The sequence below is a fragment of the Carex rostrata genome, chromosome 1 (assembly GCF_964058835.1).
Source record: "Carex rostrata chromosome 1, lpCarRost1.2, whole genome shotgun sequence".
Classification (NCBI taxonomy): domain Eukaryota; kingdom Viridiplantae; phylum Streptophyta; class Magnoliopsida; order Poales; family Cyperaceae; genus Carex; species Carex rostrata.
The window spans coordinates 9118208-9190296 of NC_135918.1; the positions used below are offsets into that span (position 1 = coordinate 9118208).

At 34.1% G+C, this 72089-nt stretch overlaps 7 protein-coding genes and 1 long non-coding RNA gene across 8 annotated transcripts; 5 read left to right on the forward strand and 3 right to left on the reverse strand.

Annotated features, from left to right (window-relative positions):
* The first annotated feature begins 16031 nt into the window (after positions 1-16031).
* On the forward strand, positions 16032-19299 carry LOC144556730 (peroxidase 1-like). The gene is made up of 3 exons (XM_078305142.1): positions 16032-16297; positions 18074-18286; positions 18462-19299. The coding sequence occupies exons 1-3, from the start codon at positions 16067-16069 to the stop codon at positions 19095-19097; spliced, it is 1080 nt and encodes a 359-aa protein (XP_078161268.1). The 5' UTR covers positions 16032-16066; the 3' UTR covers positions 19098-19299.
* Positions 19300-21435: 2136 nt separating this feature from the next.
* Positions 21436-23189, forward strand: LOC144556738 (peroxidase 1-like). The gene is made up of 3 exons (XM_078305154.1): positions 21436-21747; positions 22001-22193; positions 22387-23189. Exons 1-3 carry the CDS (start codon positions 21526-21528, stop codon positions 23010-23012), a joined length of 1041 nt encoding a protein of 346 aa, XP_078161280.1. The 5' UTR covers positions 21436-21525; the 3' UTR covers positions 23013-23189.
* Positions 23190-23550: 361 nt separating this feature from the next.
* On the forward strand, positions 23551-37581 carry LOC144556756 (uncharacterized). Its single transcript, XR_013512492.1, has 2 exons — positions 23551-23662; positions 37357-37581. It is a non-coding gene; the product is annotated as an uncharacterized LOC144556756 (long non-coding RNA).
* LOC144556591 (peroxidase 1-like) lies at positions 26809-30137 on the forward strand. Its single transcript, XM_078304975.1, has 3 exons — positions 26809-27066; positions 29075-29287; positions 29464-30137. The coding sequence occupies exons 1-3, from the start codon at positions 26854-26856 to the stop codon at positions 30094-30096; spliced, it is 1059 nt and encodes a 352-aa protein (XP_078161101.1). The 5' UTR covers positions 26809-26853; the 3' UTR covers positions 30097-30137.
* On the forward strand, positions 35135-36935 carry LOC144556746 (peroxidase 1-like). The gene is made up of 3 exons (XM_078305166.1): positions 35135-35453; positions 35745-35937; positions 36109-36935. Exons 1-3 carry the CDS (start codon positions 35232-35234, stop codon positions 36732-36734), a joined length of 1041 nt encoding a protein of 346 aa, XP_078161292.1. The 5' UTR covers positions 35135-35231; the 3' UTR covers positions 36735-36935.
* Positions 37418-40538, reverse strand: LOC144556704 (leghemoglobin reductase-like). Its single transcript, XM_078305104.1, has 2 exons — positions 40231-40538; positions 37418-38880 (listed from the first exon to the last, which is right to left on the reverse strand). The coding sequence occupies exons 1-2, from the start codon at positions 40465-40467 to the stop codon at positions 37630-37632; spliced, it is 1488 nt and encodes a 495-aa protein (XP_078161230.1). The 5' UTR covers positions 40468-40538; the 3' UTR covers positions 37418-37629.
* A 1449-nt stretch (positions 40539-41987) lies between these two features.
* Positions 41988-45475, reverse strand: LOC144556601 (Galactosyltransferase family protein). Its single transcript, XM_078304984.1, has 7 exons — positions 44630-45475; positions 44292-44530; positions 43751-44032; positions 43486-43614; positions 43126-43302; positions 42755-42862; positions 41988-42346 (listed from the first exon to the last, which is right to left on the reverse strand). The coding sequence occupies exons 1-7, from the start codon at positions 45345-45347 to the stop codon at positions 42140-42142; spliced, it is 1860 nt and encodes a 619-aa protein (XP_078161110.1). The 5' UTR covers positions 45348-45475; the 3' UTR covers positions 41988-42139.
* A 1683-nt stretch (positions 45476-47158) lies between these two features.
* LOC144556610 (uncharacterized) lies at positions 47159-50299 on the reverse strand. The gene is made up of 6 exons (XM_078304994.1): positions 50100-50299; positions 49128-49509; positions 48466-48662; positions 47905-48052; positions 47551-47710; positions 47159-47453 (listed from the first exon to the last, which is right to left on the reverse strand). The coding sequence occupies exons 1-6, from the start codon at positions 50162-50164 to the stop codon at positions 47428-47430; spliced, it is 978 nt and encodes a 325-aa protein (XP_078161120.1). The 5' UTR covers positions 50165-50299; the 3' UTR covers positions 47159-47427.
* Between the last annotated feature and the right edge of the window lie 21790 nt (positions 50300-72089).

The window sequence follows — 72089 nt, forward strand, 5'->3', positions numbered from 1 at the left end:
AAGGGATACCGCTGTATAACTGGATCAGTGAAATTTGTAACCGGATATATACGGATATCCGCTCCGTTTAGGATATGTGAAAGATATCCGAATTCGTATCCGGACGTTTTCTACTCAATGTGAATATATCCGTATCCGAAACCGAATAGTATCCGCTCCGTTTAAATCCGGATTCGGATTATATCCGGATACGGAGCGGATATCCGCTGGATAATCCGGCTCCGTTTTCACCCCTACTGTCGACACGTTTTTTATTAATTAGAATTACTAAAGAAATATGAAGTCATAACTAGGTTTTATCCTGATATCTTTGAATTCTTTCTGGTTCCTTCATTGAAATGGGCTTATAAGCCTGACATGCTAATCTGTCCTTTTTTGTGTAAATTCAGAGCATAATCCACAACATCTTGAAATTAAAGGCATTTTGACCATTTGATCCTGAAACATTCATCACGAACCATAATTTCTCTATGTAATTATTATTCAAGAACAAGTGATCAGTATTGCCTTAAATTTTCTTTTGTTAAAATTATGTTTTTTCTTTTTTAGAAAGAGAAAGGTGGAGGTCTAAGTTTTCCAAATTCCACTATTCATAAGGGACTTCATATCCGAGTTTTGAATATGAGATCTTTCTATGGTAGTTTGGCACTGGATCAAATATTGGTTGTTGTTCATATTTTTTTGATGGAGCTACCTTTAGGGACCTTAATATTGTGAGAGCATTAACATCCCTAGTACTAGTAGAGTTTCTAATATGATATGACAATTTCTAATTCAGTTTTAGGAATGTGTAGGACTGCACAAAAAAATCGTAGTTTGTGAATCGATTCGAGTTTGATTCGAAAAAGTTCGTAAAAAATTCGAATCGAAATAGTTCAAAATTAATTCAAACCAAATTCAAATTGGACTTGGTTCGTTCGAAATAGGTTTGCGAACTATTCTAGTTTGAAATTCAAAGTAACGTGAATTGTTGATTTCCGCTGATGACTTATTTTCACTGATGACTTAAAAGTTAAAACATAAGGCCGCCTAGCTATAAGTCATAACTCATAAGTTGTAACCCTCATTTTCAGTTCTAAAACCCTAGATGACTTTCACATCTCGCTTTCGGTGACTACGATCACTCTTCCTTGTCATAAAAAAAGTTCATAAAAGATTCGAAATTGAGTTCGTAAAAAATTTGATTCGAAATTAAGTCAAACCAAACTCAAACTGGGGTAAGTTCGATTCGGTTCGATTCGTTTGCTGCCCTAGGAATGTGGGATAATTTCTTATTTAAAAACTATGCAGTAAAGTTTCTTATTAAGAAACTGTTTATAAATTCCATGCTGACTAAATGATTGGCTCAAATTATTTCTTATTTTTAATTTGTTGTTTGTATGGTTTAAAACTCTAAAATAAATTTCAGAAATGTAAGAGTTAGAAATTTTAAAGAATTTAATTTTTAAAAAGTAGTTAACTGTTATTTAGAAATCTATTTAAGTTGATGAGATTTAGATGCTTTGATTCCCCGCCAAAGCTCCGAATTTTTTTATTTATCATTTTAAAATATTAAATTTCAGAGTTACCAACACTTGAGAAAAAATTCCAATATTATCAAGAATACAGTCATTGTTTTCGCGCCCTTTAAGAAGGTACACAAATAATATTTTTCATTTTCTGAGCACCATTTATCTAATACCTCTTATTTTTTATTTTTTTTTCATTTAATTGGTCTCTCTTAAATGCATGTATCTTAACCAAAAAATGAAAAAAAGAAACACAAACGTATCGCCTTGAATGATGCACAAACAATGCTTGCATTTGTGGTAGCAATGATTTTTTTTCTTCCAAAGTGTTAGTAACTCTGAAATTTAATTATTTAAAAATGATAAATAAAAAAAAAAATTCGGACCAAAGTTTTGGATTAAAAAAATCTCAGCCTTTATATTACAAAAAGAAAAAATATATATAGCAGAGGATATACAGTAGCCAATAAGCATTCAATTTTACACCTATCATAATTTCTAGAAATTAATATGGAGACCATTACCAGCAATCTAATTAAGATAAGCTTGAAACTTCACCTAAATGTTGAAACTTCACCTCTCTAGCTCCAAAAAGGTGAGAGAGATTTTTCAACAGTTTCTTCAGAAAACTTATTTTGGATTATAGTTTTCCATCTCTTATAATTAATGTGTATTTTACCCAGCCTTGAGCTCTCCATGAAGAATATACAGAAGTTAATATGTAAATAATATAAGAGACGGGATCCACTTACACTCTTTTTTTATAACATCGAATTATACTTTACATTTTCAAAGTTTTCAAAATTCAAACAGTCCATTCAAATCGTTCAATATGATTAATATATTAAAATGTACTTGCAAATCAAATTTTACATTTTTTTTTGAATTATTTTACAAAACTGTTGTTTTCAGACATTAAATTTTTTACCCATCTTTCTAATATTATTATAAACTAGCTAATTGAAGTCTGAAACCTATTAATTAATCAGTGACATAAAATAAATAGTCATAGGTTGCTGCGTGCAACCACGTTTTGAATTGACTTTTTATAACGACATCCACCTAAAGCAATACAACTTGTGCTACCTAACCAATAAAATTAAATATGTCCACAGTTTTTAAGGGGGAAAATAACATCCAAGAAATTAAAAAAAAAAAAAGCAAAAGAGAGAAAATGGTAAGGAGAAAGGTGCATGATGAACAGTTTTTATTGAATGACTTTATCTAGATGGTATTAGTTTAATTTCAATAGCATCATACAAGTTAAATGGAAATTAATTAAGTAAAATTTTCATTTCTCTGTCGTCACTAAACCGGTATGTAAATAATGACTAATAATTAATTGTATTTATTTGTCTTTTATGAGTTTATCGACAGAAAGATAAACAAAAAAATGGTTATTTTATTTTATATTTTGGTCTCTACACAAATGCTATGTCATTGTGATCAGAATGTTTGTGTGGAAAAGTAAACATAATATATAATATATAATATAATTTCTAGAAGTTTTTTGCTTGAATTTTCATAGTTAATGGAGAAAATATGGAAACATGACATCAAATTGAAAGGCAGAGCTTGTAAAAAATTAAGAAAGAAACAAATATTTCATGCCCAAAAGTAAAAGTTCTTCCGGAAGTTTTGAGACCTTGATTAAATTATACCTAATACATGTATATTTCTAGCATTGAATTATTAGTTTGTTACAATACATATTAATTTAAAAATAGGACAGTGATAACAATCCCCGCAGGTTTATCCCCGCAGATACTGCCAAAAAAAACATGGGGGGACCGCTCAATCATTAATGACCGTTTAAAAAACTGCGGGTATTTAACTTGAAGCATTAAAGTATTTACCTTGAATTTGTCAGGTATTAAACCCTATGCAATGATCTCTATTTATGAAATAATAAATCAATTCATTAATTGTCCCCGCACAAAATTTCCTTTTTTTTTGAATCGTCCCCGCACAACTGGGGACCATTAAACATGGGGGGACCGCTCAATCATTAATGAGCGTTTAAAAAACTGTTAGTATTTAACTTGAAGCATCAAAGTATTTAACTTGAATTTATCAGGTATTAAATCCTATGCAATGATCTCTATTTATGAAAGAATAAATCAATCCATTAATTGTTCCCGCACAAAATTTTTTTTTTTTTTGAATCGTCCCCGCATAACTGGAGACCATTAAATAAACAATCCTCTCACCCAATGATAAATACTCTGAGACATAATGATAAATATTTTATGTTACATGGGTAAATACTTTACATTATATGGATAAATACTTTATGTTACATGGATAAATACTTCTCAGGCATACTTGCAACTTTCAGTAAGACATCAATGATAAATACTCTCATGCATAATGATAAATACTTTATGTTACAGGGATAAATACTTTGTATTACATAGATAAATACTTCTCAGACATAATTGCAACTTACAGTAAAACATCAATGATAAATACTTTCAGACACAATGATAAATATTTTATGTTACATGAATAAATACTCTATGTTACAAGGGTAAATACTTCTCAGAAATAATGATAAATATTTTTTTGAACATCAATTAACAGATAAACATTTATTAACGGTGATTGTTATTAGATAACAGTATAATTAATGCGCAGATTGTTTTTCAAGCAATAATTAATGCGGGAATTGTTATTAGAGGAATGCATAATTAATGCGGGGATGAGAGTGGGGAGTTTCTTATAATTAGTGGGGGGATAAAAGGAAACTTTTAGGAAAATTAGTGGGGGGATATATGGCAGTTAAGGAAGAGAGAGAGTGCGGGGAAAATGGGGGGATGGGAGTGGGGGGTTTGTTATAATTATTCTTAAAAATATATTATGAAAGGGAATGGTTTGAACCTTTGGGGAATTGTAGCATTTCCAAATATAATCAATAGTTGTTGCTCCCGGTCTAATGATCCTGGAATTGTATTTGTGAGAATTTTCATGTGCAACTTATTTTTTTCTTTTCTTTTTTGATATAAGGAGTCTGTTAATTTTGAAAAAAAAAATCTCTTGTACAAATTTAACATGCGTTTTTATATAGAAAGAAGAAATATCTCATCATTTTATATATGTTTTGTAACTCATGTTCATTTGCTAATTAGTTAACAAAAAATAACAAACTAAAACCTACTACTCTCTAATCTATCAGTAAGCTAGATGACTAGTTTATGGCAAAAATTAAGCAAATTTGTAGATTATATATAATATAATATAATAGACGAGGGATCCACTTACAACATTTGTAATTAAGTTACAACATCTTACAATTTGGTTTTGCAATTTTCGTAGTTCAAACAGTCGATTTAAACCGTTCAACATGATCTTTATATTAAAATGTATTTGGGGATCAAATTTACATTTTTATGAATTTGTTTACTATTTATTAAGTATTTTATAAAACTGCTATTTTTAGACAATTTTGAATCACGAAAAACAACCGTTTTGTAAAATATTAATAAATAGTAAAAGAGACAAATATGGAGACAGTTTTGAACCCAGAAATATGTAGACTTTTGCCTTTTCTAGTAGGAAAATGTAACACAAATTTGTAGACTTTTTGTTCAATTAATACAAGCATCTAAGGGTTTTTCTCAAAAAGAAAAAAACTTCATCCGATGAAAAAATGACGGGTTGACTGCTCGCCAATCCTACATCCTCCTATTTCGCTGACTGTGTTTATAAACGTGTGGCGGGTTTAATTCTAAATGAAATCGTGACTGTCCTTTGCTCTGCAGTGTTCTCTAGTAGTAGTTGTGCACATAGTGATAAATGAATAGTTTGGATTCGATTCGGCGAGATAAAAAATTCGCGATTTGAGAACAATTTGGATATAATTCGGAAATGATTCAGTATCACAAGGAATGAAAAAAAATCTCAAAAAAACCCTTACAGAAAGTAAATAAAAAATTCGGTATTTTTTTCGCAAATAAAATGTATTATACGTTATTTTTTGCGTTTTATTCGGTGTTCGGTTTGGAAATGTCGAAAAAAAGAATTGAACGCGAATAATTCGTGAATTAATCGTGTATCTGGTTACTATGGTTGTGCGGTACATAATTCAAGTTTAGAGCGGGCAACAAATGGCGGATTAGATCCAGTGTAGTAGAATGGAATTTGCAGCGTTTGTTTTTATTTTTGAAAATCTTCATAGACGCTGTGAAGTCTTAAGGGGGAATCGAATTCTTTATCTTTGGATAATTAACAATTTTAGAACTTTTTTCTAGCCAGCTGTGATACCTTATCTTTCAATAGCGTTTGTTTTCACTTGGCACAAATTTGGGTTCAAAAATCTCATATTTTTGGCTCATATCTTATATCGCAGTTTTTAAAGTTCAAATTGTTGATTCGAACTGCTCAACACAATATTCATATTAAAATTTGCTAGGAGATTAAATCTTGTATTTTTTTGAAAACTTTTTAATATTTTTTAAATATATACGAAAAGACTATTTTTGGACACTTGACACAAATTTGACTTCAAAGTATCTCATGTCTTTCATACCTCCCGTGACTCATATCTTATATCTCAGTATTTACAATTCAAATTGTTGATTTGAACTGCTCAACACGATATCCATATTAAAATATGCTTGAATATCATATTTTATATTTATAAAAATTGTTTATTATTTTTTTAGATAAGTACAAAATGATTGTGTTTGAATGGTCCATAAACAATGATTTTATACCTATCTTAAAAAATAGTAAAATATTTTCCAAAAAAAATATAAAATTTAGTTCCAAGTATATTTTGATATGAATACCATATTGAGTGGTTCGGATCGATTGTTTAAACTCTAAAAATAGTAATATCAGATATGAAACACGATGAGACATAAAAAAAAATATATATATATATATATATAAAACATTAATTGCATAGAATAATCAACACAAAAAATTAACAAGGATCTCCTGCGGTATAATAGAATAATGTTTAGCTGATCATGAGCTAAAATTATTTCGTTACCTATTTAATTATATGGAAAACGGCCCCACAACATTTATGTAGAGTTTATCCCTTTTCTGTGTATTAAACTTTCTTTTAGTCGTCGAAATAAGGATATTTGACCATCTACTGTGGATATGATTCATTTCATCCCTAAAAAAAAATATTCTTTCTGAAAAAATTATCAGTAAGAATTAACAAAATAAATAAGTTACTGCATAAACCACTTTAGAATTAACTATGGGCAATGCTATTTTGAGAGCACCGTTTACAATAACGAGTGCTGAGAAATTTTTTTTTCTCCTTATACCAATTCTATCCCTATTTAAGGTTCTCTCCTTTTTTATTGCATTATATAACATTTTAGGAAAAAAATTAATGTATTTCATATATAATGATTAACCTTGTATACTTTTATAGAAATTACAATTTAGGAATGTAGTTGCATCTTTGATGTCATCAAGCAATATATTATAATCGTTTTCTCTGGATCCAAGAATTTTAAGATAATATTCATTTTTTTATGGTGACTTTGATGGATGGTTTTTTTTAACTGATTTAGGTTTAATTTATTCCATTTTCTTCTTAGTTATTCTCTGATTTTTATGGTGAGTACATATTTATTCGCTCAAAAAAAAAAAACTAAAATAATTTTTGAGAAAGTTTTGTCAATGATTTTTTTTCCATGACATCTAATTCTTCTTAATTGTTTCTTTCCAACATCTTTTTCTTCTTCTTTCAAGGATTTTAATATAATTAAAAAAAGTGGGTATGACATTAATTTACTGAGAAAATTAAAGTGAACCTCTGAAAATATAAATAAAAAAAACAAAAGACACCAAGTAGATCTATATTAAACTATGAACACCATAACATATCAATTAATTAGTAACACATATGCGCATACAGTGGCCATAATACATAACACAACAAAAATTATTTAATTTTAAAAGCTTCACATAATAATTTGAACCGACTCATAATCATGTGATTTCAAATTTTGATATCTCAAATAATTCACAAAATTCTCTCATCCTATCTTAAGCACCACACGACGGATGAAGAACAAAGACCATGAAAGATTGAGAAAATAAGTGCTTGTGAATTACTTGGCCAATTGTCTGGACCAATTTACTTGAGGAGACATATATGAGATTTAAATGCCTCAAAATTATACAACTTAAGATGAAGTACATAAGAAATTAAAAAGAAACAAGAGAAAGAAAGTCACAGCGAATCATGGGTAAAAGATATATAGGTCCGTTCAATTTCAGTTAGGTTTTAATTAACATTTAAATGTATTTAATTATTTTCTTACGCATTGCATCTAGAATGCAAATAAATAAATAGCACAAATAGAAGATTTTAATGAAGGGCAAATAGAGAATAATTATAAAAAAATTTCTCAGAGCTCTCAATATTGACATTTATGACCTGAGAATAGCACCGCCCATTAACTATATATTTCTCGGTTGGAAAGTTGAAACCGTGGAAATTTATTTAATCATATATATATACGTGCAACTTTGAAAGAGAGAGATAAGAAATATATATTATGGTTCACAGATTCTGGCGTCAAGAGAAAATAGTCACGTACAGTACAAAGAATACATGCAAGATTCAACTATATATATTCCTCCGTCTCTGTGTCCACATTTATTATTGACTCTTCTTTTTCAACTATTTCATTACTTACTGAATCCTCTCTCTCTTTAATTATTTGACCACGTGTTTCGAACAGCGGGGTTTACTGGCAGTTTACTTTGGACGGCATACCGACTCACCGACAATATATATATATGACTTGGCTACGGTGCTATGGGTAGCTAAGAGGCCTTCCGTGCTACGGCTCAATATTTGACTTTTCAAAATTCTAACGGTCGATCCGAACCGTTCATCTTGTTCTCCATATTAATATGTGCTTGGAGACCAAATTTTACATTTTTGAAAATTTTTTACTATTTTTTTAGATTTATTGAAAATCGCTGTTTTTCAGACAAATCTGGACCATAAAAAACAGCGATATTCAATAAATCTAAAAAAATAGTAAAAAATTTCCAAAAAATGTAAAATTTGGTCTCCAAACACATATTAATATGGAGAACAAGATGAACGATTCGGATCGACCGTTAGGATTTTGAAAATTCGAATATTGAGCCGTAGCACGGGAGGCCTCTTAGCTATCCATAGCATATTAGCCAAATCCTATATATATATATATACACACGTACTCTTCTAGAGTAGAAGTAGAGTGTTCTTAAGCTCACTAAGTTCTTTAATAAACTTAATTCTAAAATCTATTAAATTAGATTTAAATAATAAATTCAAACCGTTGAAACCGATTTATTTCACGAGTGATGAATTTACATGTAAAGTTTTAAAATTTCGAGATAATTTTGTATAAAGTCAAGTGGTCAAGAGTGTTAAAAAAATGAATGCACTAAAATTAATTTATAAACTTTCTAATTTTGCATGTAAATTCATCATTGGTGAAGTAGATGGATTTCAACGGTTTAAATTTGTCATTTGAAACCGATATAATAGGTTTTGAAGTTAAGCTCACCAAATACATTGTTGAGCTTAAGAACACCCTAGTTTTATTCTATGTTTCTATATTTAATTAGAGACGTCATAAAAGATGACTAATTTGTCGTTTGTGCTAAATGCATTCTATATATACTCTTTAAATGTTACATCAATGACTTTAATTTGGTGTTTAATCGTCTAAATCCATCTGCATGCGTGTAGATTAATTTCTATGTTCCAATAACTATATATATATATATATATATATATATAATGTATGTGCAACAAATAATTAATAAACTACATTTCAGTGGACGTGCAGTTCAAATAAATAGCCAGAGATGTAAACTTATTTTGTGTCATAATTACTAGTTAAGTGTCGTATCGTGTGATTTGTGTCTTATCATAAGTAAATTAATCAAGTTTTCATGTGTCGTGATCAAAATTATAGAAACTATTATGGCACACGAATGATTATGACACGTTAGTCACACCATAATTACATGTGTGTCGGTCATGTTTGATAATTTAATTAGTTGAGAAAGAGAAAGTAGCACAGTTAGCAAGAAAAATGTCTTAGAACTATTGGTTGTCCAAAGATCGAGAGTTCGATTTCTTTTCACGACTTTGCAGCCTCTACGAAAGTATATAAAAAGAAGAAGAGATAATTTAATTAGTCACATTATTAATTTTTTTAGGTTAAGTCTGTGCAAGGAGAAAATATATAGAGAAAATTATCAAAATAAGCGGTAAAATTGTAAAAATGATAATACTACATATATATTTGTGACCACATACTACAAGAATGAGACAGTATCTGTGAAGGTATTCACAAGGATATCATCGTGGATATTCTTGTCAAGAATAGGGACACACTCAATAAAAGCACTTTTTTTGTCGGTGTACTCTCACAAATAGTCACTTTTTTATATTTGCGGATACTGTCTCATTCTTATAGTAAAGATTACATGTGTTGTAGTATATTAACATACAAATTACGTTACAAAAACTGACACATATATCATGTTCTGACGTATCTGATCACGGCATAACATTTTTTATATCATGTTCAGTTCCCTTTTTCAGCGAATAGTGGAGAATATACATCAGTTAATTTATATAAATAATATAAGAGGTGGGATCCACTTACATCATTTTTTGGTGACATCGAATTACACTCTATATTTTCAAAGTTTTCAAAGTTCAAACAGTCGATCCAAACTGTTTAACATGATGGATATATTAAAATGTGCTTGCATATTAAATTTTATATTATTTTAATTTTTTTTTATTATTTATTAAGTATTTGACAAAATCATTATTTTTAGACCATTGAATTTTTATACTCATATTAATAAATAGTAAACAAAATAAATAAAAAATGTAAAATTTGATCAGCAAACACATTTTAATACATTTATTATGTTAAATGATTTAAATCTGTAATTTGATGTCATAAAAAAAAAAGAAGAAGAGTATAAGTAGATTACAAATCATCTTTCTAATATTCTAAACCAATTAAAGTCTGAAACTAGAATTAATCTCTGACATAAAGTAAATAGTCATAGGTTGCTTCGTGCCCCCATATGATTCAGGACACGTTTACTGGGTGATCTAATCCATTTTCTGAATTGATCTTTCTTACTTTTGACTTCACTTTTTATAACGACCCACCTAAAGCAATACAACTTGTCCTACCTAACCAATAAAATAAAACGTGTCCACAGTTTTTAAGGAGAAAAAATGGAAAGGAGAAAGGACTGCATGATGGTGATAGTTTAGTAGCATTCATCAGAATACGTATCCTCTGCTGCATTAACTCAAAAAGAAAGCGTCAATTTGTTACCTACAGAATATTGACCCACCCGGCCCACTCTGTCAGTCTATGACACTAGGACTAGGAGAGCTTCAATCACGAGTGCGTATCCTCTGAGATATCTCAACTTTTGCGTGACCGACGTGTCCGGTGCCTATTCGAGGGTGATATAGGGAGTCAGTATTATGTGCGCTTTGAGATTCGTGTAAAACGTATTTAAACGGTTGAGATTTTCCATAAAGTCACGCAAAGTTTGAGATATCTCAGAGGATACGAATTCCTTCAATCACATGCCATATTTTGTTTTTCTGCGGTTCGTAATTAACCGTCTGGTGTTGTTACAAGATTCGTGAATTAAATCTAAATAATTTGTTTTTCGGCGATGCTGAACTGAACGGCAAATTATTTGGTTAACCGAACTTTGATGAAATTAAACCCGAATAATTCGCAAATTTACAAAAAATTTCCGATTTTTTCTCAGAACAATTTTTTTTTCCCTCTCTTGCAGGACTAAGATCTCTGATCCGAATCATTCTCAAATTATACCCGAATTATTTTCAAATCACTAATTTTTTACCTCACCAAACCGAACCCGAATAATTCATTTATCACTATGAATTCATTATGACATTTAACAATTCTCTGAAAGTTCTTAATTAGTTTGAAAAATAAACGATTAAACAGAAAACAATACTAGCTAACATACAAAAATATAGATATATAGATATATAATTATCATTTCGAAAGAACTAATATTTAATTTTAATCCAGTGAGTAAGACAATCAATATCTCCGCATGAATGGATACTTGAAGTTGAGAACCTAATCTCCATCTCTACCTAATTTTTTTTTTAATATTTTCACAATAGCTCTCAATATCCCGATAGCCATAAACTATGGTGTGATATTTACTCAGTTATAATTATGATTATATATTTATATATTACTGGATACAAGGGTGGACCCACCTTTGTCTTATCTTGAACTTTCAAAACAACTTTTAGGGTACTAGATTTTGAATTCTTGCTCCACCTTGAAGAAATAAATGTCTTATCCTGAACCGACAATTTTGCAAAACACAATTCACGATTTGCATTTTTTTATTTTATGCGTGCAGCCCATAGTAATCAGCGATAAAATTTAGAGAGAGAGGTATATATGTGCACTAGTTGATTTTCAGAGTAATTTTGAATTTTTTGTGCATAGTCCAAAAACAGAAAGCAAATAAGCAAAGAAAAAATAAAATCAATTAGTAACATAGCTCAAAATTAATGAAACATGATGTAATTATGCAAAGGAAAAAACAAAAACAGTGCCGCTTTGAGCGACAAAGAGAGGCAGCGATCGACCCCGCTCTTTTAAAACAAAAAAAAACACGGATTATCTAATGGATTTGAACCTTATTCGATATATTATTTTTGTCCTACTCGGATGAAATCTTGCATCTGTCCTGATTGGATATATAGAGAGCCTATTGTATAATCATTTGTTACATGCATAATTACATATTATACATATAAATTATATATAAAATAGTAAATAGTAAATTTTAAATTAAAATTTTATTAAATAATTAATTTTCAATGCGGCTAGCTCTAGCCTCTTCTTTTGTCGGCACTGTGTGTCAAATGCAATTCTCACTATTTCAAAGCACGGCTTGTGATGATTCATCACATTGTAGCACATAACATAATTACATATAATTACATGCAATGTTATGCTATGATTTTTTACCATTGTCACGCCTAGTGTAACAAAATGCGGCCTATGTAGCCGCATATGCGTATGCGGTTCCAAACTGCATAGAAAATTAATATTTAGTTCTGCATATTCGACTGCATATTCGGCCGCATAATTTTGACCGCATATATGATAGGAGCCAAATATGTCACTATTTTTCCTATCACTTAGCCTACATTATTGCTATTTATCGAATTACAATTGCTTATTTTATAGAGAATCAGATTCTTTTTTATTATTTCACTTGATTATAGAGAATTGCATATTTTCAATGATATTGAAGCAAAAATAGCTATAAAACACGCAATTCTGACATCTCAGCCTCAAGCACACGGATGCCTTCATCCGCATGCTATTCAGAAGCGCTGCCACATGCAGTTATACCGCCCATGCGGATCTCGGCCAAACCGCATGCTATTCAAGCATCCGCACATAGAAATTGTCAGAACAACAGTTATGGATCTAACTTCCCAATCAAGGCCTATTTAAGCAATAGACGCATGAGAAAGATCTGTCTCTCGAACCACAAAAGAAAATACACACCTGAGAACACTTAGAACTAGGATTTCACTATAGTAGAGGCTATGCAAAGGAGAAATCACTAAGGAATAGCAAAGTCTCTACTAGAAGAGGAGGAAGGAACAAAGTGTAAAGATGGAGTGCATGAGATAAGGGGCAGCATAGTTGTTCTCCCTCCATCTTTCTTTATGTACTTTGTTTCTTTTGTTGTTGAACCCGCCATGAGCAGCTAAGCAACCCTATTTTAGGGTGAAGACATGTAATCTTGAATTCTTATGAGTTTAATATAATTGTTCATTTATATTATCTTTGCACTATGATCTGAATTCTTACTGAGATTTTATGCCTTATGTTCTTGTTTATTATGTGCTTAAAGTGACATCGTATGCGTGGAGTACGTATCTACTCATATATAATTGGGGTTAACCAATATCCGAAGAATATAAGTTATCCTAGATACAAGTGGAATAGACTGACCGGTTGACCGCTTGTATTCGAACCACAGTTAAGGGACCTATTGGGAAGTGGTTTAGCAGACGAATGTCACATTTCATCACTGATAGTGGGGTAATCTTGATTATTGCTATTACCAAAGGTTAGAGGAAGGATCGACCAAGTGAACTTGACCTTTTTGTAATATTAGTAATTAGGACTTATCATTAATCTACATGCAATTGTGTTAAGTACCCGACAGGTACTTACTCAGTTAGGGTGTTGTGAGACTGACTGGAGATCAACACTAGGATAGGATTAGCAGCTCTCAGATTGCAAAGATACCAGTATCGGGCGTGTGCGATTCTGATCAAACCGTGCGCGATTCCGACTGGAGTTGAAACCAGACTTTGTACGGTTTACCCAAACGTGTGCAGATGGTGACAAAACTGCATGTTATTGAGTAACTTTGCAACTGACAGGTATTAGCAATAGCATACAGATGGTGAGAGAACCGTGCGCTATTGTTATGACAACCAGAATCTAGATTAAACAAGTTTGAATGATAGAATGTCTGATTCCCTAGAAGCCCATCTTCTAAATACTTAATCTACTACTATTTATTTGTTGTAATCCAACATTACAACTGAAAAAACCAACAACTGAATACAACCAACCAACCTAAAAGGACCGATAATCTAGACCTTAGTTTACATCTTAGATCTCTTAATACACCATCTCTGCGGATCGAAACCCCAATCTATACTACACGGTAGATTCATATACTTGTGAATCGACAGTAAGTAGAAATTAGAGTTATAAATATTATTAGCATTAATATCCACCCTATCAATATGAACCGCATATGAACCGCATATAAACCGTATATGATATTGCTGTTGTGTATTCTTATATATGTATGTTGTTTTTATATTATAGAATAATGGATATAAAATAGTTCTACAAACATGTGTATTCTTATTTCTGTTGTAAGATTATACTTTCAAATATATATGAATTCTTATTTTAAAATTCGCATATATATATATAAATTCGCATAAAAATCCGTATATGCCGGCCATATATGCGGTATGGCGTGACAGTATGGACAAAGTGATATAAAATTAAGACTATATATATGTGTGTGTGCGTGTTCAATGACAATGACCATGTGGCTGCATAGTGCATGTCATCACGAATCTAATTCTAGATGACAAGATAGATAGTTTTTTTTAGGAATTTATTGAAGCAGGTATCTGTGTGATTTTTTTATTGGAAAAGCAGGTAGAAACAGGACAATTAGAAGTTGGGTATGCATGTGTTCGAAACCTCGATCTCTTCTTTCCAAAGTAAAAGCAAATTTAAAAGCAGCTCCATATGCCTAGCTTTTTAGTAAATAATGCATTGGAAATCCCCTCTTTTGACCCCTTTTTTTTAAAGAAATAATTAATTAAGACAGAACGACAATGGACAGATCCGGTAAATGGGGTTCATGTCCCCCATTTTAATATAATTATATATATTATAGTATTTAATTTTACTGTCATATTTGTGGTTTTTTAAGAAAGTCGAAAATCAGACACTCATTATACCCATTAACCTTTATAAATATCCATTTTGCTCTTGAAAACCGATCAAACTAAGACCATTCTGAATCTTCAAAATAGAAGACTATATATGTAATTGTCATTATATATTGTTAATTACCTAAGATAACACTAGTAATTTTCGAGTTCTCATGTAATTAATTTAACCTTCCTTGACTTATACCCATTTCTTGCATTTCATTTCTCCAACTACATCAAACAATGCATGTGGCGAGTAAAAGATATATCGTATATATAATTAAATTGATGAAAATTTTGTGAGGCTACAGGGCTTTGCAAACGCAGAACAGTTTGTGCTATGAATCAACATCTCTATTTACAAAGTTTAAATAATTTATCTGAACCGTTTAATATAAAAATATACTTTGAGATTAAATTTTATATTTTTTAAAAAATATATTATTTTTTAGATAGATAAAAAATTACTTGTTCTGAAGATTTTGAACCATTCGAAAGTAGTGATTTTTATCTATTTAAAAAGTAGTAAAAAAATCTAAACAATGTAAAATTTGGTCTCCAAGTACATTCTCATATGTAGATCATACTGAACATTTCATATCAATTATTTTAACTTTGAAAATAAAGCTAATGATCTATAGCGCAAACCGATCCGCACTTTGCAATACACCATAGGCTCACTCGATGAATTTTTTTGGATTGGATTATAATTTTTAATAACAAACAAATAATATTTATTTTAATGTTTGATTATATGTGTTTGTATGAATATATAATTTTTTTGCTTGTAGACATAATTAATGGCTAACTTCAACAAGTCTTTAAACATAAATGACTAATTGATCACCCCTTTCCATACCTCCCAACAGTCATCTTAAATGCATGCCACCCCTATATATATATATATATATATATATACACACACACACCCCAAACCCTGGGTCACCGGCCTAATTAAACCAAGCAAGAGAAGCCTTGAGAAATAATGATAACTAATTACAAAATGATCCTCCCAAAGCAGCTAATTTTGGCTTTGGCTCTTGTGTTTACTGTTTTGATGCCATCAACTGTGTGTGATCTTCAGGTTGGTTTCTACAACAGCAGCTGCCCAACAGCTGAGTCGCTGGTACAGCAGACCGTAGCGGCCGCCTTTGCAAACAACACCGGCGTAGCGGGTGGTCTTATTCGCTTGCATTTTCATGATTGCTTCGTTAGGGTATGTTATGTTCATCTATCTTAATTTGAAGAGAGCATCGATCTATCTTAATTTGATGATCTCTTCTCATGAGTCATGACTCCTGCTGCTGCTCTTTTTTTATTTCCTTAAAAAGTTTTCTACACTAGAAATATTTATATATATATATTAACGGCAATATATATATATACGGTCGTCATGTTCATTTCTAGTCATCAGCGGTTGATCTCTTTGACCATGATTCCATGAACCAGTTTTAAGTTTTAGCTGTTCAGTTCTTGAAGAAACTTATTTCCCATTTATATATGGAAACCAAACAGTACTCCGTATTTTTCAAAAGAAGTAAAAAGGAAAAAAAAAAGACGAATGAAAAGGACAAGGCAACAAAAAAATAATAAATAAAAGGAGAATACCGAAAGGCCTTATAATTAAGCTTAATAGATAAATTAAGATATTGCAGTGTCATGTCTACATTAATTATCTTTGTTTGCCTTATCCTTATTGGAAAACTATCAACAATTAATTAATCAAGAAAGAAAGAAAAATCGTAGGAGAGAAGGTACAAGTTCTTAGAGACGAACAATTAATGCTACCAATTATTTTGCACACACGTACCCCTGTCTACGTACCTTGCTTCTAATTATTTGTTTTCTATTTTTCCACCTTATGCTGCGTATGGAAACATGCATTGACCCAGCTCTAAAAGAGCAACTTTTATCATTTGGCGTCAATTTAATTAATTAATTCAGATTTTGAAAAATAGACATTTCTAATTCTAACTATTTGTTATAGACCGGGCATATATATATAATTTTGATCTTTTGACATGAACTTAATTTGTTAGTTCTCCAAGTGTAGGGGTATAGCTATATATTTTCTTCTTTTTCGTTGGACTAAACTCTAAAGGGAAAATGGTAGCAATTAACCACTGTTCTGTTTAGATAATTAACAATATGGAACCAATACTTTTTAATTATAAAATAAAACTTAACGTGCACGCTGTCCCAAAAGCCTGTAAAAGGTTACAGTGCATGGGGTACATTTTTTTTTTCTTGAGACCGAATCTCTTGCTCCTTGGTTGGTAGAAATTTTTTATTCCTAATGTCATTGACACGTGGATTCAGCATGGATTTTATTTTAGGAGTAGAAATTTTCTACTTTGAAAGTCACTATCAAAATCCATTCCGAATTTACGTATTAGTGACTTTAGGAGCACAAATTTTTGACTCACAGGGGGGAGAGAGGGAGACAGGTGATCCGGTTCCTTTTTTTCTCTATGATACTATTATTTAGTAAAACAAGATCAAATAAAAACAACTTGGTAATTAATTAGCATACATCCATTTGTTCAAATTAAAAAATTGAAATTGTTGACATGTTCTCAATTATTTATATACAACTAACATTTATCAAATTCAAATCAATTTCAAATTTAATTGTTGGATGGAAGTTGAATTTTATTTAAAATGATTTAAATTTAAAACACATGTTATTTAAGAAATGAAAATCAGTTCTTCAATTTTAATTTTCTAATTCAAATAATAGATTCAAAGTATAGATGTACATAAAAATTGGTTGTATGCATGCAAGAGCTATCTATTTAAAAACATATTTCTCTTTTAATTTCTGAAGATGATCAAATGTAAACTTTTGTTTACCTACAATGCTCAGTTGTGCTGACACCAGTTTAATTTCTAGTTTTTCTTTATCATAAAACTTATTAAAACAAAATAATTTTCATCTTACCTCAAAGGGAAAAAAAACCTCACTCATCCCTTTTGAATGAACCCCATGTAGGGATGTGACGGCTCGGTCTTGATCAATACGACAGCAAACAACACAGCTGAGAGGGATTCATTCGCAAACAACCCTAGTTTGCATGGTTTTGACATCATCGATACCGCCAAGGCAGCAATCGAGGCTGTATGCCCACAGACCGTCTCTTGTGCTGACATTCTGGCATTTGCAGCTCGTGACAGTATTAATCTAACAGGAGGCATAACATACCAGGTAAAAATTTCATATTAGCAATTACTAATTTGTTCCAAATTTGAATACTGGCATCAATATTAGTTTACTGGTATCAGTAAGACAGTAACATCAAGTTTATGATGGAATTCATGTCAAATTGACAGTAAGGTGCATAATCAAAATTGGTCCCTATTAAGCTTTATTATTGTTTCAGGTACCCTCAGGCAGACGCGACGGTACCGTTTCCAATGCGACTGAAGCCACTAACAATCTCCCTAAACCGACCTTCAACGCCACTGAGCTCATCAACAATTTTGCAGTGAAAAACCTGACGGCTGAAGAAATGGTCATTCTTTCTGGGGCCCACACAGTGGGGGTGTCACACTGTAATTCCTTTAAGAACCGGATCTATGACAGCAACAACAACAGCCAGGTCGACTCGACTCTGAGCCCAGCTTACGCTACATTACTACAAAGCCTATGTCCATCAAATACCGACCAGTTCACGCTGATTACAACCGCACTTGATTTGACAACCCCGACCACACTAGATAACAACTACTACATTGGGCTTCAATTGACACTTGGTTTGTTAACCTCTGATCAAGCATTACTGACAAATTCAACGCTGAATGCATCTGTGAACAGCTTCGCGAGCAATCAGACTCTGTGGCAGGAGAAATTTATCAATGCTATGATAAAAATGGGGCAGATTGAGGTAATGACAGGAAGCCAAGGAGAAGTGAGGCTCAATTGCAGTGTGGTGAATAGTGGTAGCAGTACTGCTGGATTTGGATCATATTTGGGTTCAAGTTCAACCCAACATGGCAGCACTGTTGCCTCCTTTTAATTAAGTTGAGATGAACGTACTTGTAGTTGCTCGTTGGTGATTGATGAACTTAATTATAGTTGATTTCTTTTCTTTTAGGGTTATTAGTTAGTGTTTGGTCATGCATGCTTGCTTTAATTTTTATTATTTTCTTTTCCGGTTTAAGCTAAGGTATGTTCTTTTTTTGTGTGTGTATGTTTATATTAAATTTGATCGCCTATTACTTTCTTGATGCTGCTTCTTGTGATATATACATAGTTGATCACCATACAATGTATATAAATTCAACTTCTATGAAAATTCAGTTTATTTAATTCGGTGCCTATTCGAAATTAATATACGGAACAGTATTAATTGCTGCTTTAAAATTCGTGCAGTAACAATTTGAACGGTCCTGATATTTTTTCTTCACATAAATATATCAACTCAGCGATGCCGAGGTGGAGACATCGGGACATATCATGTGATCCTGCCCATTCGCCAAGAGATTCTGGTGACTATGTGCCCAGATTAATGTACCCACGCGGACGGAGCAAAACGTAGAGGACGCATGGCTCCTGGGATGCGGAACATTACAGGAACAGAAAAACTTTCTCTAGGACGAGGTATCGATGGGACATGGCCTGGGCGGGAGGATGTTGGACACTATGAAAAGAAAGGAACAGAATAACTTTCTCTGGGACGAGCAAGACAGTGAGAATATTAATAGATGAATCCACAACCGATTTATATAACAGGGAACTATTTGTATAGAATCAGGAGTGTTAGAGGGTTGTTAGATCAGGCAGGAGCGTACTGTGTACTCCTTGCAACGTTATTTACTAAATAGCTTAAATTTCAAATATTTAAGGTCTATTGTAAATACTTTTCTTAAATATATTTCGTTGCCGACAAAATTGTCGACAACCTTCAAAAATATATATATATATATCAATTCAAAACTTGAGATTGAGAGGCCATAATAATAAAGAAGAATTTAATGTACATTTAAAGGGCAACTAATTTCTTTACGTGTAGGACCTAATGTTTTGTGATGACTGCTTAATTGTTGGTAAAGTCAATTAAAACTATTCTAATTTTTTTTAAATTGTTGGTAGAAGTTACCAATCAATAAATGCCTATGCATGTAGACTCCAACTATTTTGCGGATTCGTATCCTCTCAGGTATTATAGAGGATTACTCTCACTTTACGGTTTGAGATTCGGACTACAATGGGAGACAGTATTTTTGAGCTTTGAGCTTCGTGCCAAGTTAAAAAAAACTGTCCAGATCTGATAATTGTAAAAGATTTCCTTGTAAAATAAACTATTTTTGGATTTCTTCCCAAAAATGATGGTAGATTTTTAATTTCCATTTTTTTTGTGTTACATATAATTTTTTGCAAAAATATTCTTAAAGACTGTTGGTGTTTTTTTTCCAAAGAGGCAAAGACTATGACCCACGTGCTCCTATTAAGATATTTGTCCTTAATGCTATCATTAATAGTTTTAATTTTTATTTTATTTTAATATGATTTGATCAAGTGTTTAACCGAAAAAATTAATAATAATAATAATAATAAAGAGGTAAAAGTTGATAAAATTAGTAGCGAAGGCACTTTAATCCAATTTCAATCAAATCAAACAATATATGTATTTTATGATTTTAGTTTAGTAGTTGTTGAGAAATAAAAAGGATTAAGGGCTAATTTGCATATTAAATAACAAAACAATTTACGCTTTATATAAAAGCAGAAAAGTATTTAGAACGTACTGATACCAATTGTCGTCATTTTTTTTATTCTTTATTGCCTTGTATATATTTCCTTCTCTTTCTCTTTCTCTTTCTCTTTTGTTTTTCTTCGGTGGGCCCGGCGGCTGTTTATAAAAAGGTAGACTGCACTACAATTGCCGTTTTACCCCTACAACTTCCAAAATTCGAAATCAGTAAATAAAGCTTTTTAGTCATATTTAAACATAATGCGGTCTAATTGTCTACAGCTTTGTACAACAAGGCAATCAAAATGTTTAAGAACTCAATTGGTTAATAGCTCAAAATCAAATGCAAAACAATTAAGTATGGTAAGTAAGTAAGAAGACTTGTAAACAATCATAAATTCAAATGAAGGTACACATTAACAAAATGTCGACTTTTTTTTTCTTTTTGAAATTATGAATTAGAGGTCAAGCCACTCAATACACTTTCAAACCCTGTGTATATAGAGGTTGTCGGCCTTTTTAAGATAAACCCACAGCCCACTAGCACAGCAAACCAACTACCACGTCATCTAAAACAATTTATCTATATATCCATGAGATAACCATAATTATAAAAAAATTAAAGACAATTATCCCTCTTGTCATCTTCCATCTTTGCATCTTTATATAAACCCCAAAACACTCCTCACATTACTATAACTAAAAGAAGCAAGACTAGCCAAATTTTACTATAACTTAAAATTTGTTGAAAATGAACCTTATTATGAAATGGTTCTTATGCTTATTACTAGTTACACTGTTCATTGATGTTCCAGTGCAAATTGAAGGTGCCGATCTGAAAGTCGGTTTCTACAGCCAAGCATGCCCATCAGCAGAGTCGCTGGTAAAGCAAGCTGTCACCACCGCATTTGCAAACAATTCTGGCGTCGCTGCAGGACTTATTCGCCTGCATTTCCATGATTGCTTTGTCAGAGTATGCATGTTTACCTTTTGTATTATTTCCCCTGGATGTTTGTTTGTCAGTACTTTTGATTCAACATAACTATTATTCAAGTTAGTTTCCTTTCCATAGAAGAAAAGATTGAATTCAAACTGCTAAGGAGCCTTGTGCCTATCGTCTGAACTTATGTTCGTAAAATTGAACCAGTGCATGGTTTATTACATCGAAGATTTCTATATTAAACAACACGAAAATTTGGGTAAACTGGTTATATTCCACTATTTAGGGTTGCGAGGGTTCTGTCCTGCTTGATTCTCCAAACAATACATCCGAGAAGGATGCTCCACCAAACAACCCCAGCCTCCACGGATTTGAGGTGATAGATGCCGCCAAGTCTGCCATCGAGGCTATATGCCCGCAGACTGTTTCTTGTGCTGACATCCTTGCTTTTGCTGCTCGAGACAGCATTACACTAACAGGTCGGTTCTACGGAAATATTACTTCTTTTTTGGTTTATCTCTTATGCTTTGCACAAACTAGGTTTAACGAAAAGATAACAGAAAAAAAAATATATATGTCAGCTTATTTGTCGACCAGAAGAACATATATTTGGGTTTATGTCATTCTATAACGAAGTATCATTATTTGGTTTACCTCTCTCTTCAACAACAGGCAACATAACCTATGATGTGCCAGCTGGCAGACGGGATGGCACGGTTTCCAATTTCACCGAGGCACTCCTCAACTTACCAAGATCCAACTTTAGTGCATCACAGCTAATTACTAACTTCAAGGGAAAGAACCTCACGGAAGAAGAATTGGTCACTCTGTCTGGGGCCCACACGCTTGGTGTGTCCCACTGCATACAGTTCGTGGATCGGATTTACAAAAGCAGCACGATCAGCCAGACCTATGCCAGCCTCCTCCAAAACTTGTGCCCAGAAAATGTGACCCAGTTGGATCCTAGAGTCACTGCTCTCGACTTGATCAGCCCCACAGTGCTCGACAACAAGTACTATGTGTTGCTGAAGGAATCGCTTGGTTTGTTGACATCAGACGATGCACTATTAACCGATGCGAACTTGAGTGCAATTGTGACTGATTACGCTAATCATCAAAAAACATGGGAGGGTAGGTTTGCAAAGGCAATGGTGAAGATGGGTAAAATCGAGGTTTTGACAGGAAATCAGGGGCAGATTAGGGTTAATTGTAGAGTGGTGAACAATGGGACTGGCACTGAACTGGGACTTGAGTCCGGTCCAGGTTCAGACCAGTTCAGCAGGGTGGCTTCTAGTTGAGCTACACAAGGAAGGTTTTCTTATTTTTAAGAATTTTGTATGGTAGCTCTGCTGCTCTTTTGTCTTTTGTTTTTATTTTAATAAGCATGATGTATCCTATATGAACTGCTTTGCTGTCTTTGTTTGGTTTGGAATAAGCAAATATAGAAGTGTTTATACTAAACTTTAAGATGGAAAGGTAACTTACTGTAGATATTTCCTGTGCAACCAACTTACCGACTCAGATAGCATGTAATCCCTACTGAGAAAATAACAGAGGATATTGATCCCATAAACACCACACCATGCCTGGCCTGCCATATGAATATGATAGGCCCCACACTCTGACATGTAAAACAGATATTGCAAATAATGAGCAAGTCTGGCATTAAGAACGATAGACCATGGCACAAAACCAAGGAAAAAGTAGCTATGTTTGGACGGACAATTTCAAAGAAAAAAAGCGGGAACTGGAATTAATTAGCAGAGAACTCAGACTTGGTTCATATCAAGCTCTGGTCGAAAAATGAGTAGATGCCAGAAAATAAAATTTTGTCAAATAATTGTAGGGAATACTTTAGATGCCATATACGCAGAATGTTCTTTTCTTTGATAAATTTTTACATACAAAAATTTAACAGGAATCTACGTACAGCGCCAAAACAAAATAAGTTTTTTCTAGAAACAAATTTCTTCTAGTGCTGCACCCCGAGTATTACTACTCAACAGCTAAGCACAAGTAAATTAATCCTCAAATTCACCACTCCAAAACCTTCAAATTTGAAAAATACCATAATTTGAAATTGTAATAATACCACTCTAAACTTCATTAATTTCTAATTTTACCACTTCAAATAATTAATGACTAAAATACCCTCCCTTCTTGTCCTCTTCTTCTCTTGCCTTTCGCCATTTTTTTCAACATCACATTGCATTCAAAAATAGATAGTGGATAAAAAAAACAATTTAATATTTAAAGTAATTAACAACCCATTAGAAAATAAGCAGGATTCCTTGCCCTTTGATCCAAGTTGATAATTTATTTTTATGCATTAAGTTGACTCTTTAGAATCAGAGAAGAGATTGGTTGGCAGATATGGATGTCAAGTTCATTTTAAGAAGAAAGAAAAATAACGTGAAATAAATGCAAACTAATTAAGAAGTTTTTAAGAGCATACTGGCGGCTGGGTACTCTCAAAGCAAATTATATCTATTACCCAAAAGTAGAAATTTTCACCCAAAAATCAAATTGAACAATTGAAGCTTAAATTAACCTAATTTTATCAAAATTTCAAATTTAAGATATCAAATTAGCTCCAGGCAAATGAAGAAGAAAATTCGAACGAACTCAGAACGGCTGTTCGAGCACTACATGATCCAAAATCGAACTAATTTAAGTTCCCAAATTACAAAACATGAACTCCTAAATGTGAAACCAAAACAAAGACTGTTCACATCTGCTAGTTGAGGTACATCGGATCCATCCGATTGCACCAACTCCTAAATGTGAAACCAAAACAGAGGTTGTTCACACCTGCTAGTTGAGGTACATCGGATTCGTACGATTGCACCGGGCAAGAGGACCTTATTCCTGAAGGGTAGAATGGCTAATCTACTGCGTAGCTCCTCTGGCTCAACCATGGTAGGAGAAGAAGAGGAGGCAGGAGAAGAAGAAGAAGGGAGAATATTTTAGTTATTAATTATTTGAAGTGATCAAATTAGAAATTAATGAAGTTTAGAGTGACATTGTTACATTCAAAATTGAAGATTTTGGAGTGACAAATAACTAATTTTCCCTTTTTTTTTTAAGGTTAGATGGCATTATGCCTAAAAAAAAACGTTTTACTATTGATCCCTACGGTTATAATCTAACGATTTTGATGTAATCTAATGGTTGAGTCTCATTTACCAAATTTTGGGGGAATTTCACGAATACCCCTCAAAAACTTGAAAATTACGTATTCCCTCATCTAAACTTCCAAAGCTCACAAATTTACCCATTTATTGCTATTTATATTAAAGCTCATTTTAAATTTATAAAATACCCATTTTATCCTTTATTAAAAGCATCAAAAAAATAGTTTGTTTAAGAAAAATATTGGTTTTATAAGATACCCATTATACCCTTTACCTTTTATAAAATATCCATTTTGTCCTTGAAAATTGGACACTCACTATCCCATTAACCTTTATAAAATATCCATTTTCCCTCGAAAACTGATCAAAATAGGACTGACATTTTTCTTAAACAAACTACAAACCTTTTATGCTTCTAGTAAAAATATAAAATGAGTATTTTATAAAATTTAAGATGAGTTTTAATATAAAAGATATTAAAATGAGTAACTTTGTGAGTTCTGGAAGTTTAGAGGTGAAAATACATTATTTTGAAGTTTTGAGAGGGAAGTATGTAATTTTAAAGTTTTTAGGGGTACACGTGAAATTCTCCCTAATTTTTCTATTCCGCTCATGATCATAATATGGCTACTCTTTAAAATTTAAAAGTGATAATTAAAAAAATAAATTGGAAGCCCTGTAAAGATCAACACAATTCTTGTTTTACACAAGAAGGCAAGGAGGTAATTAAACGAGTCCGTGTCCCCCAGGTACCGGAGGTACAATTTATAAAGTTACCTAAGATAACACTTGTAATTTTCGAGTTTTCATGTAATTAATTTAACCTTCCTTGACTTGTACCCATTTCTTCCATTTCTTTTCTCCAACTACATCAAACAATGCATGTGGTGATTAAAAGAAATATTGTATAATTTAATTGACGAAAATTTTGTGAGGCTATAGGGCTTTGCAAAGTGCGAAAGAATTTGTACTATGAATCAATATCTCTATTTACAAAGTTCAAATATTCTATGTCTTCATTTTTTGTGGCTCCATCATACCTCCATTTTTTAAAACTTTAATAACTCAAAATTTAAAATTTAAAAGTCAAAATAAAACTGTTAGATGTGATCTATATTATTTTCCCTATGTGCTCATAAAAAATTATCACATTTCAATTTTGATTTTATGTGAATCAATAAGTTCAAAAATCAACGTCTAGAAATCACCCTCATTAGTGCATTTTTTACAAGCTCTTGATGACAATCAAAATAAAATTGAAATGTAATAGTTTTTTGCACGTGCATAAATAAAATGATGTAGATCATATCCAACGGTTTTATTTTGACTTTTAAGTTTTAAATTTTGAATTATTAAAGTTTTTAAAAATGGAGGCATGGTGGAGGCACAAAAAATGGAGGCATTTGAACCCTCCTCTATAAAAATATACTTAGAGATCGACTTTTATATTTAAAAAAAAATCTACTATTTTTTTAGGTAAGTAGAAAATCACTTGATCTTAAAGATTTTGAACTATTTAAATGTAGTGATTTTTATCTATCTAAAAAAATAGTAAAAAAAACTGTAAAAATGTAAAATTTGGTCTCCAAGTATATTTTTGTATGAAGATCATACTGAACAGTCCAAATCGACAATTTGAACTTTGAAAATAAAGATAATGATCCATAGCACAAATCAATTTGCGCTTTGCAATACACCGGCCATAGCCTCACTCGATGAAACTTTTTGGATTGGATTATAATTTTTAATTACAAACAAATAGTATTTATTTTAGTGTTTGATTATATGTGTTTTGTATGAATATATAATTTTTTTGCTAGTAGACATTAGTAGCAAACTTCAACAAGTCTTTAAACATAAATGATAAATTGATCATCCCTTTCCGTACCTCCCAAGTCCCAACAGCCATCTTTCATGCCACCCCTTCTTTATCTTCTTCTATATATGTATACACACACCAAACCCTGGGTTCCCTGCCTAAACCAAGCAACTAATTAATTACAAAATGATCCTCCCAAAGCAGCTAATTTTGGCTTTAGCTCTTGTGTTTACTGTTTTGGTGCCATCAACTGTGTGTGATCTTCAGGTTGGTTTCTACAACAGCAGCTGCCCAACAGCCGAGTCGCTGGTACAGCAGACCGTGGCGGCCGCCTTTGCAAACAACACCGGCATAGCTGCTGGTCTTATTCGCTTGCATTTTCATGATTGCTTCGTTAGGGTATGCTCATCTATCTTAATTTGATAATCTTGTCATATATACTGTATACATATATATCTCTTTTCATGGAAAGCAAATCTGCTGCGATCCTGTAGGATCGCAGGGTCCTTCCATTCCAATTTCAACTCTTCATTTATTAGAATGGGGAATCTTAAAAAAAAAAAAGAGTTTTTTGCACGAATCTCAAAATATATAGACGGACGAGATTAGAATCACAGGGACCTGCGATCCTGCATGCTTTTTTTTTTATTTCCTTAAAAGTTTTCTACACTAGAAATATGTGTGTGTGTGTGTATTTCAAATATATATCTTGGTGGTACTTGTGACTTATGAATGCATCTACTTCTAATTAATACTTCGTCATGTAATTCATTTCCAGTAATTAATCAGCAGCTGATAAATTTGACCATGATTCCATGAACCACTTTTAAGTTTTTTAGCTGTTCAGTTCTTGAAGAAGCTTATTTCACATTTATGGAACTCCGTATTTTTCAAAAAGAAGTAAAAAGAAGAAGACGAATGAAAAGGACAGACAGGCAACCAAAAAAAAAAAATGAAAGGAGAATACCGAAAGGCCTTATAATTAATTAAGCTTAATATATAAATATTGCAGTGTCATGTCTCCACTATGATGTTGGGATATTTGTTTGCCTTATCCTTATTGGAAAACTATCAACAATTAATTAATCAAGAAAGAAAGAAAAGTAGGAGAAAAGGTACAAGTTCTTAGAAACGAACAATTAATGCTAGCCATTATTTTGCACACATGCACGTAACCCTGTCTACGTACCTTGCTTCTAATAATTTGTTTTCCACCTTATGCTGAGTATGGAAACATGCATGGACCCAGCTCTAAAAGAGCAACTTAATTTTATCATTTGGCGTCAATTTAATTAATATATTGAGATTTCCAAGTGTAGGGGTTTAGCTATTTTCTTCTTTTTCGTTGGACTAAAGGGAAATGGTAGCAGTTAGCCACTGACCACTGTTCTGTTTAGATAACAATATGGATCCAATAATTTGTAATTATAAAATAAGGAGATAACGTGCATGCTGTCCCAAAAGCCTGTAAAAGGTAATTACAGTGCATGTGATACTGGGCTTCTCTATGATAGTGCTATTTAGTAAAATAAGATCAAATAAAAATAACTTAGGGTCATGTTTATGTTTGATTGTGTAGTAAGAGGTGAACTCCATACTTCATATTTAAGAAGTAGTAAAATAGAATTAGTAAGGAGTAAGATATGAGTTAATTCAGAATAAGGTGGATTAATTTGTTCCACGTTTACTCCATTTGTGGGGTCCATTATCATAGACATGGGTTCATTTCTTAACTACTTACTTTTTCATATGAATTATTTTAATCCATTATCATAAACATGACCAAACGAGGTATAAGAATAGCTAGAAAAGCCAAATCAAGAATAACTATTATTTGTTTTATTAGAATAGTCAAATCTCAAGACTCTTAGGAATAACCTATTCTAATAAGACAAAAGTTTGGGTTCACTATTCTAACTATTCTAACTCAAATTACAATTCAAATTCAAATTAAATAATTAAAATTGATGACATGTTCTCAATTATCAATTATTTAGATAGAACTAACATTTATCAAATTCAAATAAATTTGAAATTTAGTTGTTTGATGGAAGTTGAATTTTATTTAAAACGATTTAAATTTAAAACACATGCTATTTAAGAAATGAAAATCACTTCTTCAATTTTAATTTTCTAATTTAAATAATAGATTCAAGTATAGATGTACATAAAAATTGATTGTATATATGCAAGAACTATATATATTTAAAAACATATTTCTCTTTCAATTTCTGAAGATACTGGATCAAATGTAAACTTTTGTTTACCTACAATGCTCAGTTGTGCTGACACCAGTTTAATTTCTAGTTTTTCTTTAACATAAAACTTATTAAAACTAAATAATTTTCATCTTAGCTGAAAGGGAAAGAAAAACCTCACTCATCCCTTTTGAATGAACCCCATGTAGGGATGTGACGGCTCGGTCTTGATCAATACGACAGCAAATAACACAGCCGAGAGGGATTCACCCGCAAACAACCCTAGTTTGCATGGTTTTGACATCATCGATACCGCCAAGTCAGCAATCGAGGCTGTATGTCCACAGACAGTCTCTTGTGCTGACATTCTGGCATTTGCAGCTCGTGACAGTATTAATCTAACAGGAAGCATAACATACCAGGTAAAAATTTCATATTAGCAATTACTAATTAATTCCAAATTTGAATACTGGCATCAATATTAGTTTACTGGTATCAGTAAGACAGTAACATCAAATTTACGATGAAATTCATGTCAAATTGACAGTAAGGTGCAGAATCAAAATTGGGTTCCCTTTAAGCTTTATTACTGTTTCAGGTACCCTCAGGCAGACGCGACGGTACCGTTTCCAATGCGACTGAAGCCACTGCCAATCTCCCTAAACCGACCTTCAACGCCACCGAGCTCATCAACAATTTTGCAGCGAAAAACCTGACGGCTGAAGAAATGGTCATTCTTTCTGGGGCCCACACGGTGGGGGTGTCACACTGTAATTCCTTTAAAAACCGGATCTATGACAGCAACAACAACAGCCAGGTCGACTCGACTCTGAGCCCAGCTTACGCTACACTACTACAAAGCCTATGTCCATCAAATACCGATCAATTCACGCCGATTACAACCGCACTTGATTTGACAACCCCGACCACACTAGATAACAACTACTACATTGGGCTTCAGTTGACACTTGGTTTGTTAACCTCTGATCAAGCATTACTGACAAATTCAACACTGAATGCATCAGTGAACAGCTTCGCGAGCAATCAGACTCTGTGGCAGGAGAAATTTATCAATGCTATGATAAAAATGGGGCAGATTGAGGTAAAGACAGGAAGCCAAGGAGAAGTCAGGCTCAATTGCAGTGTGGTGAATAGTGGTAGCAGTACTGCTGGATTTGGATCATATTTGGGTTCAACCCAAGATGGCAGCGTTACTGTTGCCTCCTTTTAAGTTGAGATGAACTTAAGAGTTGCTTGTTGGTGATTGATGAACTTAATTATAGTTGTTTTCTTTTCTTTTAGGCTTATTAGTTAGTGTTTGGCCATGCATCCTTGCTTTAATTTTTATTATTTTCTTTTCCGGTTTAAGGTATGTTCTTTTTTGTGTTTGTATGTTTATATTAAATTTGATCGCCTGTTACTTTCTCGATGCTGCTTCTTGTGATAGTTGATCACCAAAGGGTTGTAAATGGCACAAGTTTGAGCGAGTTATCTCCAACTCATGCTCAGCTTATTTAGTTAATGAGCGAGTCAACTTGAGCTGGGATGGCAATAACGAGCTATAAAGCCAACTCGAGTTCAACTCATTACCAATCAAGTTGGCTCACAACTCATTTGACCAATTAATTTTCTTGGTTATTTAAACACAAACCATTCAAATAGCTTAGTAAGAGTTTATATAAACACAAACAATTCAAACAGAATCAACAAGACAACTAACAAAACAAATAATCCAAACAACAATTTAGGAATCATTTAAAAAGACATGAGATTTATTGTGACAAACTTTTTGTGTAACTCAGAGCTGTTAATGAGCGAGTTAATGAGTCAGACAATTTAAATTGGAACTGACTCGAGTTATAAATGAGCGAGTTAAAATGAGCAAATAGCGAACGAGTTATGAGCAATTTATTTAATTCGGTGCCTATTCGAAATATACGAAACAGTATTAATTGTTGCTTTAATATTCGTACAGTAGATTTGAACGGTCCTGATAGTTTTCTTCACATATATCTCATGGAGGTAAACTGCAGTGGTAATAGATTGAGAGGCCATAATAATAAAGAAGAATTTAATGTACATTTAAAGGGCAACTAGTTAATTTATTTACGTGTAGGACCTCATGTTTTGTGATGACTGCTTAATTGTTGGTAAAGTCAATTAAAACTATTCTAATTTTTTTTTAAATTGTTGATAGAAGTTACCAATCAATAAATGCGCATGCACGTAGGCCCCAATTATTTTGCGGATTTGTATCCTCTCAAGTATTGTAGAGGATTACTCTCACTTTATGGCTTTGAGATTTGTGCCAAGTTAAAAAGAACGGTCCAGATCTGATAATTGTAAAAGATTCTCTTGTAAAATAAAATATTTTTGGATTTCTTCCCAAAAATGATGGTAGATTTTTAATTTCCATTTTTTTTTGTGTTACATATAATTTTTTTGCAAAACATATCCTTAAAGACTATTGGTGTTTTTTCCCAAAGAGGCAACCGAAATTTTTATAAATACCCAAAAATAAAACAAAATTACGAAATCTACTCTATTTTTGAAAGAATCTCAAAAAATACCCAATCCGCTTACTAGGTAACCGGATTTTCAATTTCTTTCCGGTGATCCAATTCCCGGAATTGATGCCTAGGTCCTGTTACTTAGTAACCGGAAATATGGTTTTGGTCCGGTTATCCAATAACCGGTTTTGGTACATACATACATATATTATATATACATATACATATATTATATTATATATACATATATTATAAAAAAAAATACCCAAACGACGTTTATAAACAAAATACCGATCGTTGAATGTCTACCGTTGAACGAAAACTTAAACTAAATTTTTGAGACACTAAACGACATTTTTTTTAATTCTAATGCTTCGGATGTGACAATGTCCGGGTTCCCTCTAGGCAAGATCGAATCCGTCTCGTCCTCCCCTTTCTGAAAAGTGCTCATACGCGCAAATCCGACTTTCCTAGCCAAAGTTATGGATGTTTAAAGTTTTTTCGAAAACTGAAATTTGAAAATTCATAACTAACTTTAGAAAAATCCAAATAAATTGAAATTTGTGTCAATTCTGTGTATTTTTTAATGCTCTACATGCTGATGTAATCACTTTTGCAGTTTGGTCCCTGTATCAGTCTAGACTTACTGATTTACCAGCAGAGATCAAATTTGATATACATATACATATATTGAGATGGGCTATGGTGCATTGCAATGCATAGGCCATGGTGTGCATTGGACCATAAATCACCGATTCAAAGTCTAAATGACCGATCCAAACCGTTCATCTTGTTCTCCATATTAATATGTGCTTGGAGACCAAATTTTACATTTTTTGGAATTTTTTTACTATTTATTAAGCCACTTTGAAAATCGCTGATCCAACGGTGACTGTTTGGAACAGTAAAATCAGAAGCCACCGTTGGATCAGCGATTTTCAAAGTGGCTTAATAAATAGTAAAAAAATTCCAAAAAATGTAAAATTTGGTCTCCAAGCACATATTAATATGGAGAATAAGATGAACGGTTTGGATCAGTCATTTGGACTTTGAATCGGTAATTTATGGTCCAATGCACACCATGGCCTATGCATTGCAATGCACCATAGCCCATCTCTACATATATTATATATACATATATACAGAGATGGGCTATGGTGCATTGCAATGCATGGAGGGGTTTGTGCATTGGACCATAAATCTAAAATTTAAAATCCAAATGGCCGATCCAAACCGTTCATCTTGTTCTCCATATTAATATGTGCTTGGAGACCAAATTTTACATTTTTCTGAATTTTTTTACTATTTATTAAGTATTTTTCAAAATTGTTGATCCAACGGTGGCTGCTGATTTTACTGTTTTGTTAAGCCACCGTTGGATCAACAATTTTGTAAAATACTTAATAAATAGTAAAAAAAATCAGAAAAATGTAAAATTTGGTCTCCAAGCACATATTAACATGGAGAACAAGATGAACGGTTTGGATCGGTCATTTGGATTTTGAATTTTAGATTTATGGTCCAATACACAAACCCCTCCATGCATTGCAATGCACCATAGCCCATCTCCATATATACATATATACATATATACATATATACATAGAGATGGGCTATGGTGCATTGCAATGCATGAACCCTTTTATGCATTGCACTCTAAATCATGGATTTAAAGTCCAAACGACCAATCCGAACCGTTCATCTTGTTCTTCATATTAATATGTGCTTGAGGACCAAATTTTACATTTTTTGGAATTTTTTTACTATTTATTAAGCAATTTTGAAAGTCGCTGATCTGATGGTCCAGAAAAATTTACTGTTTTTTTACTGTTCACAGCAAAACAGCAATTTTAAAAAATGCTTAATAAATAGTAAAAAAATTCCAAAAAATGTAAAATTTGGTCTCCAAGCACATTTCTATATGGATTAAACATCTAACGGTTCGGATCGGTCGTTTGGACTTTCAATCCGTGATTATAGTGCAATGCATAAGGGGGTTCATACATTGCAATTCACCATAGCCCATCTCTATATACATATATTATATTATATACATATACATATACATATATTATATTATATACATATACATATATTAAATTATATACATATACATATATTATATTATATACATATACATATATTATATATACATATACATATATTATGCATATATTATAAAAAAAAATGAGTTTATAAAATAAATAAAAAATAAAAAAACGGTTACCAAATAACCGGACCAAAAACGGTTACCAAATAACCGGACCAAAAACGGTTACCAAATAACCGGACCAAAACCGGTTATTGGATAACCGGACCAAAACCATATTTCCGGTTACCAAGTAACCGGACCTAGGCATCAATTCTGGGAATTGGGTCACCGGAAAGAAATTGAAAATCCGGTTACCCAATAAGTGGATTGGGTATTTTTCGAGATTCTTTCAAAAATGGGGTAGATTTCGTAATTTTGTTTTATTTTTGGGTACTTATAAAAATTTCGGGGCAAAGACCATGACCCATGTGCTCCTATTAAGATATGGCAAAGGCTTATATGGACATAAGGACCTATTTGTAAAATGAACATATTTTTATTTTCAAAGTTCAAACAGTCGATCCGAACCATTCATCTTGTTCTCCATATTAATATGTGCTTCGAGACCAAATTTTACATTTTTCTGAATTTTTTTACTATTTATTAATATGGGTACAAAATTCAATGGTCTGAATTTGATATTTTTTGTACCCATCTTAATAAATAGTAAAAAAATTCAGAAAAATGTAAAATTTGGTCTCCAAGCACATATTAATATGGAGAACAAGATGAATGGTTCGGATCGACTGTTTGAACTTTGAAAATAAAAAGATGTTCATTTTACAAATAGGTCCTTATATCCATAGAAGCATCACTCTTAAGATATTTGTCCTTAATGCTATCATTAATGTTACCACCTTGGCAACCAATTTAATAGCGTTGTCATTCAATTTAATAGTTTTAATTTTATTTGATTTTAATATGATTTGATCAAGTGTTTAACCGAAATTAATAATAATAATAATAAAGAGGTAAAAGTTGATAAAATTAGTAGCGAAGGCACTTTAGTTCAATTTCAATCAAATCAAACAATATATGTATTTTATGATTTAGTTTAGTAGTTGTTAAGAAATGAAAAGGATTAAGGGTTAATTTGCATATTAAATAACAAAACAATTTACGCTTTATAAAAGCAGAAAAAGTATTTAGAACGTACTGATACCAATTGTCGTCATTTTCTTTATTCTTTCCTGCCTTGTATATATTTCCTTCTTCTTTTTCTTTTTCTTTTTTCTTTCTCTTTTCCTTTTCGCTTTTCTTTTGTTTTTCTTCGGTGGGCCCGGAGGCTGTTTATAAAATAAAATTAGACTGCACTACAATTGCCGTTTTACCCCTACAACTTTCAAAATTCGAAAAATATAAATAAAGCTTCTTAGTCATATTTAGCTTTGTACAACTAGGCAATCAAATAAGACAACATAACAAATGCTTGTTGACAGATTAACAACTCAATTGATTAATAGCTCAAAATCAAATGCAAAACAATTAATTATGGTAAGTAGGTAAGAAAACTTGTAAACAATCATAAATTCAGGTGAAGGTACACATTAATATAGATCCATGAGATAACTAACCATAATTATATTAGTGATATTTCACATGGTTTCTGACTTTATAAAAAATTAAAGACAATATTTATTCCTCTTGTCATCTTCCACCTTTACATCTTTATATAAACCCCAAAACACTCCTCACATTACTATAACTAAAAGAAGCAAGACTAACAAAATTTCTAACATTACTATAACTTAAAATTTGTTGAAAATGAACAGCAATATGAAACTGTTCTTATGCTTATTACTAGTTACACTGTTCATTGATGTTCCAGCGCAAATTGAAGCTGCCGATCTGAAAGTCGGTTTCTACAGCAAAGCATGCCCATCAGCAGAGTCGCTGGTAAAGCAAGCTGTCGCCACCGCATTCGCAAACAATTCTGGTGTGGCTGCAGGACTTATTCGCCTGCATTTTCATGATTGCTTTGTCAGAGTATGTTTATGTTATTATACATCATATTATGTATACTTTGTGTTCTTATATATATGCACCTTCTGTATTATTTCCCCTGGATGTTTGTTTGTCAGTACTTTCCTTTCCTTAGAAGAAAAGATTGAATTAAAACTGCTAAGGAGCCTTGTGCCTATCATCTCAACTTAAGAATCCATTTCCTAAATAATATGTTTGTAACATTGAACCAGTTACCAGTGGTTTATTACTTTGAAAATTTCTATATTAAATAACACGAAAATTTGGGTCAACTGGTTATATTCCACTATTTAGGGTTGCGAGGGTTCTGTCCTGCTGGATTCTCCAAACAATACAGCCGAGAAGGACGCTCCACCAAACAACCCCAGCCTCCACGGATTTGAGGTGATAGATGTCGCCAAGTCTGCCATTGAGGCTATATGCCCACAGACTGTTTCTTGTGCTGACATCCTTGCTTTTGCTGCTCGAGACAGCATTACACTAACAGGTCAGTTCTACGGAAATATTAGTTAGTTCTTTTAGGTTATCTCTTATGCTTTGCACAAACTAGGTTGAACGAAAAGATAACAGGAAAAAAAATATGTCAGCTTATTTGTCGACCTCTGGTCATTCTATAACAAAGTATCATTATTTGGTTTCCCTCTCTCTTCAACAACAGGCAACATAACCTATGATGTGCCAGCTGGCAGACGAGATGGCACGGTTTCCAATGCCATCGAGGCACTCAACAACTTGCCAAGACCCACCTTTAATGCACAACAGCTAATTACTAACTTCAAGGGAAAGAACCTCACGGAAGAAGAACTGGTCACTCTGTCTGGGGCCCACACACTTGGTGTGTCCCACTGCACAGGGTTCGTGGATCGGATTTACAACAGCAGCACAATCAGCAAGCCCTATGCCAGCCTCCTCCAAAACTTGTGCCCACAAAATGCGACCCAGTTCGATCCTACAGTCACTGCTCTCGACTTGATCAGCCCCACGGTGCTCGACAACAAGTACTATGTGTTGCTGAAGGAATCGCTTGGTTTGTTGACATCAGACGATGCACTATTGACTGATGCGAACTTGAGCAAAATTGTGACTGATTACGCCAATCATCAAAAAACATGGGAGGGTAGGTTTGCAAAGGCAATGGTGAAGATGGGTAAAATCGAGGTTTTGACAGGAAATCAGGGGCAGATTAGGGTTAATTGTCGAGTGGTGAACAAAGGGACTAGCACTGAACTGGGACTTGAGTCTGGTTCAGGTTCAGACCAGTTCAGCAGGGTGGCTTCTAGTTGAGCTACACAAGGAAGGTTTTCTTTTAAGAATTTTGTATGGTAGCTCTGCTGCCCTTTTGTCTTTTGTTTTTCTTTTAATAAGCATGATATATCCTATATGAACTGCTTCGCTGTCTTTGTTTGGTTTGGAATAACCAAATAGAAGTGTTTATACTAAACTTTAAGATGGAAAGGTAACTTAATGTAGATATTTCCTGTGCAACCAACTTACCGACTCGGATAGCATGTAATCCCTACTGAGCAAATAACAGAGTATATCGATATGAATACTATAGACACCACACTGACATGTAAAACACATATTGCAAACAATCAGCAACTCTGGCACTAAGATAGAACATAGAACCAAATCAAATGCAGCCATGTTTGAACGGAGAATTTTAATGTAACTTGGAGCTGCCAATAAATCACCAGACAATAAAGCGCGAACTGGCATTAGCAGAGAACTCAGACTTGGTTCATATCAAGCTCTGGTCGAGAATGAGATGCCAGAAAATAAAATTTTGTCAAATAATTGTAGGAAATACTTTAGATGCCATATGCGCAGAAGGTTATTTTCTTTGATAAATTTTTACATAAAAAAAATTAACAGGAATCTACATACAGCGCCAAAACAGAATAAGTTTTTTTCTAGAAACAAATTTCTTCTAGTGCTGCATCCCGATTATTACTACTCAACAGCTAAGCACAAGTAAAATTAATCCTCAAATTCACCATTCCATGCTAAACAAAACAACACAGGATTTGCCAAAGCAATCCAAGAAAAAAAAGGTTTCTGCCTTTTTCCATGTCCATACATTATTTCAAAAATCTTTAACACGAGGTAAAAGGTAAGAAAGAGAACAAAATGAAATTTTGGCCTTTAATTAACAGAGCCAAACCACCAACCCCAGATATTACATGTGGATAGGCTTATCATAGGTGGCCATAGCAGCTTCCTTCACAGCCTCGCTCATAGTCGGATGTGCATGGCATGTGCGTGCAATATCCTCACTGGATGCACCATACTGCATTGCCAAGACTGCTTCATGAATCAACTCACCGGCATTAGGTGCCATGATGTGTACTCCTAAAATTTTATCGGATTCCTTGTCTGCCAAGATCTTAACCAAGCCCTCAGCATCATCAATAGCCTTTGCACGACTGTTTGCCATTAATGGGAACTTGCCGACACGGTAAGGGACTCCCAAAACCTTGACCTGTTCCTCAGTCTTACCAACATAAGCAACCTCAGGATGAGTGTACACCACACCGGGTACCAAGTCATAGTCAACATGGCCTTCCTTACCAGCTATGAACTCAACACAAGCCACACCATCCTCTTCAGCCTTGTGAGCAAGCATTGGGCCAGGAATCACATCCCCAATTGCATACACACCATCGACATTTGTTTTGAACTTGTGGTCAACTAAAATCCTACCGCCCTTGTCGGTCTCTACACCAATTGTTTCTAACCCTAGATTAGCCGTGTAGGGGGTGCGTCCAGCCGACACTAGCACTACATCAGCCTCTAAAGTCTGTTGCTCCCCACCAGCTGATGGTTCTAGGGTAAGCTTTACACCATCTCCCGAAGTATCTACACCTACAACTTTTGTTTTGAGCATGAATTTCATTTTTTGCTTCTCAAGCATGCGCTGGAATTGTTTCCTTACCTCCCCATCCATGGTTGGCACGATATCAGGTGCAAATTCAACAACAGTGACCTCTGACCCGAGCCGGCCCCATACAGATCCCATTTCCAGACCAATATAACCCGCCCCAATAACTACAAGACGCTTTGGGATTTCTGTCAGAGATAGTGCACCAGTTGAAGAAACAATCTTTTTCTCGTCAATTGTAACACCGGGTAATGATTTGACATCCGACCCAGTAGCAATAATGACATGTTTGCCCTTGACAGTGGTGTTGGAGCCATCTAGGGTTTCAACAGAGATCTCGGAGGGAGAAGTGAATTTACCGGAACCTTTTATGTAAGTGACCTTGTTTTTCTTAAAGAGGCCCTCTATGCCGCGTGTTAGGCCAGAAACGGCTTTTTCTTTTTGAGACATCATGGCAGCAAGGTCAATTTCCAAGGAAGCAAATTTAACACCGTGGCTTGGAAAAGCATGCTTTGCCTCATGGTACATGTGGGACGAGTGAAGCAAAGCCTAAATGAAAATTAAAAAACACAGGATTATGTCTTTAGAATGATATCAAAATTGTTTATTATTGATAATCAAATATAACAAATTAGTTAATAAACCAAGAAATAAATAAAAAATAGTTGCCATATTGATGTTCTCACTTTAGATTTTTCTCTTTTAAGGAAATGGTTATCATATTCTAATGTTTGCCAATTACAAAAATTCACTGCTCACACTCCTGTTTCCCTAACCGAAAATCACACTTCCCTTCCCTTTCGCTCATTCACATCCTCTGGAACAGAGCCTAAGAGTTACTAGGAGGTTTTTTTATTTGGAGGCATATTATCATGGATTTTGATTAGATGAGAACATATAATGATAAAATAATTTACTGATTAGTCCATCTTTACCCAAGTAGACATCGACAATGGACGAATTCTCCAACTTCTACTATGAACATTTCCCAACTTTTCTACTTTCTACTTTCCAAAGGGATCATCTCCTAATTTTCTTGTGGAAATATAAGGCACAAACTGCAAAACGCATTACTTAATATGTGGGGAATACAGCCTCCTCATTCTCTTTGTTTGTATAGATGATGCTTGTCAAGTTACTTATTTATAGAGATTGTGATTTTTTTTAGGATGGATAGGTTAAAACTTCTAATATATAAGGGCATTTTTTTTCCAATAGGGATGGACATAACTTGATTGGCTGGAGTACAGCTGCTCTAACTCCAATGGTGGCAAATTTATATTGGTAGAGACCTAACCAGCTGCACCAGCAAACTTTAGTTGAGCATTTTGCACTCTGCAGTCTGTTTTGCTTATTTTCTTATCATGGAAGGAAGCAAATGACAACTTGCTACTTCGTTATGCATAACTTGCGGTAAACATGTACTAAACAGTGACTTATTTAATTAGGTCTCATATGTCTCATATAATCAAAATCCATGATAATATACATCCAGATAAAAGAACCTCCTAGTAACTTTTAGGCTCTCCTTCAGAGGAGATGAATGAGTGAAAGGGGAAGGGAAGAGAATGGAGAGAACGGGTAACCTTGCTCCTGAGTATTTCACTGAGGTAAGGAATGGCAATGGAGGGGCCAAATGCTCTCTCTAAAGTCTCAATTTCTCTGATAATTGACTCCCCCCCCCCCCCCCTCCCGGCACTTTGGGAGGTAAAGAAGGTGAATGGAGGTTTTATTTGTATGATTAAAAGAAAGATTACAAAAATAATATAACACAAACCCTAAACAGTCTCAAGGAAAAAAAAGAAAAAAGAATCGAACAAAATTCTAACATCACTTTTGCCTATCGTTTGACTTGCAGCAAAAGCAAAGAAGAGGAGAAATGTTTGAGCAAACTAATACCTTAGAAGGGATGCATCCGACATTGAGACAAGTACCACCTAGGGTACCACGCTTCTCGATGCAAGTGGTCTTGAGACCAAGCTGAGCCGCCTTGATCGCTGCCACGTAGCCACCTGGACCACCTCCGACGACCACCACGTCATTCTCGTCAGCCGCCGCGGCGTATCCCCGGCGGAATAACAAGGCGCTCTGTCCCGCCGCCACTGCTCTTCGCCTAGCAAAACTTGCGATCGACATTTTTCTGTCTTTTTATTTCACCTTTTGTCAGATCTTTGTTCAAAGACACAGAGACACGAGAAAATGGAAGAAGAAAATTTCATAAATACCAGGCTTTGGATAAACAAAAATTACAACAAATGCCACTAGAGGCGGCTTCACCGTCCAATTCGGTCTGGCTTCATCTCGGCCGCTCGATATTGGCAAAGTTGGATCGGGGAATCTGAAGGAATTCGTATCACCCCAGGTACCTGAGGTGAAAGCCATAAATTTGAACCGTTCTTTTTATGTGGCACGAATCTCAAAGCATACTCCAGTCCAACCGGCTTGGATTGAGTGGCCTTTGGCCCAACTGGAATTAATCTGGACCGTCCATTTTTTAAAATTTGTACCTCAGGTACCTGGGGGGAGTCGGATCAATTTGAAGTGAGCATTTTCTAACATTGCGGTCCCATCTGTCAGTGAAATGATGTGTTCATTGATTTTATGTTTGAAATGATTTTTCATTATTTATGTGAAAGAAATTAAAAAAAGAAAGGACGCAGGTGAAACCTTATTTGGAGGTCAAATAAATAAACAATATTTATACGCTGGGACGCGTCTATGATGCATTGTGGGATTCAAGTTCAAAGGAAGTTCGCCTTTGCACGAATTACAAATAAAAAATTCTTATTTAGAACATTTCTCTAGTTTAAAAATTCAAATTTGATCGAGAAACCTACAGTTTTTTTTTTCTCGCGTTTGTGATTTTCTCCTCTTGTTCTATTTCTCTCTCTTTTCCCTTTTAGCATAAATGACTGTGTTCTACGATGATAGTATCAGTCACAGCAACAAACGAATGGTTCGGATTCGGTTCGACAGAGTTAAAAATTCATAATTCGGATATAATTCGAAAATAATTTGGTACAACAAGGAAAAAAAATCTAAATAAAATAGAAACATAATAAGTTCGCATTTTTTTTCGTGTTTTTATCGCGAAGAATTCGTAACTCACGTTTTATTTACGAAAAAAACATATTATACGTTTTTTGCATTTTATTCGGAGTTCAATTCGTTAACCTAAAAAGAACGAATAATACACAAATAAAACGCAAATTTCTCGTGTACATTGTGAGTTGTGACTATGGTATCAGTCAGCAAAGGTTGGTACACACCATTTCCAAACTAATCTGGCTTGTGTTTATTTTTTTTAAATATAAAATCCAGATTTTTGCAGGGAAATTACAACTTTTAACTATAGCCCCTCTAACAAATCATGTTTTGCTAACGGGTTAACAGGTTTATATGAAATTTAAAACTGTTGGATAAGGTTTGCTATCTTTTGTAGAAAGAGTTGAAGAAGCATGGACCATAGAATTCTAGATCAAACCATGTCCCCTCAAAATGTACCAGTACTCCATCTCCTTTTTTTGTTCTCAAGTGAGATTGTAATAAGTGCCTACTGGCCTTTTCTCAATCTCACAATTTAATATTTTGTGAACTGAATAAGAGAGAACGTCGTTTTTGAAGGATAACGCTCCAATTTCTAATCACAATAACAAGCTAACAAAAATTTCATAACATTGTTACATTTTTACAAACAAATAAATATTATGTGGAAGAGGGAAAGGAACTAACCAATGAACAGATTTTACACCTAAAGTTACACCACAGGGTACAAGAAGCTCAGAAAATAATACAAAAAACCTGAAAACTATTCACAGCAAAAGGCTCTATGATCCTTTTGCAATTTGGTCCAGAGACACAGAAGTAATCGCGGGCTCTGATAGTGAGCCAGAATATAATCTGATTCACACCCTTCATTATAGAATCTGTCATCAGTAACATAATTTATCTCTTGACCAGTATTCTTGTATTCTTGTATCCATATCCCCATTGCCACGTCTTCTAGTTTAAATAGCTGAAACACCAGTGTCATTTTTATCATTATATTACACTGGTAAATGCCGGTATGATAACTAGTATGAAACCAGATAGCAAAAGGTTTGTTTAGCACATAGGCCCTTTAACTTCAACGAAGCAACTATAAAAAAAAATAATAATAAAAGCTAAATAAATTGAGATCAACCAGATCAAGTGGTACAATGTTTGGTTGCAAAACAAGAATAGCTATTGTTTGTCTTATTAGAATAGCCAAACCTCAAAACCCTTAGGAATAGTCTATTCTAATAATACAAAAAGTTTGGATTCACTATTCTAGCTATTCTAATCCAACCAAACACCGAATAGGCTATTCCGAATGGCCTAATCCCAAGAATAACATATTTTCAATCCAACCAAACATACCAGAATAGAATAAGGAGCTTACCTGGAGATATCTCTCTTCATGGCCCTGTACAACAAATTCAGCAATATCTCTTGAAATAATATATCCAGGGCCATGGGCCCATGGTGGATACATTTCATTAGACCATTCCTGCATAGGTTTGAATTACGTAAACACTTTTTTTTCAGTTAAATGAAGAATGCAGTTTCCATTAAGATATGGTACTGATATTTTGGTACTGTTATCTTTTGCTCCTTGCATTTTATATGGATTGCATTTGAACAGGATATGGGCCTTGCAAAACTCCTCACAACCATGGGCCTTCGAGCAAGAATTTAAAAATTAATATGGTTGCTAGCACAGGCAAAGGCCCTTTTGCAAATTTCCAAAAATAGACATGACAAAGCACAAACCTCATGGCTAACAAACCATTTGCTATCTTTGTCTCTATGAGGAGAAGATTGGAAGGAAATGAGACCATATAATAACGCTTTCGAGTCACTTTTTCTCAAGATAGAGATTATTTCATCAATCCTTGGAAATGCATCGTCATCTGTTTTCATTATGTACTTTGCTCCTGTGATTTTTGTCTGGAAAAAAAGTTTCAATGGCATTTCAGGCTTTTAAGTGAGGCATTAAGCAAATTGGAATGTAAAAATAAAACAAATTAATAATTGGGCACTGAAGAATAGCTAAGCAATCAGAAACAACGATAAAAAAGATAACAAGCATAAATAATATGAAAATCAACAAATGAATAATAAATTCAATACCCCAAAAATGCAAATAGCAACAGCTTTAAGTGTGATCAAACTGTAATAGTCGACAAAAGGCATTATTTGAATATCTCCGTATAATTCAGCTTCCCTCCATAGCTCCAAGTTCACGTTATCATTTTTATGCTGCAATGAAATGTTGAAATGAAAAATTATTGCCAACAATTAAGACAATTTCACACGAAAAGAAATACTACTGAATTTACACTGAAAAGGATATAAGTGAAATCATATTTGTTAGTGTAAGTATTTTTGCACTTACAAGACCAGTGAAAAACCGAACCACAACATCACCCGATCGAACTGCCTCATATTGCATCCATGACCTCCTGATCGCCATCCGACGCTTGAAATTATTTGCTGTAGAGAAAACCCCAACTAACAGAAATATTTCCTTCTTGGAATCAAACGGGGGAGCTCTTAGGAGCTCCAAATCGGCAATGAAATCTGAGTCTTCAGACACTGGGAGGCCATTAACAAAGACTGATAGAAGATCTAAATCACCCAGCACTCGAACTTCAGTCACTGACCATGGCTCAAGTCTCTGGCGAAAAGAGAGATCAGAGATCCATTGGTTTTGACTTTTGACAAATTACATTAAAACTTTGCAACCAAGGTGCCTGGTTTGGTGCAAATAGAAACCAAACTTACAGTGTTCCTGGTTATTTTGGTTTATTTATTTTTAGTGAAAAATACACAACAAGTTAATAGAAGACCATTGGTACCGTGGCCCTGGTATGTAACATCAAAATAGTTTGAATATGACCTCGTATGTTACTATGGTATGAAACCCCTAATCCTACCTCCCTGTACCGATACGAAGTCTCATGCCTTCCATTAACAGTCATGTGGAACCCCTCAGCTCCATTCCATAGAGTGGCAGTGAAAGGATGGCCTTCGACAAATGGAAAGCCAGCTGTCAAGTGGGACCGTTTTACCTGCCTCTTTGATTGCTCATTGCTAATCGCTTCAGATCCATTAACAATTTCTTGAGTTGTTAAGCTCTCTGTTTGTTGTTGGTTGCATCTCACGAGCCCGTCAACTGCACTGATAAAAAGGATGAACTACTTGAATAAAAGGTTATAGAAGTTTAAGCAAGTCAACAAAAGAAGTATAAAAAATATACCAAAAACAAGTCTACCTTTATTACCATCATTGGTACTGATAGACCTGGTACCGGGACACATATCCAACTCACCCCAACCATTTTCAGGCAACCAAAAGTTCTGATAAATCACTGGCTGTTTTGGATCCAAACTCACATTCCAAGAAAGTACAATAGGCCTCTCGGTTGCAACCGCTTTGTTGGTACCCAAATCAGATCCAATCAACTCAATCCCAAATTGGGAGCTACCATTTTTTCCAATTGGCACCCCGACTAAGGTAACGGCTGAATCCTCAACCAATCCACAAGGTACATCGATCCTGGAAGAATTTCCTTGGACTGTTGAGGGGCAACTATTTTTGTCAGACAGGGAACTGTCAAAACTGGAATTTTTCTGCAAAGAAAGAGAAGCGAGAAGGGATTTAAATGCAATGGAGGCCTCGCGGGCGCCGTCAGAAACGGCTGGGAGTGTGTCAGGTCGGGAAAGGAGGTCCCGCATGTGGGCCCAGACAACGAGCGACGGGTGAAGGGTTTGGTTGTCGGAGAAAAGGAAGGAGAGGGAAGGGGAGCTAAGGGGCACGCGAGTAGCATGTGATGGTGATGGCCGACGACGAAGCACGTGAGGAGCACGCGAGGGAGAAGGGGAGGTGGAGGTGGAAATGGAGACGGAGACAGAGGTGGGGTTGAAATAGGATAGAGAAAAGAGAAGTGTTAGAGAGAGAATTGACAGCGCCAAAATAACACATTTCTTCATTTTTGCGTGCTCGGCTTTAGGTTAACAATGGCGGAGAAAGAGAAGTTTACATCTCGTTAGTTGGTTTTTGGTTTTGGTTAGGTGAAGCCGTGAAAGAGTAGAAGAAGAGAAAGGAGCGAACTCTTCAGTGGAGTTGAGAGTTTTCAGTGTGTTCGTACTGTAAAAGATTCCCTTTACTTTACGGTTTGAGATTAACTCCCAGCCGCTTTAAGATTCGGTCTAGTGCAGGGGCAGTATTATTGGGCATTGAGATTCGTTCCAAGTTAAAACGAACGGTCCAGATCTAATAATTCTAAAAGATTCCCTATTACGGTACCGTGAGGATCTGAAGAGAAAAGAAAGGCTCAAAGGTATTATGATATCTGGCCCGTTTGCTTCTTTATTAAATGGGCCAAATCTTGAGATGTGTGTTATTGGGCTATAAATCCAGTTGTCTTGTTACTTGGGTATTCTATTGTTGGGCCGTATCATAAAAAATTCACCTAGTTGGACTACGTTCGAAACTAAATGCACTAAATCTTCTTTCCGAACATGTTAACACAACTCTATTATCAAATTTAATAACAAAAATATGAAGGCTCAATGATAACATGGAACGACCTTATTTTTATTCTCTCTTCTTCCATCTCCTTTTTAAATCCAGAAAGACAAAAAAAAAAAAAAAAAAAACTAATCCTTCATTTTCTCATATTTCTCCTCCCATTTAACCCTGGAAATAAATTAACTATAAACGCTTAGATTTTAATCGTACCAATTTAACTAAAACACTACAGGTTCTAGAAGAATATACAACTTGTGTACATTCCTAAACTACCCTCCTGCTGTCCTGCACTGAGCAGGTAAATTGACTAGTAAATTGTGAGAAAACATAACGAAGTTAAAACTAATCAGCACTGGCGCATTTTTTTTTTTTTTTTTTTTTGTATTTTTGATGAGAAAAGAAATCGCCCTTTATTCTTTTCTAAACATCATGGATAGCACGTTGGTCTCACATCTTTCTCCCACGGTTTTATTACCGGTTTTATGCTAAGAAAGAGATCCACTTGTAACATTTGTAAGTTACAATATTTTATAAATATTCGGTTTTATAATTTTTAAAGTTTAAATAGTCAATCTAAACAGTTCAATATGATCTCTATATTAAAATGTACTATTTATTAAGTATTTTAAAAAAGTGTTGTTTTTTAACAATTATCATAAAAAATATAAAATTTGATCTCCAAACATATTTTAATATAGATATCATATTCAACGGTTTAAATAGATTGTTTTAATTTTAAAAATCACAAAATCAAATTATTATAAAATACTGTAACTTACAAATATTATAAATGGATTCCTCTTCAAATAACAAATAACTAACGAACTACTTTACTTAGATATAACCCTTTGCTTTAAGCAATCTGCATCTCAAAACTCTTTTTAATATACACGAATTAAAGCGTGCTACTCACACCTATATTTCAAATATATTTATATTTCTTTCAAAATTGTTCATAAAAATATCAATACACGTTATTAAGATTAAAACTTCAAAAGCTATACTTTTACTTATTCAACAAAATCTTAACTTAAATTATTTTATGACCACTCAAAAATATAATAAATACTTGATATACTAAATATAAATTATATAAATTATATAAATTTATTTATTTTACGATAAATACAAATATTTTTCAATGAAGATATAGGATGCAAAACGTGAGATACAATATAATTTCTCAATTAAAAGGGGAGTTGATAATTAATAACTGAATTTAATTGAACTCAAACAACAAAGCATACATGATCTTAGCTTTCTAATATCTAAAATAACAGAAATATTTAAATATTGTGATATTTTACACAGGTTGATAAACATTTTTTAGCTTTCTAATATCTAAAATAACTACAAACAACAAAGCATACATGATCTTAGTCGAAATTCTATGAATTTCAATTCCTAACCACCATCACAGCCCTCCTTCCAAAAGAACAAAAGAAATAATGAAGGAATAGAACTACTTGACAATCATAACTTGTTGTACCGTGTTGCTGTCTGTATCTGTGAGTAGCTTAACGAACCAATAGAAATAGGTCATTCCCGTTTTACTGATAACCGCTCTGAAAGAATTGTCAAAGTAAACAATTAAGTACAATCTCACAGCAGTAATTATAATAAGCAAAAATACAGAACACATTGAAGGTAAAAAGAACGTACTAATTAGTTCATAAGTGACAATCATAGAAGTGCCCCAAAGAGACATGTTCAGAAAGCGGGGTCCAAAGCCTCTGTAGAAACCTCTCCACCCGTCTTCTTCTAGAAGCTTCCTTGTTGTCTTCCTCATCGAAGGCCTTCCACTCCCATAATCATCCATTACCTTTCTCATTGTACTCAAACATATTAATGAAATTTCAAAAAACAGATGTTGATATTTTACCCCCAGTAATATCCATCTTATGACACAAACTCCAAAGACTTTTCTTTGTTGATGGTTCATGAAAGGGTAACATGTACTGAGGGTGGTTCAGCAAAATAGCCCAAGAAAATTAATAAGTTGAAAAACGAGCATACCTGAAGTCGGGTTTTGATCGTGTCGATAGGCGTGGTGATAACTGAAGAGCATGCACCTGCTAGCGTGCCTGCTGCAGCTTGAACTCCTACCAGTTCCAACTGAGATGGTTTTTTCTCAGAATCATTTCCATTTCCATATCCTAAGCTCCTAATTGGGAAATAAGATCATAAATAAGCACATCAACAAGCCAATTTAGCTCCAAATTAAGTGTAAGTAAATGCTTAAATAACCTGAAATGAAAATGAGTGTATACCAGTTAATTAAGTCTCAATTGTGCAATTGAGAATCAACCAAATCCCAATTTTGATAATCATACCATCAGTTGTCCCAGTAAATTCAGGCTTTCAGTTAAGCCTCACTTACTCGAATACTACCCTCAATTTAACACAATATTGATTTGTTGGCCTTCAGCAAGTGTAATAAGCAACTCGGCTTTACTTTTAAGCCAATGAAGCTATAATAGTGTTCTATTTGTGTAGGTTTGAATTCTTTAACCAAAATTTGCCTCAACAAATTCTATTGATTATTTGTGTAATTAAATTTATAATTTGTGACCTAACCTCCAAATGGCATGTTGTGCAGCACCATATGCACCCCACCAAAGGGCAGAAGCAGGAGAGTTCGTCAGAAGAGTAACACCAAAACCTCTATAAAGGCCCCGTATCCCTTCATTTTGCAGCACCCTCTGTACCACATTAAATGGTCCCTGGTACATAGGCATTCCTGGCAAACCTTGTATCATTAACCTTTGACAAATCTACAAAAACAAGAATCAGCTTTGATATCAGAGAGATTAAAAAGATCCTATCAGATAGGACAGTCAGATGTACTTCAGATGATCAAACCAGGTTGCCATAAAACAATACCCGTGCTCTAAAACTTTGAAAAGTTCTGGTCTGGACTTCAGTCCTGGGTCGGTACTGACAACAAAAGAAGGTATATGTGCTGGCATAGATTATGTCTGCTTCCATATTCATAACCTCAACCAACACACTAAAATTATTATTGCAGGAGTTTAGTTAGAATATTTTCCTCTTTGCTTATGGTGTTGTAAGGTTGAACCTTGTTTGTAACGAGTTTCTACAATGAAGAATAGTAGCAACAAAAGAGAAGAGAAAAAGAAAATAGAGAATATTCAGAAAAATGATATTTTGTATGAATCCGATTAATATATTTTAAAAACAAAGCTAAAAATAAAAGGAGATGAGAAATTGAACCTCACCACATCCAAAGGTACAAAATATGCACATGACACTACATTGGAAGCCAAACCCGCAAAACTATTGGAAACTGTAATCCGTGTTGCCTCTGACATATCCATTTTTTCAGTATATCTCAAAGCTGCATCCTTTGCCATTTCAAGAGAGGTGAGAGCAAGGACCCGACCCGGCAAGGCCCCTACAGCGCCTGTACCAAATCCTCGGAAAATACCTGGTACACCGTCAGCTTTTAAGATTCGTTTGAAGACTTGAAACCCGCTAAGGTGAGAGAGCCCACTACCATCAACTTGCATTCGTGTTTTAACCACAGCCGTTGGATGAAGCAAACCTTGTTGTACAGTGAATAGGATGGCACCAATTACATGAAATCTTGTCTTGTCTAATCTTTAATCAATTCAAACACAAAACAATTGTCAATAATTTCAGAAAAATATTGGCTTGTATGATACACTAATATGCTTCTTCTTCTTTTATGATTGGCAACATATATATTGATACCAAAGACTAATATGTTATATATCAGCAATTCGCATAGAAGTCGTCAAACATGCCCACAAGCTTGTCAAAGCAATTTGGGGGACAATCGGTACAGGACACCAAGGCGAGAATCGCCGAAATTAAAAAGTCACAGTATACAAATGAAATGACTCAATGTAATTGGTGTCATCCTATTCACCGTACAACAATTTTTCTCCTTTAATGAAAATTTTCTCAAAGTACAGCTAACCTAACCGTATTTTGTTTTTTTCGTTTCTACTTCTATTTTCTGCAAAAGGGTTCAAAACCTTCGCTTTGATCGCAACTTCCCCAGTTAGCATTTTCAAACTTTCTCAAAGGAACGAAAATAAAAGGACCACACTATACTAAAACCGGAGAGAGAGAGAGAGAGAGAGGTCGACCCCTCCCATCTCTTCGCAGCCTCTGCGAAGCTTAAAAAAAAACAGAGAGAGAGAGAGAGAGAGAGAGGGAGAGACCTATCCCAGTTAATGTTGACATCAGAGAGAGATAGGTCGGGCGCCTCCGTCTTCACCGCAGCCATCTGCTCCCGCCGCGGCCGAGCAGGACGAGGGTTTCGTTCGTGGATTGTAGAGAAGAGAGGAGCGTTCGAGATGGCAAAAGACAACCTGTTAACTGGTCCGTGCCTCTCTCTCTCTTTCAAGCAACTTTGTTGGAACGAAAAGTTCCCTGTGGCCTTGTGGGAAACGGTCGAGAGTCAAGAAGAAGAAAGGGAAATCATGTCACCTGAGTTAACACAAATTATGTGTTTACATAAGAACCGTTCGATCTGCTTTAGCACGAATTTGGATAGGACCGGATTCTAATCGGACGGAGATTATTTAAAAGAAAATATTCTGTTACAGGAGAGGATAGGTACTCGGAGAAAGGGACGCCAGATTCTGGGGACCATGGAATGCCATGCTTGCTTGGTATAAATTACCTCTGACAGGTGTTATATACGAACGAATATTCCCCAGCAAGGCAGCAAACTTGAAAACACGCGTGAAGCCCACAAGTCAGTGATTGACGCATCATAGTATCCCCTCGCACCCGCCACAGAGAATTAGGAGTTGAGATCGTCTGGAGACGTATACGGTACAAAAAATGGTGTGTCAACCGTCTGACGTCATCAATATGAATTTTGTTTTTTAAACCGGAGAAGTTTCCAGTCAGGTCGGCAGTCAAAGGCGACGTTTAATTGGTCACCACGTGGTACCTTTTTTTTAATTGGTCACCACGTGGCATTGTTAATCATTGGGGGTCCCATTTTACAGGGAAGTGTTGTCTTGACGGACCTGACGTAACGAGTTATTCTCAAGGATTTCAAGTTCGACTGCCAACTATTATAGTGGTCGTTCGTGATAAAATTAAGGTGGAAAATAAATTAGGTTATGAAGATGTTCTTATAAAAGTAAACAAGAGATGGTAATAGTGGTCAAGATAATAGCTTTTTTAATTAACTAAAAGATAATTCATACATAATAGAAAATTAATTAAACAATAATTCAATTATAATGACCTGATTCTTATTGTCTATCCGATTAAATTTCTAAGTTATTTTTTATCAAGTTTAATGGTTACTCTGTATTATTTGATTCTCTGTGTAAGATATTTCAAGTTAAAAATTCAAATGAAGAATTTATAATATTTATAAAGAAAGGAAAAAAACTACAATTGTCATACAATATCACGCTTATGGAAGGAAATTTGTATTTTCCATAATATGTATGTACATGCATGTATTCTGAATTGTTATATATTATTGATTATAATTCTCATCCTAAATATTTGTAAATTTATTTCTTTCATAAAACGTTGTTGTACGGCGAGTGAACAGTATGGCACTAATTACATGAAATATGGTCTTGTCTGGTCTTTAAAGATGAGAGATCCAATTACATTATTTTATGATGACATATCTTGACACTGTATGCTTATAATTTATTTTTATAATTTCAAAGTTCAAACACTCAATTTGAACTATTTAACATGATATCTATATTAAAATATGCTTGGAGATCAGATGTTATATTTTTTTGAATTTTTTTAGTATTTATTAAGAAGTGTACAAAATTGTTAGTTTTAGACAAACAGCGATTTAATAGTAAACAATTTCCAAAAAAAAAAAAAATTTTGGTCTCCAGGCACATTTTAATATATGAAGATCATGTTGAACGGTTCAAATTGATTGTTTGAATTTTAAAATAACAAAAATAACTTGTAAACATATGGTGTTAAGATGTGTCCTCATAAAATCGTGTAAAAATATGTCACTACAAAACAATGTAATTGAATTCTATTTAATGTTTCATTCGGGGTCTGTCAAATACCATGTTCCTAGAACATGTATCTATGTGATTAAAATGACATCTCGTGTCAGGTGGTTTGTAAAACTTAACCATCTTTTAATCCACATACTAACCTTATCGCGGTAATTAGTGTTCCTGCTAATTACCTTGGTCAGTGACTTTTTAAGAGTATATATCATCTATATTATGGAGTTTCACAATTTCAGTCATGAACTCGAAATGATCCATAAATTCAATAATACTCAATGCAACAAAATGATATTAATCATTCAATTCATGAACAAAGTTTTATGATAAATTATCGTATTATTGACTTCTAGATTATTACACTAACAGACAGTTCTACTGAATTTTGACTTTTAGTGAAGATCAGGACATTTCGATTGACTTTGTCTTTCCCCTATGAAATTTTTTGCCCCCTTCTAAATGTTTGACTTGTAATTCCGGTGAAATTTAAGATTAAAATTAAAATAAGTTTCTTGAATTATGATAGATAATTAGAATTATAGGTTAGACAATCAAAAATTACAAATCAAAGTATTTAAAAGTATAAGTTAAGCATTGTTTTTTTTTTATTGAGTATCTAATTAGTTAGTGAATTTAAATCCGATTCGATAATTTTTTGCTCTACCTAAATCTTGTGTCCAAAAAATTGGTATCTTACATCTGCGTCTAGTGTGGGAAAAATGGCACGGCGGAGCCGGCTCCGTCACGGAACGGCACGACATGTGTTACTGTTCCGGTATCCGTGACTCGCATGTCGCGTGCCGTGACCACCCTTGACATTTTGGTCACGACACAACACGTGAAAGATCCGGTCATGGCACGGTACGTAATCACGCGAGTCACGTGTAATTAGGACCATTAGATCTTAATCAAATGGTGAATCTTGAAGAAACTAACTTAAATTATGAAAAAAATAGGTAAACGTGAGAAACATGACCAGTTACGTTTGGACACGGCACGGGAGTCACGGCTGTGATCACCCCTTGACATTTTGGTCACGGCACGGCACGTTTTTTCCACCCTATCTGCGTCTATAAGTATTTTTGCTTGTGACAAATTTGATTTTTTTTTCTTTCCAAATGCCAGTACTCTATAAAGTTAATGGCACAATTAGTTGTGTTAAAATTTTACATAGTAATATAATAAAGTTGTATCATTTTAAGAATTTTTAAATTATTTTCTCGATCCATCACTAGATGAGGATGCAAATCAATCGAGCTATTCCATGATGTATCCACCATCGTATCCAGCACCGTATCCTTCGATGGGCCCACGATCATGAGTCCGGCGAATTCAGGAGCATAATCACGATTTTAACTAGAAGTAGGCAAAATATTTTTTTTTAATTTATTAAATTATTTATACAAAAATTATTAAATAATTTTCATTATAAGCGGAATCAATAAGTTGATCATAAATTAAGATCGAAAAAATCAATAGGAATTGATCGAATCCATAATTCTAAATAGCTAGCTATAACGCCATCAGTCGTTTTTGTTGAGATTCATGGGCCGAAGTAAGAATGATAAGATTAGTTCCAGTAGCTAGTTAGAGATTAGGGATAACTAACTTCTGTTAAGAAAGTTAGTTATTGTAATTAGTTGTAACAGCATTTCTGTTATTCATTTAGCTACTGTGATTGAGTCTCTTTAAATAGAGCATATTGTATCTTGTAATAATTGAGATTGATTAATACAAGAATTCATTTCTCCACTTTCTGTTTCGCTTTATGGTATCAGAGCTCTATGGAGCCCGATCCAAATTCTTCTCCTTCCCCAAATCCCTCCCCATCTATCACCTCTTCCCTTACCACTTCATCTTCTACATTGGTGATGCTCAATCATCCTATTTCTCTGAAATTGGATCGAACTAATTACCTCTCGTGGCAATCTCAGATCATCCCGATCCTTCATGGTTACGGTCTCTTTCATTTCCTCACGGGGCAACCCCCAGTCCTGACGATTATCGGTGTTGATGGTGGTTCTCAGACCAATCCGGCATATTCTCCTTGGTACCGACAAGACCAGATCTTGCTCGGTTGGTTGCGTTCTTCTCTGACAGGATCCGTTCTAGGTCATGTGGTCTCAGCCAAGACTTCTTCGCAGCTCTGGTCATCCCTTCAACGATCCTTCTCTGCTACCTCCAGGGCCCGTCTTTCTGAGCTTCGCCGGTGCTTGCAGAATACCACCAAAGGTTCCACCTGTTGCTCCGACTATATCCAGCAGCTCCAGTCTATCGCTGACGAGCTGGCTTTCATTGGCTCGCCGGTGAGTGATGAGGATTTGATACTTCACATTCTTCATGGACTGGTTCCGGAATTTGATTCTTTTGTGATTGCTGCCACCACCTCTGACCGATCTCTGCCAGATCTTCAGGCGCAACTGCTCAGCCATGAGAATCTTCTCAATTCACGGCTTGCTCCCAATCCCTCCTCTCTCCCTTCCGCTAATCCCTCTGCCTTTTACTCTAACCGTGGACCTCCAAAACAGAAGAAAGGAAATTACAGGCCCAATTCACAAGGCCCAAATGCATATAAACCTCCCTTACTTCCAAGCCCTTCTGACTACAAGCTATCTAATCCTGCATCTTCTCAGCCATCTGGTTCCTATCAGCCCAGGCCGAATTCTGCACCAAATTCAAAAGGAACTCAGCCTTCCAGTAAGCCATCAAATCCTGACCGCAACACCATCTGTCAGATTTGCTCAAGGAGAGGTCATGCAGCTAAAGGATGTTGGTACCGGTATGATGCTGACCCGGTTGCACAACCACCCGCATATCAAGCATATGTAGCTCAACCCACAACCACCTTTTCTACCAATGAATGGTATCTTGACTCGGGAGCCACCCATCACATCACGAATGATCTCAACAATCTCTCTTCATTCATGCCATATGAGGGGTTTGATTCTCTACAAATTGGAGACGGGTCTGGTATGGCAATTAAGCATATTGGCTCTTCTACCTTTACCTTTTCCTCTCATAAATTTGTGCTTTGTGAAGTATTACATGTGCCCTCTTTTACCAAAAACCTCTTGAGCATCTCTAAATTACTTCATGATAACTCTCTTCTTATTGAGTTTTGCTCTAATTTTTGTGTAATAAAGGATCGCCGCACTTTGACCCCGCTCATTCAAGCCAAACTCACTAATGGTCTCTACTCTTTCTCACCTTCCTCTCTTCTACCTCAAGCTTTTGTTGGTGTGTGGGTTTCAGCCGATTGTTGGCATGCAAGACTTGGTCATCCATCTTCTTCGACCACCTTACAAGTCTTAAAAACTTTTAGCTTACCTTGTTCATCAAATAAGTTGACCTTATGCCACAATTGTTGTATGGCTAAGGCTCACAAGTTACCTTTTTCTCTTAGCTCTTCTTCTTCTTCTAGTCCTTTAGAGCTAGTACACTCCGATGTTTGGGGCCCGGCACCCTTGATTTCAAATAACGGTTTGCGTTACTATGTGTTGTTTGTGGATGATTTTTCTAAATATTGTTGGATTTATTTTCTTCGTTCCAATGATGAGGTAGTTCGTGCATTTTCTCTCTTTAAGGCACAAATTGAAAATTTACTAACTTCTACCATCAAAATACTTCGTACCGACGGTGGTACCGAGTATAAACCTCTTACCCGTCTCTTTCCCTCTCTTACTCACCAAGTTACTTGCCCCTACACACCACAACAAAATGGTGTGTCGGAACGAAAACATCGTCACTTGATTGAGCTCTCTCTTGCTACCATGTCTCATGCCGCCATACCAACCTCATATTGGGACGATATCTTTGCTAGTATCATTTACTTGATAAATAGACTCCCATCCTCTTCACAAGATCCCTCTCCTTACTTTACTCTCTTTCACAAACCACCCGATTACTCATGTTTACGGGTTCTTGGATGTCAATGTTTTCCACTTACACGACATTACAACCAACACAAACTTCAAAACCGAGCTACTTCATGTGTTTTTCTTGGCTACCCTCTCACTCAAAAAGGTTATAAATGCCTTGATTTGCACTCCAATCGGGTATTTATATCTCGCCATGTCACCTTTGATGAAGGTCAATTCCCATTCAAAAACAGTACACGGCCTCTGAATATCACCCCTCTAGACAGTTCACATAGTTCGGCTCCCATTTCTTGCTTGCTCCCAGGCACGTTTACTCCCCTGAATTTGGATCCGAAATCACTGTCCCTGGAACTGAGCCCTGCTCAACAGGCCAACAGACCCGAATCCTCTCCCTCTACTTCTATTTCCGCTGTAGCCCAACAGGCCGAACCTCCCTGTTTCTCTCAGCAGGCCGAGCCTAGCACTTCTTCTACTCCCTTAGCCCAACAACTTCCCATGTCTACTCCCTGTTTCTCTCATCAGGCCGAGCCCAGCACTTCTTCTACTCCCTTGGCCCAACAACTTCCCATTTCTACCACCACTCAACAGGCTTTCACTCCTGTGCCAGACTCCTCTACAGCTGCACCCATACATCACATGGTTACTAGAACCAGGGACAATACCCGAAAAGTCAAAAAATTCCCAGACCATGTAGCACTTATTTCCACCTCTTCTCTGGAAGAACCAAAGACCTATGCACAAGCCAGTAAACTCCCTCATTGGGTTGATGCAATGCAAAAGGAATTTAATGCTCTTCAACAAAACCGAACATGGTCTCTTGTCCCCCCTCCTCTTGATCAAAATATAATTGGGTGCAAATGGGTTTTTAAAATAAAGCAAAGAGCCGATGGGTCTATTGAACGACATAAGGCTCGACTCGTGGCTAAAGGTTTCCATCAAGAAGAAGGTGTTGATTATTTTGAGACGTTTAGTCCGGTGTTACGGCCAACCGCAATCCGACTTGTCCTATCTCTTGCTACTTCCTTTGGATGGTCGATTCGACAATTGGATGTGCATAATGCATTTTTACACGGGGATCTCCATGAAACGGTCTATATGCAACAACCTCCCGGATTCGTTGATGCATCTCACCCGCACCATGTATGTCGGCTTTCCAAGGCACTTTACGGCTTAAAACAATCCCCTCGTGCTTGGTTTCATACCTTGAGCACCGCTCTCATAGACCAAGGATTCGTACCCTCCCGATATGATCCATCTTTCTTTGTTCTTTCTTCTAATGGCCAAAAATTAATGGTGCTAGTGTATGTTGATGACATCATTGTCACCGGGAGTCATGAGGCACAAATCATAGAGTTCATTCAAACTCTTCATGTCAAGTTTGCTCTCAAAGATTTAGGCCCGCTACATTATTTTCTCGGCATCGAGGTTACTTCTTCCTCTACGGGTCTCCATCTATCCCAAGCCAAGTATATTCGAGATATACTTACCCGAGCAAATATGGTTCATGCCAATCATTGCCCTTCTCCTATGAGTGCTAACACATCTCTTTCCAAGCATGATGGTGACCCATTTGATGATCCGCATCTCTACCGTATCATTGTTGGGGCGCTTCAATATGCAACAATTACTAGACCCGACATAGCCTTTTCTGTGAACAAAGTTTCACAATTCATGCACTCTCCTACAACCACGCATTGGGCCTCTGTCAAGCGCATCTTGCGATATCTCCAAGGTTCTACCTCTCATGGCATTGTTTTCAAACCCGCATCCACTCTTACTCTTCACGCCTATAATGACGCCGACTGGGCCGGTTGCCCCGATGATAGACGATCTACTTCGGGTTATTGTGTCTATCTCGGCTCAAATTTAATTTCTTGGAGTTGCAAGAAACAACCCACCGTGTCAAGATCAAGCACCGAATCATAATATAGGAGCCTTGCTCTTGCTAGTGCCGAGCTCACATGGTTGCAATTCCTCCTAACCGAACTCAAAATCTCGTTAGCTTCCCCACCAATCCTATGGTGTGACAACATTGGAGCTACATTTCTCGCCTCAAACCCGATGTTTCACGCACGAACCAAACATGTTGAAATAGATTTTCACTTCGTTCGAGAACGAGTGATATCTAAATCTCTTCTCATTCGGTTTATCACCTCTCAAGATCAAATAGCGGATATTTTTACCAAGCCGCTGACTTCACCTCGCTTCATATCCCTTAGGTCAAAGCTCTCCGTTCAAGGAAGACCATCGGCTTGCAGGGGGGATGATAAGATTAGTTCCAGTAGCTAGTTAGAGATTAGGGATAACTAACTTCTGTTAAGAAAGTTAGTTATTGTAATTAGTTGTAACAGCATTTATGTTATTCATTTAGCTACTGTGATTGAGTCTCTTTAAATAGAGCATATTGTATCTTGTAATAATTGAGATTGATTAATACAAGAATTCATTTCTCCACTTTCTGTTTCGCTTTAAAGAAAGAAATGGAATAAGAAATAAAATTTGGGCTTTTGCGAATAAGGAATCGATTTTTATAAATTGAAAGCTTACGTAAACCTAAAACTCAGGAAATAATTAGAAAAGTTCAGGAGATTAGCTTATAACATAATTTGAACAGATACTAAATTATCTGTTGACACAATGTGATTCCGAAACAAATCAAATTAAAACACCCAACTCATAATTAAATAAAAATTCGTGTTACAAGTTTTAAATTCATAACATAAATTTTTACGTTGTTAATTAGTAAGGACAATTAATTAACAACACAAGTATTTATTTTATACGTAATTATAAAAAGGTGAATTAGCGGTATAATTAAGTTAATAATTAAATTTGTAACATAGGTTTAGTTGTACAATAGTTAGGAGTTAGATAAACAAATTAATTACAATATAAATTCCGCGCGATAAAAATAAGTTATAAGATCTATTAAATTACCATAGATTACGACATAAGTATCGTACAAGTACTTTTACAATAAAATTTATACTAAACAATTTATATTCAAATTAAAATATTAAACAAACAATTTGTCTTCAAATTAAATTAGATTAAGTTAAGTCAATAAAACAATAAAACAATAAAACAATAATGGTGTAGTGGTAAAGTGCTTTATTTAAACTAAGAGGGTAAAGGATCTAGTCACGCACATAGTGACAAATTAATTATTCGGGTTCGGTTTGGCAGGGTTAAAAATTCATAATTCGGGAATAATTCAGGTATAATTCGCGAATCTTGTGACTATGGTCACGCATGTGATAAAAAATTCTGAATTTTGAGTTAACGCATCTCGGCCGTCTAATTTAAACGGAGCTAATCCGACCACAGTCTATAATTTAGGGCCCTTTAATATTAGTGCAAATCTGATCTTCACGAATTTTAAAGCGAATCAGACGGTCCAAATGCATTAATTCAAAAATTCTTTCATTACGGGCACGGGCGCGTCAATTCTCTCCCTCTTGGCATTTCTTAATTTATTAACGAATGGATATTGTGTAGCAGGTCAAACTCAATACTCGTTAATGACTTGCTACGCATTTCGCACCACAGAATTGTGCACGCGAAAACGAAAGAAGCAGACTTTTCTGCAAAGAGTACCCTAAAAGGAAATTTGATCGGACGCGCTCTCTTGCCTCTTTCTCTCTCATTTCTTTGTTTCTTTCGTTCTCATTTTTAAGAATTTTTTTTATAAATCATAAATAGAAAATTAATTTTTAGGAACCAATATGATTGCTTTTTTTTTTTAAAAACCAGTATGATTACATTTTTCTGAATATTTTTACTATTTATTAAGCCACTTTGAAAATTGTTGATCTAACGGTGGCTTAACAAAACAGTAAAACTGTTGGATTAGCGATTTTCAAAGTGTCTTAATAAATAGTAAAAAAATTCAGAAAAATATAAAATTTGGTCTCCAAGCACATATTAATATGGAGAACAAGATGAACGGTTCAGATCGACTTTTTGAATTTTGAAATTTTAAATTTGGACCGTGTGTATTTCGGCCCATATGTTGCCGAAAGCACATTAGCCTATTCTCTATATATTATATTATATATATATACACATATACATATATTATATATATACACATATACATATATTATACATATATATACATATACATAGAGTAAGGCTACTATACATTGCAATGCATAGGCATTTTTGTGCATTGGGCATAAATCACCGGATTCAAAGTCCAAATGACCGATCCAAACTGTTCATCTTGTCCTCCATATTAATATGTGCTTGGAGACCAAATTTTACATTTTTTGAAATTTTTTTACTATTTATTAAGCCACTTTGAAAATCGCTGATCCAATGGTGCCTTTTGATTTTACTGTTACCGTTGGATCAGCGATTTTCAAAGTGGCTCAATAAATAGTAAACAATTTCCAAAAAATATAAAATTTGGTCTCCAAGCACATATTAATATGGAGGACAAGATGAACGGTTTGGATCGCTCATTTGGACTTTGAATCTGGTGATTTATGCCCAATGCACGAAAATGCCTATGCATTGCAATGTATGGTAGTCTTACTCCATATACATATACATATACATAAAACATATTATATATACATAAAAGGATTATTCAGATCTTCTGTGGCCGAGTCTGTGAAAAATTGAAAAAAATAGTGAGACCAAATGCTCCATTCGGTCTGGAGAAAAGCAAAAAGTGGAGACTGAATAGAGCATTCGGTCTTTGTAGTTTAAAAAAAAAAAAAAAAAAAGCAATCATGCTGGTTCCCGAAAAATTATTTTTCTATTTATGGTTTATAAAAAAAATCCTATTTTTAAGGTAAATCTATATACGCGGTGAATCTCGGTGATTTAGATTTCATGTGTATTGTACACCCCTTATCATTTTTCTTCTCTCCAGTTATTTACATATTTCTTTGCTGATTTGAATACAAGATTTAATTATCTTTTATAATCGAGCTTTTGATACAAGATATATCTTTTTAATGCAAGATTTAGATTTCCTGTGTATTCAGGGACCTTTTTAGAAGGTAAATATTGTACACTATTCAGAGAGTTTTTTTTTTAGAAGGTAATATTGTAGTTAGATAATAATAAGTCATTTGCACTCTTTGCTGATTTGAGTTCATGCAAGATATATCTTTTCTAATTGAGTTTTTTTTTTTTTTTTTTTTTTTGTTCATTTGCAGATCACAGCCTCGTCTGTAGTCAGAGAGCATTTTAGAAGGTAATTAGTATTCAGGGAGTTATTTTAGAAAATAAAGATTAGATTAAATTAATTAATAACACTTTCCTAATCAAAATGCGCAGATAACAATATTTTTGTGTATTAACTTCACTACACTCACAATTTAGAGTTGTATAATATGTAGATTTTAACCAAATGAGTGAGAGACCAAAGGAGTGGATCCCAATGATCAGACCTTCTAAGGGGAGAGCAGGCCGTATTGTGAATCTTGTCTCAAATCATATCAAAACGACCATCACAGCCACAGATGCCAATTTTTAATGCTACAAGGTAATCTATCTAAATTTTAATATTATTTTTGGTTTGATTTCTATCTGTTCAAACAATTTTTCATTTAACCCTTTGTTGTTAAGGTTCTTATAAAGTACAACAACAACAAACAAGTAGAGTATAAAGGAATGAGACAGAAAGTGCTGAAGAAGTTTTTTGAGCAGTATGGCCAGCAGATAGGTGCGAGTCATTTTGCTTTTGATGGCGGAAAGGTTCTTTATACAACATCATTCTTGACATTAGATGAATCAGATTTATTTGTTGAAATCGGGGAGGCATCAACAACATCAAAGCCGATGCAACATAATGATAAGGCATTCAAAGTGTCTTTGGACTATGTAGATACCATTTCTTTGGATTGCATTACCAAGAGCCTTCAAGAGATCGACCACCCACACATGAAAAGCATTTTCCAAATTTTCAACACTCTTGAAACAATTGAAAAGTAACAAATCATTTGATCTGAAATCTTACCATAATTTAGATTTGGTCCTAACTGAACAATATTAATTTGCTCTAATATCTCAGAAGGGCACAAAATTGTTTTCATGATAAACTTTAATTAGTTGATAATATAAGAATGTTAATATCTTGAAAAAATAGTAAAAAACTAATTAAAAAAATAGTAAAAAATAATAAAAAAGTTTCAAAAAATGTAAAATTTGGTTTTCAAACACATTAATATGGAGAACAAGTAGATTAACAGTTCGGATTGACCGTTAAAATTTTAAAAACTCAAATATTGAGCCGTAACACCGTAATCCTCTATGCAACCCATATATATAGTATATGTAACTCTCTCACAAAATTGGTGATTTTCACCTACCGGCCGGTTCACACAAAGTAAATGCATGCATACATTTCATACTTCCCATCTACTAGAAGAGATTAGCAATTTGCCACAAAGTCATGAAGCGTTGTTGTTTGGGAGTCAGTGCAGGGGTTTTTGGTATTAGTAATAATGACAGAGAGGGAATAAATAGCAGCGAGTTAAATGGCCTAATTTTTCATGCTTAGTAAACAATAGTTTTGATATTTTTTATGGTGCTTTGAAACTATTATAATGGCCTAATTTTTATTTAATTTTATGAAGTTGAGGTTAAGTCTCACAATCTTAAATATCAGCCATTTAAAGATTCATCTAAATTTAAACCCATTTAAATTTAGAGAGCCATCCGAAAGTTTCAACCCATGTCATCCATTTAAGTAGCCATCTAAATTTATATTTAAATTGAAAAATAATATAGGTATATTTTGTAATGGATCCTGATAACAATTCCCGTAGCCTCCACCCCGCATTTATCCCCGCAGATACTGTCAAAAACAATCGAGTGGACCGCTTGCTCCTGCGAAAAAATGTCCCTGTTCATCAGTGAAACATCAAACTTGACCTAGCACATATATATCAAGTCATTGACAACATTATAACAAAGTATTTATCCCTGTCAAACTTACAAAAAAACTTCTCTATACAAAAAAACTTGTATTTAACTCGCCTAAAAAATGGAAGATTGTCATAAAACTATAGAGATCGGATGAATGCTCGTGCAAGACCGACGGGATGATCGCCTCTCTCGCCTTCAATTCACCCTGCGCTCGTGCAATTCCGAATGGATGATCGCCTCTTTCGACTCTATCGATTGCAATCTGCGCTCGTCTCTGTCGCCTTTCAATTCAGCCTTCAATCGCCTCGTATCGTCAGAAAAATCGCCTCAGATCCGAAAATGGAAATTGCGGGACACATTAATTTTGAATTTTGAAAATAAAAATTGCGGGGATGCATTAAGGCAACAGAGATGCGGGGATTAGATGCGGGAATTCAAAAATTAGTGCGGGGAAAAAGGGGGATTAAAGCAGTTAATCCTATATAGAATTCTGCGGGGAAAAAGGGGGACAGAACAGCGGGGATTAGTATAATTATTCTTTTGTAATTTATAAAGTGATTGTTTAATTTAGCATTTTAATTTTTCAGACTCTAAATAGAAGGCGCATCCACATGGCATATTCTGTATTTCTTTTTTTGTAAAAAGTATACTTTTTAGCTTTGTACAGAAATATTTGTCAAAAATAGAAGGGGCGCCATCATAAATAGACAAAACCGTTCTTTCTCTCTGCTTCCTCTGCTTCCTTGCATGTCTCTTCTTTTCGGCTTCACTTTGATCATGTAATTCCTCTCTCTCAAATTTTATAGAGATTGATTCTTGTTTGCCAGACTGATATATACTATTGTTTGCATATGAAATTAAATTAGATTTTCCTTTTTGTTGTGTTGTCATTAGTTGACAGTAGTTTAAAACTAAATTTTCACTAATTATTTATGTTGTCAGATGCCACCATTAAGCCATGTTATGAATTTACTTTATCTACAATACAAATCAATTATGGTCTTCATTTTCCTTTAATTTAAAAGAAGAGAAGAGAAAATTCAAGTTATTTTCTGATTTAGGTGGATTATTTTTTTTTTCCATAAACATTAACTTGCGAAAACTTCTAATGTATCCATACAAACTTTCAAAATAGTTAATTTATCAAAACACCAACATATCTAATATCCCCATAAAAATTTAAAATTCTTTCACCTATCCCCTGTAATTTATTTAACTTTTCATTTAGTTATTTTAGAAATAAAATTGACAGATTTACCCTCCTCTCTCTTCTCTCTTCTCTCTCATTCTCCTTAATTCAAACTTCTTTTGTTTTCGTTGCTTAAACGAGGTCATGTCAGACAATCAGAAGTACGTGTGTAGGATCTAAAAGACAACAAACACAGCATGAACATTTTTCAGCCCAGAAGGGGTAGTGTTGATCTCGACTTAGAACAAGATTACATCAGCAATTTGCCCATAAATATAAAGGAGGAAATTCTTATGAAACTTACAATTGAAGAGGCGGTGAGGACAAGCGTTCTATCAACCAAATGGAAATATGCGTGGATGTCAATTCCAAATTTGGTGTTCATAAAAGACTATTATTCACAATCAAACCTAATTAGGCTGGTTAGTCAAGTATTATTACTTCATCGCGGTTCAATTCTACAATTTAAACTCGACACTAGGCATGAGTGCAACGAGGCAATTGATCGATGGATGCTCATCTTGTCGAGAAATGGAATCAAGAATCTTTATTTAGACTTGGATTCTTCTAAAAATTACTCCATTCCTTGTAGCTTCTTCTCTTGTCATGTATTAGAACATGTTCATATATATTGGGGCAACATACATGTTCCTTTATCTTTCCAAGGCTTTAAATTTCTTCGCATCCTATGCTTATTTTCGTGCAATTTCTCTGGGACTATAACTATAGCAAGATTCATTTCAAGTTGTCCTTTACTTGAGAGCTTGGACCTGTATGGCTTTGTTGAGTATGGTCGCCTCGTTATCCGTGCACCGAACCTCAGATGGCTGAGTATTTCAGGGGAGTTTGATGATCTCTGTTTGGAAACCCCAAAGTTGCGTGTTGCATAATACATTAAACCCGATTTTAATTTTGGATACTATCAGAATTGTAAGAGTGACATTTTGCGAGTTTTCGGTAGCCTTTCTGCGATTGAAGAACTTGAACTACGCTCTGATTTTATTTCGGTAAGATATCCATACATCGGAGAAAAAATTTGTTCTCTATATATATAGCTTAGTTTATATTTTGCCTAAAGGTTGATGGTATGGTAATCTATTTATAACTTGTTTAACTGTCTTCAAATTGTAAATATACCTTATTTGCAATATCCTGAGTCAGTTCTAAATGTTTCAAAGTTCGTTCTGAGCACTGCACCTGTGTTAGAGAAGCTAGTCATAGAAGAATGTTGCGTTGATCATTTTTAAAATTTAATGGATGGCATGGCATTCTTCAAGAAACTGGCGTCCTTTCCAAGGTTATCGAAGATGGCCCGAATCGAATTTGTTGAGGATTTATTATGATATTAATTAATGTAAGCTGAAATTAGTCTTTTCAATTTAATTACTGCAGCAAATTAATTCTATGCCTACAAAAGCAAATTCTCTGTTATTAATTTAAGAAGCAACAAACAAAAATATTAAGGAGCTTTTTCTTTGCATCTTGATATATATATATATGTTGGATTTATTAATTAGTACGTCCGTTATGTGAAACTCAAATCTAAAATCCGACCCGTTATGAATAGATGCCAACCCTTTATGAAGAGGTGCGGATCCTTTATGAAGAGGTGCATTGGTTTTATATAAACCATCCATATCTCTCTCTCTTAATAAGTCAGTAGAAAAACGTATGAATAGTGACTGCCAAAAAATAGAGAGAAAAGATAGAGAGCACCAAGAAGCACTCTGTTAATACTTGAAGGTCTTAGGTCGTGGAAAACGCAGGGCTTCCGGTTTCGGCTTGTGATCCCTTGTAGAACCAGTGATACTGCTACACTTGCAAGATCCACTTCCGCACGAAGATTAACGGAGTAATTTGTAGCATGTATTCTGGTTTTATAGCATGTATAGCATGTATCAGAGCTTTTATAGTATGTATTCTGGTTTTAATAAATAACAAGAAATTGTTCTGAAAATTAATTTCATGTTTCAGAAAAAACGCATAATTTGAAATTATAAAATTATTTTTTCTATATCATGGTTAATTTTCAGATTTAATTTACAAATTTTTTTTGTAAATTATAGATATAAATATGATGTTTATTATTTTTATAAAACGTATTTAATTGAGATTCATTGTTTTGGAGATTTTTTAAATGTATCTTTTGGAGATGCATTGCAAAACAGTAATCTTGTATAGTGGCAATGGGAGATGCAAAACAAAACCATGCATCTTTAGTTTATTACGGATCTTATACAACTGAGTTGAACAAATTTTTGTTCCAAATGAATCACAACCGTTCAAAGAACCATTTTTTCTCAAGAATTTTATTTTTTTCGGATTTGATAGTTGATATTTGGTATGGACCATTTTTATACTTTCGGATTGTATGAAATCCAATTTTAATTCAACCAGCGGTAATGGATGGGTCCATTACTGTGGGAAATGGAGAGGTCTATCGCACCGGTTCAAGTTAAATGAACTTGGTCCATTTCTTCCTCATGAACCCCGAAAAAAGAGAATTTTTTATTTTGCTCCCACTGGGCTTGAACCCAAGTCTCTTGGGTGGGAGCTAACTACCCTAACTACTGTACTATAATGACTTTCTTGTTACCATGTTGATTCTATATATTATATATACGTACTACAAAAACAGTGGATTTTCAATTCAAATCATTTTAATGCAATTTTTTTTTTTGCAAATTAGTCGTGATATTTTTTTTAATGATGTTATTATTATTATTTTTATTTTGCAAATTAGTCATGATTTTTTTTATATAGTACGGTTTTAGATTATTAATGATATTAATGAATTGTTTTTTGTACAGATTTGTTTTAATCTGTTTTAAAAAAAATTCATTAAAATTATATATATTATTATTTGTATAATTTTAGTGGGAGTTTTGCACAATGAAATAATTAATGGTAATAAAATTTATAGAATTAAAAGATATTGTGAAACTTAGTCATCTTTCGATTTTAATCTATAAGTATTATTATTATTAAATTATTTCACATTTGTTGTAAAACTAGAAGTGTTATGGTAGATATTAAATAATTTATATTAAACCATATCATAACAGTTGTTGTGATTTTAACATAACACATGAGATATAAGATGAAAGGTATGTCAGACAGTTGATTGGCCTTCTCACACAAGCAATCGCTTCTATGTCTTAGTTGAACATGGAAATAAGATTGATTTTGAACTAGATATGATACAAAATGTGAGAGCAAGTGCTTAAAATATATATCGCCTTGATAGAGAATCAAGATGATGTCATATGAATATATTATTTAGAGGTGCTATCGGGTCGGGTCGGGTCCGGGTACTATTATATTTGGACCCGGACACTAAAAGTGTTAGGGTCCAAATTTCGATCCATATACTTATTTGTTTCAAATCGGGTCGGGTCCGGATCCGGATACCTATCTACCCGTAGATATTTCGGGTCCAGTCTTTCGGTTCCGGGTAGATAGATACCCGTAACTTGTTTGTGGATTATCGGGTCCGGTTCGGATACGGGGCGGTTCCGGATCCAGAGCGGGTATAGGTCACAACTCCAAAGTATTCGAGAAATTATTTACATTTAAATATAATTATAATTTCTTAAACATCTCATATAATAAATCATTACAATATAAATTAAAAACTACTGCAAAATAAAAATTATACTATTAATCATGTTTATAAATAATAAAATATATCATGCTACATAGCAAAATAAAAATAATAACTCTAAATTATTAGTTGGTTGTTGGTTGTTTGGAGTACTCATGGTGTAACAAAAAATATTGAATTCAGTTATTTGTTAATAGCTTTTGAATTCAGGAGGATGGAGGAGATATAATTTTTAGTAAGTAAAATATTAGAGATGATGATTTCCTTTTTTATAATTCAAAAAAATCTATGAATTGAATGTAATAGAAGAAAAAAGGTATAAAATAAGCTGGTTATGGAAGAATAAATTTGACAATCATGTGTTATGTGTCACATGTGTATAATATAGAATAAAAATTAAAGGGCGTAATTAAAGGGCTAGTTAAGGATGTAATTAAAGGGTAGTGTAAAACAATAGCATAAATTTGATTAAGTTTTATCAAATTATAGCTCAGCTGAAATATATTATCTAACACAAAAACTTGATGCAGAGTTATTAATATATATTTTATCGGGTATTTATACGGGTATCGGGTCGGGTTCGGTTATGGGTCGGATAATTAAATGATACCCATATCCCACCCATTACAGTATCGGTTCCGGTTCGGATCCGGGTCGGATATTAAATTATTAATTTTGTACCCATACCCATAATTTAATCGGTTATATTTTTTAAACCATACCCTATCCAAATTAATCGGATCCGGGTCGGTTCCGGGTCGGATCCGGTTCGGTTCCGGGTCGGATCCGGTTCGGTTCCGGATCGGATCCGGGTAATCGGGTAAAAGTAGCACCTCTAATATTATTATGACTGAAGGTGAAATACCCACTATTCACCTTGCCAAGTGGGAGTCATGTTATTGAATTTATATGATAAGTAGAGTTGTGGACTCAAGTTAGATATTATGTATATCTGAACTATCACTTGTACGGTATTGGATTTTAAATTAGACATACGCTCCATAAGAAATGAAGAATAATACCGTAACATATGTTTCATACCATATGTGCAATTGACCAACAGGGTAACAGAAGATATGATCTCTTCTTCTTTGTTGTGTGAGACCCGCGAGATCAAAAGGATCTCAGAGTACTCTTTGATTTTTTACTAAATACCTTGAAGTTTCTTTTCAATTAGTTATTTTAGAATGTTGCCAATGATAATGAATGATACGATCTAATGGAACATATCTGAATAGCAATTGATTTGGAATGAATAGATTCTAGATAAAAGAAAAATATCATTTGAGTGTTACATTAAGTTATATTCACTGGTGCATCAATTATGTTTATGTAACATAATTGTGAATATATAAGTATGGTTGTATCAATAATTAAAAGAGATCCTGTAATACTTAAAAAAATATAACTTGATGATCTGGGGTACTCCATATTTACTCTACTTAGATGTTGTTATACATACCTAACAGTTGGATAACAACATATGCTCTCAAATTAAGATATGCTGGTCACGGCCTATTTCCTTGTATGAATTTTAACAGAGATTAGAGATTACGTTATCTTAGTTTATAGCGGGTATCCCATTTTGTGCGAGTGGGAGATGTTGGATTTATTAATTAGTACGCCCGTTATGGGAAACCCAAATCTAAAATCTGACCCGTTATGAATAGATGCCAACCCTTTATGAAGAGGTGCAGACCCTTTATGAATAGGTGCATTGGTTTTATATAAACCATCCATATATCTCTCTCTTAATAAGTCAGTAGAAAAACGTATGAATAGTGACTGCCAAAACATAGAGAGAAAAGATAGAGAGCACCAAGAAGCACTCTGTTAATACTTGAAGGTCTTAGGTCGTGGAAAACGCAAGGCTTCCAGTTTCAGCTTGTGATCTCTTGCAGAACCAGTGATACTGCTACACTTGCAAGATCCGCTTCCGCACGAAGATTAACGGAGTAGTTTGTAAGTTTTATCCGTTAATTAACAATATATATGATTAAAACTTATAATTAATTAAGACAATGCTTATTTAAAATAGACTGCTCTCAGGAATCTTCAATTACTTGTATATAACTAGAGAGGATCAAACCCTCGATCAAAAAGGTAATCTTTTTTAAGAATAACCAATAAATCATATTTGTGGGATTCCAGCAGTAATTCTCTCCCTTCAATTTATGCAATGAAAGAGATGACCATTAATTCATTCATTCATTCATTCAAGCCACTTGATCTCAGCTAATTAACAGACTTGTTGTGTGCTTATATATTCTTTCCCCCACATTTCTATCTTTCCATTGAACAAATTAGTTCCTCTTTTGAGTTTCACTCGGAAAGGACCACTTAAAACTAAATTAGAAGATGTTTATATTGGAAATACTTGTGGTCAATTAATTTTACAAATATTATATATATTTGATATAAGTATGGTGGTCGTATTTATTACCTCTACATAATGAACTGGAAATGTATTTATACAGCTATATCAACGAATATTGGATTTTGTTGATTCATTGTTCATTATTACAGAACTGCAGACTTCTATCGGGTTAGAACTGGATGTAGTAACGGATTCCCTGCCGCTAGAAATCAACACAATAGACAAACTAACTTCTCTTCTATCAGCTCTCTAGCTATTGGTATGGAGCAAAGTACCCATAAAATAAATATAATTATTCTATCGGTACTTTACATCCTTCCGAAAGAATAGTGTATTTCTTGTATATCAGTACTACTCAACCAGTCAAGGGCAGAACTAGAAAACTTTGATGGAGGGAGCTGAAAATTAAAATATATATTGTGTTGAGTGGAATTTGAACTCAAGACTTATCATCTACAAAACAAAGTTCTAACTACTAAACTACAAGTAAACATTTGATTATTATTGGGGGGGTGGGTGTGTGGTGGGGGGTTAGACTATATAAAATGTTCTGAAAAAATAAAATTTGATTAAATTTCAATATATATAACTAAAATTTTAAAATTATAAGAATGGCTAAGATCCGCCACTGCAACCAGTACCGATATAAATAGACAAAACCGTTCTTTGCTTTTTACAGAAAGTCAGATTTTGTATTGCGGGCCATTCTTGTACATTTTTAAATTTTGGTACTATGCTGCCTAGATATTTCTAAATTCTAATGAGCATTGCTGATGATAGTATTTTGTTTTATATATGACAATATTTTGTTTTATGCAATATTATGAACTATGACAGTTTTGTTTTAAGCATGCCCGATGTTTGGTAAACAGGGGAAGTTTGTGCTGTTTGGTTGACACTTAACCCTGGCTGATTGATGAGGTTCTAATGGGTTCTAATTTCACTATTTATATATGCTTTTGTATATTACAATTACATTGAGTATTATAAGTATATATAGAACTTCATTTAAATCTAAACTCGAGATAGACTTAAGATAAACCTGCCTAGTTAAAGCATATAAAAGCATCACTGGATGGCTCTTACTGATTAGTTGGAACAGTGCTCAGACTGCAGCTATAAAAATTCAACGGTGCATTTTTCCACCAAATTCAAAGGGAAGATTTGCAAAATTACCACAAAAGGGTTGCAGTACAATTTTAGTCAAGCTGAGGGGTCAATGAGGTTAGAAGTTGCAAAATTGAATATATGACTGATGTCATTAGATGGTTCAAATCTTTGAATTTATATATTTAGGTACTTCCTAATTAATTAGTGCTCTTTATAAATTAAATATATGACTGATGCCAATGTTCTACCTTCCTTTTCCCCTTCCTTAATTCCCCTGCAGAAGAGGCCACATGTTATTTTCTGTGGCTCACCAATCAAAGAGGTGGTTCAATTAATTTTTTTTATCTTGTTATTATTCTTATTTTTCATCAATTTTGTGCTTTTAACTGGAACAATACTCTTCTCAGACAAAAATGATAGATCAAAATCAGAAATGAGCTTATACTGATCCTAAGAATAACTCTTGTGTATTTTGACCTTATTTAATTTTGTCTAATACTAATTTTGAAACTTCTCTTGTTGAGTAGTGTGTTGACAATGGAAAAGATGTCAACTTGCAATTCGCTATTAAAGCTAAGACTGTAACGAGTGGTCTGGAACAAGTGGTGATCAAAATAGATTTTCAAAAGACATATGATAAGCTCCACTGAGCTTATTTAATTGAGGTTATGTCTAGTAGAAAATTTAGTTCACATAGATTACATGGATAAAAGATTGGTGACATAGTGTCTCAATCACGTGTCAATAATGTCTTTTTTTTTGAAAACTTGGTAGGTGCTACCAAGATTATATTAATAAACTTGATTACAACAACTATTCCTAATACAACACAACTACATCAATAATTTTTTTGTGTTTATACCCTTTCAACTATTCAATGGACAATTAACACCTCATTTGTACTGTCAAAGAGGAGTAAGACATGGTGATTATTTGCCTCCATTCCTTTACATGTTAACAGTTGATATCTCGAGTAAATTGTTTTCACAAGGCAGAAACACCAATCTCCTTCAAGGTTTACGTCTACTATGTCTACCATCTGCTACAAGAGTAACAAATTGTTACTATGCTGATGACACTATATTATTTTTCAGAACAATAACGGACAATGTTTACCTTTGAGGTTCTCTCAGGATTAAATTTAACT

Coding starts and splice junctions, on each gene's coding strand:
- LOC144556738 (XM_078305154.1), top strand. CDS start 21,526: ATGAACCTTATTATGAAATGGTTCTTATGCTTATTACTAGTTACACTG. Junction 21,748..22,000: donor TCCATGATTGCTTTGTCAGA/GTATGCATGTTT, acceptor TCCACTATTTAG/GGTTGCGAGGGTTCTGTCCT. Junction 22,194..22,386: donor AGACAGCATTACACTAACAG/GTCGGTTCTACG, acceptor CTTCAACAACAG/GCAACATAACCTATGATGTG.
- LOC144556610 (XM_078304994.1), bottom strand. CDS start 50,164: ATGGCTGCGGTGAAGACGGAGGCGCCCGACCTATCTCTCTCTGATGTC. Junction 49,510..50,099: donor GTCAACATTAACTGGGATAG/GTCTCTCCCTCT, acceptor AATTGATTAAAG/ATTAGACAAGACAAGATTTC. Junction 48,053..48,465: donor GCACAACATGCCATTTGGAG/GTTAGGTCACAA, acceptor TTTCCCAATTAG/GAGCTTAGGATATGGAAATG.
- LOC144556601 (XM_078304984.1), bottom strand. CDS start 45,347: ATGAAGAAATGTGTTATTTTGGCGCTGTCAATTCTCTCTCTAACACTT. Junction 44,033..44,291: donor CTTCGTATCGGTACAGGGAG/GTAGGATTAGGG, acceptor TCTTTTCGCCAG/AGACTTGAGCCATGGTCAGT. Junction 42,863..43,125: donor AATGGTTTGTTAGCCATGAG/GTTTGTGCTTTG, acceptor AAACCTATGCAG/GAATGGTCTAATGAAATGTA.
- LOC144556730 (XM_078305142.1), top strand. CDS start 16,067: ATGATAACTAATTACAAAATGATCCTCCCAAAGCAGCTAATTTTGGCT. Junction 16,298..18,073: donor TTCATGATTGCTTCGTTAGG/GTATGTTATGTT, acceptor AACCCCATGTAG/GGATGTGACGGCTCGGTCTT. Junction 18,287..18,461: donor CAGGAGGCATAACATACCAG/GTAAAAATTTCA, acceptor TTATTGTTTCAG/GTACCCTCAGGCAGACGCGA.
- LOC144556704 (XM_078305104.1), bottom strand. CDS start 40,467: ATGTCGATCGCAAGTTTTGCTAGGCGAAGAGCAGTGGCGGCGGGACAG. Junction 38,881..40,230: donor TCGGATGCATCCCTTCTAAG/GTATTAGTTTGC, acceptor ATTTTCATTTAG/GCTTTGCTTCACTCGTCCCA.
- LOC144556591 (XM_078304975.1), top strand. CDS start 26,854: ATGATCCTCCCAAAGCAGCTAATTTTGGCTTTAGCTCTTGTGTTTACT. Junction 27,067..29,074: donor TTCATGATTGCTTCGTTAGG/GTATGCTCATCT, acceptor AACCCCATGTAG/GGATGTGACGGCTCGGTCTT. Junction 29,288..29,463: donor CAGGAAGCATAACATACCAG/GTAAAAATTTCA, acceptor TTACTGTTTCAG/GTACCCTCAGGCAGACGCGA.
- LOC144556746 (XM_078305166.1), top strand. CDS start 35,232: ATGAACAGCAATATGAAACTGTTCTTATGCTTATTACTAGTTACACTG. Junction 35,454..35,744: donor TTCATGATTGCTTTGTCAGA/GTATGTTTATGT, acceptor TCCACTATTTAG/GGTTGCGAGGGTTCTGTCCT. Junction 35,938..36,108: donor AGACAGCATTACACTAACAG/GTCAGTTCTACG, acceptor CTTCAACAACAG/GCAACATAACCTATGATGTG.